At 36.3% G+C, this 72,089-nt stretch overlaps 1 protein-coding gene across 1 annotated transcript; it reads left to right on the top strand.

The window, feature by feature from the left end:
- The first annotated feature begins 16,975 nt into the window (after nt 1-16,975).
- ints1 (integrator complex subunit 1) lies at nt 16,976-69,788 on the top strand. Its single transcript, XM_073838744.1, has 48 exons — nt 16,976-17,030; nt 17,474-17,564; nt 17,657-17,944; nt 20,200-20,396; nt 20,506-20,643; nt 20,721-20,880; nt 20,964-21,069; nt 21,893-22,079; nt 22,165-22,310; nt 22,433-22,574; nt 22,774-22,950; nt 23,036-23,144; nt 23,230-23,350; nt 26,295-26,372; nt 26,467-26,624; nt 27,154-27,250; nt 27,482-27,573; nt 27,659-27,719; nt 27,790-27,987; nt 28,095-28,224; nt 28,303-28,482; nt 33,482-33,631; nt 33,713-33,892; nt 33,977-34,081; nt 34,181-34,348; nt 35,503-35,614; nt 35,697-35,855; nt 37,456-37,602; nt 37,681-37,779; nt 37,902-38,026; nt 38,148-38,402; nt 38,489-38,648; nt 38,802-38,933; nt 44,346-44,526; nt 47,809-47,932; nt 48,511-48,638; nt 48,728-48,815; nt 49,823-50,070; nt 55,574-55,703; nt 55,811-55,944; nt 59,606-59,798; nt 60,365-60,486; nt 62,354-62,463; nt 62,557-62,673; nt 64,762-64,832; nt 64,924-65,015; nt 65,104-65,213; nt 69,418-69,788. The coding sequence occupies exons 2-48, from the start codon at nt 17,510-17,512 to the stop codon at nt 69,531-69,533; spliced, it is 6,576 nt and encodes a 2,191-aa protein (XP_073694845.1). The 5' UTR covers nt 16,976-17,030; nt 17,474-17,509; the 3' UTR covers nt 69,534-69,788.
- The last annotated feature ends 2,301 nt before the right edge of the window (nt 69,789-72,089 follow it).

The raw sequence follows: 72,089 nt of genomic DNA, 5'->3' as shown, positions 1-72,089 counted from the left end.
AGCACATGGTCCCCCTTTCCATTTGTGCTGAGAACTGGGGTGAACTGACAGGGGGCCCCTCTTTCCTGCTCAGCCCTCACAGAGAGGAAAAGCCCAAATGTCCCAAGGCCACGGCCAGGGTTTCATAGTTTCCTGGACATAAATTATAGGACTGAACGCCGCCTTTGATGCTGAACATTTGATAGCTCATATGAACACTAGTCTTCTTATCATGGATTCTAAGACCAGGAAACATATGAAATATATGAAATCATGTTACAGCACAAGGCGCTGTGAAGGAAGCCACAAAGAGTGTGTAAAGTGTGGATAACTGAGAGACATTCCACACACACACACTGACATTGAGCAGGGGCCCCACTTTCCATTCAGAGAACTGCATACTTAATACTGTGCATAATGATCTTACTACATGACTACAATCATCTAAATATAACCAGATTCACTCCATGTTATATTTAGTGTCAATTGTTATAGTGTACTATTAGAAACAACACTTTACAGTCATTGAGTTGTGTATAGACTCTGCAGGGGAGGCAGTGCCTCCTCAAAATATTGGATGAGAAAAAACTTAGTACAAAAATAAAACAACACCAGCATTACAAAATATAACATTGAAGGGATAGTTCACCCAAAAAATAAAAATTTGATGTTTATCTGCTTACCCCCAGGGCATCCAAGATGTAGGTGACTTTGTTTCTTCAGTAGAACACGAACAACGATTTTTAACTCAAACCGTTGCAGTCTGTCAAGTCATATAAGGGCTGTCAATGGGACCCACGGATTTGAGAGTCAAAAAAAACATACACAGACTAAACCAAATTAAACCCTGCAGCTTGTAATGATACATTGAGGTCTTAAAGGGAAACTTTCGGCAAAATGCAATCTGGGGTATTTTTTGGATTGTAAACGAGTCAAACTTTCATCTAAAAGCATAATTACGATGAAAGAGCCACTTTTAAGATTGACCGTGATTTCGTTTTCTGGTCAAATGGCCGGTGAATGGGAGTGCTAGGGGCACTACTTTGAAAGTCGAAGTATCGCCTAGGTCTCTACACATGAACTCGAGCATTGAGAACATTGTGTACACAGAGTTTACTAAAAAGAAAGGTTTTGAACAACTCACTTACACTGTTTGGGTTTCCGCTCGCAGCCATCTTGCCAGTCAAGAAGTGTCGATCTCCGAATGTGACGTAATAGTGAGGAGAGTAAAGATGGATAGCTCCTAAAGCATATTTCCATATAAATGCACGGCTAATTCGTGGTTTTGTCGCAAGTGAAAAACAAAATTAACCTTCTAGTTGTAAAAAGAGCCTCATATATGAAGCATTCGGAGATCGACACTTCTTGACTGGCAAGACGGCTGCGAGCGGAAACCCAAACAGTGTAAGTGAGTTGTTCAAAACCTTTCTTTTTAATGCTCGAGTTCATGTGTAGAGACCCAGGCGATACTTCGGAGCAAAGTGTCATGGTGTGTCGAGCCTTCTTAGTGTTGTAAAAATATAGATTTTGATGCGCTCAAAGTAGTGCCCCTAGCACTCCCATTCACCGGCCATTTGACCAGAAAACGAAATCGCGGTCAATCTTAAAAGTGGCTCTTTCGTCGTAATTATGCTTTTAGATGAAGGTTTGACTCGTTTACAATCCAAAAAACACCCCAGATTGCATTTTGGCGAAAGTTTCCCTTTAACACACGAAACAATAAGTCTGTGCAAGAAACTGAACAGTATTTATATCATTTTTTACCTTAGATCCACCTCAATATCCAACTGTCCTGTCAAAATGGTAATTACTTGTGCGTATCCTAAAAGTTGCAACCTATTAAAAACTTTTTTCACCAACTCCCAACTTTTGATTCTGATTGACTGAAGTTATGGTTGTTTGCTCTTCGTCACGCTGGCTGTTGTGAACATGCTCAGGATAGTTGGACGTTGCAGTGGATCAGAAGTAAAACAAATTATATGAATTATGTTCAGCTTCTTGCACAGACCGATTGTTTCATGTGTTACGACCTTAATATATCGTCACAAGCCGCAGGGTTTAATTTGGTTTTGTCTGCGTATGTTTTTTTGACTCTTAAAGCTGTGGGTCCCATTGACTGCCATTATATGACTGACAGACTGCAACGGTTTGAGTTAACGGTTGAGTTGTTTGTGTTCTACTGAAGAAATAAAGTCACCTACATCTTGGATGCCCTGAGGGTAAGCAGATAAACATCAAATTTTCATTTGTGGGTGAACAATCCCTTTAAAAAGTGTATAAAAAATAATTTTTTCTAAAGAAACATTGTCCAACAGCAACACCTGCAGGTAAAGTTACAGTGGGAGCCCATGATCTGTGAGAGTTTTTAATGAGTAATCAACTTGGTCAAATTTTAAGTAAATTTCCGTGTCTGTGACCAATATTTACCTAGCTTTACCTAAACTGATAATCTGTAAAATTCAGAAATAGTTAAAAGTTAACTATTAAAAACAATAGCTGAACATAAGTTCACAAATCAAATATATTGTTACTGCCTTCAGTTATTATTTTGAAATAAATGTAAAATGCTTAAAAACACTAACTTGATAAGATTGATGCTTGGCTTTAATGTTTATTTAACCAAGAATATGTGATCAGGACATGGATTTACATTTGATTAAAAAAAAGAAAAATACTTTAAGGACTTTGCCTCCTCATTACAAAACACAACTGCTATGTGTGTTAATGTTTATAATCATTAAAATGTAATATTCATTATAAAATAATTTATTGTTTCACTTAATAATGTACATAAATCACAATATATTTAATGTATAATGTAGATTAAACATTTTACAGTATTTAAATATTTAGTACTCATCGCTAAACTGTAAGCTTTAACAATAATCAAAACCTTTCATCAAAGTTGTCCTAAAACCAAATCAATACTCGTTCTTCTCTTAGGACAACTTTTAGGACAAGTTTTTGGATCCACTTCAAATGTTTACTACAGTGAACAAAACTAAATAAAACAAACCAACACGTAAACGTAAACCACTTGGAGAGAAAAAAACTTTATATTAGTACCTTTAAGTACTAATGTCACTCTTAAGCAATACTAATATGAATCATTTAGTGTTAAATAATGCAGAAAGATCTTTTTTGTGTAATATCCCAGCAGCAAGCCTCCAAGAGTGCACTATAATTGTGTAAAACAAGTGTGTTCATGTTGCTTATGGCTAAATTTCACTACTTAATACTTGTTAGAGCAAGTTTACATTATTTCTGCAAGCACAGCATTGTGGTTAAGAGGACTGTATTGTAAAAGTTGCTTGTTTATGCATCACTGTGGTAAAGCTAGGATTACATCATCCGACGGACATAAGGGACAGAACTGGAAGCCCCAATATCCACATCCTTTTCAGAGTCAACAATAACAAACATGCAGACCGATTACAGTAGTGAAGCTACCTTATTATTTCACATCAACCCTATACTGGTTTATCGAATTAATACAGCTTTGCTTACACAACAGCATGCCTGATTTGCGTTGCTGTTATATGTGGGCGCATGCAGAACTGAAACTATTCAGTAATCACAAGGTGAAGCTGTTCAGACATGTCACTGGCATCATGTGGACAACAACATTTCTGTCACACGTCAAGGGTCAGCCTCTATTGTACATTAGTGTTAACTCATGATTTGGCGGCCCGAGTTACAATGGAAAGGATTGCCTGCGTCAAGGTGCTCCGCCAAACATCGCAATCTTTTTCCACGAACTACAAACCATGATGTAAACTACTTCGGCGTCACATAACTTACGTTTCAAGTAATTACTACGTGACATCTGATCCCAATAAACCAAACGAGGCGGATTATTACTGACTAAACCTCTGGCCCGCACGGATAACGTCTGCTAAAGCATTGCATGCTTTGGCCGATACAGGGATGACGTTCTTTCTAGGCTCCCTGAGCAATATGGCTATGTAACTGCATATTTGAGTCTTGAGATTGTGAACTTTCTCAGAAACGGCCCACAAAGGACCTCCCCTTTTATGGAATTTGACGCCAGCCTTGCCATGTTAACACATGTGAGATTCTCTTGTTTTGACCACTTATGAAAGGTAGAGATTTGAGACGAGGCCTTGGGCAAAGCCAAACACCCACTTCAAAGCAGTGTGTGCTTGTGTTCCCATGATAAACGGAGGCCTGGCTCGTCTTCGCTGTTTGTTTGTCCTCTTTTGCTCCACTAGTTACAGATACGCCGCTCCGCTTGGCGGCCAGCTGCTACAGGGCTTTGCTCTGTTTTTCGCAGGGAGGTGGAGAGCTCTGTCTCCTTTGGTCCCGGCCCACTCTTTTCCACAGCGGCGCATTCGCAGGGATATTATGTAAAGGAAATGGAGAGCATAGCGGAGCCGTGAGTCATGCTGTTTACTGGTAAGAGCGAGGACGATCGGCAGGGAATCACACCCTCCCGAACTGACGTTTCCTGGAAAATCCTGTTGTTTCGCAGGGGCGGAAGGAAAAGTACGTGGAACCTTGGGAACGGTTGGCGGGGCCGGCGGAACTTTCTGCGGATTGGGAGGAGAGGTAGCGAGAGCAAAGCTCCTTTCCAACCGGGGACACAGGGATTCAAAGGAATGTCAAGTATGCGCTAACCAAAGACAAGCCTGCCCAGTATGTACAACGGGGAAGCAAGTGCAACGTGGTTAATAAGTGAAGAACAACAAGCGCCGTTCCTCACTGGAAAACCATGACATGACCAGCTTTGTTTTAACCGTATTTGACGTAACATCAGTCCTCCACCCTCGTGCCATTAAACGTCTTAACTAATGGTCTTCAGCAAACAGGACAAGCTGGGGGATTGCGCAATGCGGCATCAACACATCATCAACTTATAAACATCCAGTTACTCAAGCTCTTGAGAAATAAGTACCAGACAGCTCTTCCACAGACCTGACCACAGTGTGGTGAGGTCAGTCCTGTCCGATCCAGAAACTGGAAAAGGGCAACAAGAAAAGGGCAGGGTGTTGCTTTGTGGTCTAGACGCCCCATAGGCCAATAAAGGCTGATTCTGTAAAACATGGATCAATAACATAACCCTATTTTTTTCTTTTGTCTAGATTTGTTCGTTTATTCAACAGTACATTACACATGTTGTAGCCTTGTGGGCAGCCACTGTTTCCTGTTTCTACTCTGTCTTATGCATACAGCTTTACAAGAAACATTAAAAGGCAATTCATACATACCAATTTCTGAATTTCTAATCGATATTTTGGGTGGCAAAAAGCCTGATGAAAAATACCAGGTTGGCCTTATAAAAATGTTGAAATGATTGATTTCTAATTAAATTTCTAGTGTTTAGAAAAAGAAAACTGGAAGTGATCTTATAAAGAGGACCCCTCATGACTCTATCACGAGGTCAACGAGTCTTTTAAAATGTCAGAAAACTTGACCTTTTCATGACACGCCAACACTATTTTAGGTTAAAAAAAAAAGTCATGTGATACAAACACCCCCAAAACTTAATGACATTTATGAATTATATTATTTTACTTTTTAAACATTACAAATACTAAATTAATAAAAAGGTGTTTACATATAGTCCACAAGAGAAATTTTTAAAAATGACCCCGTTTAAAAGTTTACATACACTTGATTCTTAATACTGGGTTGTTATCTAAATGATCCACAGCTGTGTTTTTGTTTAGTGATAGTAGTTCATAAGTGCCTTGTTTGTCCTGAACAGTTAAACTGCCCGTTGTTCTTCAGAAAAGTCCTTCAGGTCCTACAGATTGATTAAACCCCTTCCAACAATGACTAATGACTAATGACAATTACAGAAGGTTTAAACGCTCACTGACGCTCCAGAAGAAAAAAATAAGCATTGGCAAGAGCCAGGGGTGTAAACTTTTTTTTGCCTAAATATCTTTTTTTTTTTTTCATTTAGTACTGCCCTTCACAGGCTAGAGAAGATAAAAGTTACATTTACCCTGATCTTCAAATTCAAAACTTTTTCACCCCCCAGCTCTAAATGCATAGTTTTTTCCAAACTAAACGTGATTAATCCCACCTAACATTAAATATACTTTTATATTGCAATAATTTCACATTCAATCATGTTGTTTGATCAAGCAACATAGACAGTATATTTTTAATATTTGTTAAATATTTTTTATGACTGAAGGTATCAATGATACCAATATTACTGATGTCGATGTACTGATACTGATAGCCATTCAACATTACAGAATAATTGAGAGCTATCAATTCTAACATTTATTAAAAAAATAACTTCTGACTAAGCGAACTTAAAACAATCTTCACATAAACTCAATATTAACCTGTGTCCTTCAGCATTTAGGAAATACAGAAATTGAATAAAGTTATCAAACGCTAAATACTAAATAAAATATAGATGAATCCTTAAAGCTACAAAAGTTATTGATTCCCTTCTTTTCTTTTGTTCTTTGATTAACAGACATCACAGCATCTGGGTTTTTTTTGTTTTTTTTTGCTATTACTCTAAGAGCTTCCACGCTGAACGTGATGAGATCAGACATGCATGCTTATAGTTTAATTCGCACTTAAATACGCATTTGTGCGTGCAATTGAAGCATGCATGCTATGAGCACAGTATAACGGCTGACAGGAGAAGTAAATTTGTTTAAAATTAAATTAGTTTAATCATTAAAATGAAACCAACATTTCTAAAAACATGGCCCACATTACATATTTCCCAATTCTGGTAATGGCCAGATCAAACACAGGCTCATTATTTAACTGAAATTTGTTACCCTGGACCACAAAACCAGTCATAAGTAGCATCCGTGTATTTGCAGCAATAGCCAAAAATACATTCAATGGGTCAAGATTATCAAACTTTCTTTTATGCCAAAGATCATTAGGATATTAAGTAAAGATCATGTTCCATGAATATATTTTGTAAATTTCCTACTGTAAATATATCAAAACTTAATTTTTGATTAGTAATATGCATTGCTAAGAGCTTCATTTAGACAACTTTAAAGGATGATTTTTTTGCACCCTCATATAACAGATTTTCAAATAGTTGTATCTCTGCCAAGTTTTTTTTTTTTTCATTCAGCTTTCAGAAGATGTATAAATCTCAATTTCAAAAATGACCCTTATGACTGGTTTTGTGGTCCAGGATCACATATTTCAAGTGACAACACCGTGACTTTGCATTTTGTTGTAGAGACTCATTCAAACATTAAAACTTTGATTCATGATGACTGGTGATAATATGTTGCAGCCTAAGTCAAGACATGGCGCTCGGAGTGAAAGCGATGGGTGCGCTTGACGTGAGAATAGGGTTTGGAGTTCCCCTGTGTTTCATTTTGAGTCATTAACTCACCAACTACCGCTGTCTCATTCACTTTCAAAACCCACTGTCCTAACCACAAAGAGTACTGTAAGAGTTCCTGTTCTCCAAATGCACCATCTAAACCACAGGATTTATTTCTCCAGCGATTCAGGACCAAGCTATCTTTAGAGGTGAGAGATACTCAATGCTACGACAATAATCGTGAACTAAAATTGACATCATGTGATTAACATAATACTGTTTACTCATAGAGCATCGCTTGGTGACAAGACACGAGCGCCTGCCCCCTTCTAGTGATCCCACGTGTGTGTCTCATGACAGTGCAGTGTGTGCAGTTCACTTCCCCTGGGTTTCTAAATGCAGCGAGTAGACAACGTACAAGATGTGGGAGGCCATCACCACAGATACCTCAGCAACTCTGAGTCAGACTACCTCTCAGACGAGGTCACACCACCCCGCATACAGTATGAATAAAGAGACATGACAAGGTTGCCCTCCTCCATGGTTTTCCATATCGATCAAGATGGGACAAAGGTCACGCCAGAACCCAATATTTGCTCTGTGCCATCTTCCACAACCAATGGAAACACAAACGTAATCTGACCCCAGCGACTGTTTCAGTGCAATGACAGCCACTCAATACAGTTTCCCTGCTTTGCTCTTAGGACTCTTCCTGGGCAATGACTGGTGCTGATCTAGCAGCCTCAACAACTGATCTTCTGCTGACTCTGGAAAAGCAAAGCCAAACTATCAGATTGGAACACAGCAACCGCTCGCAAGTGAATGGTGGCCTTTTTATACTCTCCAGGGTGTGAAATCAACACCCGTCACCGGCCAAATGCGGATACTGTTTAACACAGCGGTGGATATTTTCCAGTATCTACCAGTTGCCGAGGCGGCCGACGTATAGAACGTCTCTAAACGCTGTTACATAAAAAAACAACACCGCACGCATTCCATTTTATTTTGAGCAACAGATGACCGGCATGCTTTCAATGTGCATGCCTGATTTGCTGTTGGTCATGCATGCTGTAGTGTACGAGGGCTTTCCATACACCACACATGAATTTCCATACCATACAACTGAAAGATTTTGCGAGAGGTGCTTTTTGATAAAATAAAATAAAAACTAATGAAATAAAAATCTAAAATCTGAGAGTGCAAATAAATCTAAATATTGAGAAAATCGCCTTTAAAGGTGTCCAAATGAAGTCCTTAGCCATGCATATTCCTATTAAAAAAATAAGTTTTGATATATTTACAGTAGGAAATGTACAAAATATCTTCATGGAACATGATCTTTACCTAATATCCTAATGATTTTTGGCATAAAAGAAAAATTGATCATTTTGACCCATACAATGTGTTTTTGGCTATTTCTACAAACAAATTTCCATACCATACAACTGAAAGATTTTGCGAGAGGTGCTTTTTGATTCACTTTAAATTAAAAAAAGAAAGCCTCACAGATTTATAATCCTCCATATTAGAGCACAACAAATTAATAACCCTAACTTACTTAGTAACTACTAGCCACCTTATTTTTGCCGTAAGAGCGGGCAAAGCCATTTGCAAATTTTATGGGTTTTGTTTCCGGTTTCATCTACATCCAGCTATTTTTAGCTGTATAAAACAGCTAGTTTTGTGGCTTGATATTGCAAATTGGAGTGTCCTACCGTCTTATTTTAATGTATTATCTATATTATGAACGCTAGTTTCTAGTGCAAACAGTTTTACCTATACTTCACGTTTTTATTCTTCTTGTTATTTCCATATAGAGGCTAATGAACTGGAAGTCTCATCCATAGGCTTACTTCTGCGTTGAAGAATTAGGTGGACAAGTATGTCCAGTTTGTACACTTACACTATCATCATGCCACAATATATAAACCATATCTGACCCTGGACCACAAAAAGAGTCATAAGGTTGTTGTTTTTTTAATTGAGGTTTATACATCATCTAAAAGCTGAATAAATAAGCTTTCCATTGATGTATGGATATTTGTTAAGATGGGACAATATTTGGCTGAGATACAACTATTCTAAAATCTGAGGGTGCAAAAAATCACTTTTAAAGGTGTCCAAATGAAGTCCTTAGCAATGTATATTACTATTCAAAAATTAAGTTTTGATATATTTACGGTAAGAAATTTACAAAATATTTTCATGTAACATGATCTTTACCTAATATCCTAATGATTTTTGGCATAAAAGAAAATTTGATCATTTTGACCCATACAATGTGTTTTTGGCTATTTCTACAAATATACCCGTGCTACTCCAGTGTCAAGGGACATATATATATATAACAAATATCAACTGCTTGATTGTTTGTATAATCAATTATGGATAATTGGGTAGCCTATTAACATTATGAAACATTTTGTAAAGCTGTTATGAATCAATGTGTAGTATGAAAAGCACTGTAAATTAATTGACTTGACTTGTTTCACTTCTATCAATGTACATTCAAAGCTTTCGAAATTGACGAAACATTTCGTAATTCCAAATATTTGTGGCTGTACAAAGTTCTAGAGAAAGCTAAAGCAACGCAACACCTTTGGGGTTAAAGGTGAGTTACAAAAACCCTAACTAAAGTGGAATAACCTGAATATATTGTTAGTCTTTGCATATTAAATATCAAACATACAGTTATTTTACTTATTCAATAATCCACTGTGACTAATAGGCAAAAAAAAAAAAAAGTTAATTTCCCATCCTGGCTGCCCTTAAACTGTCATGTTACACACCAAATTGTACTCTGTGTTTAAGCACAGGACATGCATTCTTCTAATTACTAAGAATGGACTTGACTTTAATGTGGTTTTATCCGATTAAATTGATTCAGAACTGCTATTTTATCATCCATTGTGGAAATGAATCACATTATCCAGTTATGACTCATTTTTCCTGTGAGGGCGTTGCTCTAGTGCTAACCTGCCAGAATAGAGTGGACACAATCATTCTTAAACAATGTGTTCATAGATATTTCCGATCACCTACACATCGTAAACTAATATACATTCCATTCCATACGTGCTCTGCATACAAAATTGTGAGAATATTTAATCACCGGCTTGTTATTAGGTGCTATAAAGTGTCCTAGGCTTTATTAGACAAGTTGAAAGTGACACATGCTGCTTTATATGATGGTTTATATTTTGAACTAGCACTTGTTCTTGCACCGCGCAACGAAAAAAACGCCTTTTTATACAAGTACACTGCATTCTTTAAGCTTAAAAATCACATTCATCACACAGTGCGCGTTCCCGCCGCCGCGCACTGAGAATTTGACATAACGTCACTCTATTCTTGAACCCTCGTGTTGATTAAAGAGCAAGAGAAAACTGAATCTTTCCGCGCGTTTCGGATGACTCGGTATCGTTACAACAGTCGTTCCATCGCTTTAAAACTTCCAATAGCGCTCGCCATACAAATATGCCCTTTGTCCCAGAATTCCTAAATGCCCACCACGTGTTATTTCCTTGTGTCGTAATATTAATTCTTTTGAAACATGCCCGCTCTCGAAAGCGGTAAAAAGTTGGAAGAGTATCGCCAAATTGCTTGCAAAGTTACAAGACGCAGTTGTTTACATGGTTAAAATGCACCAAAGTGCCTACCGTAGACGTACGTTTTGCTTTTAAAACGTAAGTAAAACAAATTTACAATTTACGCAACATTAAAGAGTGTCAGTAAAAGTTGTATTTTTTATAAAGGTGGTCGTTTACATAAAGCAAAAAAGTCGAAAAAAGTCAAAAAGTATTTGTAGGCTAAATTCCAAGTTGCAAGCTTTAACACGTGTCCATACCAGACTGATACATTTTTGTTTTTATAATCAAATATTTCGTTTATTACATAACTACCTATGTTTAAACCTTATAATATATGTACTTGCTTATTAAAATGTATCGTTTTCGAGAAGAATGTATTAAGCTAGGCATCGGTCGACTACACGAATATTACGGATAGGCTGAATTCTTATCCGTCATCGTGAGAACATCAGCAATTTCGCGAGGAATTTCAAAACATCTCTCAGAAAAGCTCGCACACTTTACCTTGTGAACGCGGAATCTGTGTCGGGGATGCGCAGAATCTCTGAGAAGTGTCTTGGAATCAACAGGTCGAGCCTTGTCTCGCGTCCTGCAACCGAAGCGAAATGTTTCCCTGAACTAAATTAACTACAAAACAACAACAATGTATCAACATTCCACTCTGTGCTTCCGCAAGCACTGACGTCACCGATTCCTCGTGACCGCCCCCTCCATTCATGAAAATAACTTTATGCTGACGTCAGTCAGGCGGGAAACCAGGGGAGGCCAGAAATAGACGCAACTGAATACTTTGGGAAGGTTTGTTGTATTTGTCGCTAAAAGTGAGCGTTTGGGGCTCACACTGTGTGTGCAACAAGCGAAAAGTCATTTCAGCACTTTGTGAACGATTTTGAGGTAGACTTTGGGAAAAGGTCGAATTTGTTTGTCAGTGTCCTAAAATATATCTGTGGTATGACATGACTGTTATGAGAACTCATACACCCATTTACATCTTTTTTTTTTTGGTGTTTCTGTAACGTCAGTGTTTATCAAAAAAATTCGGTATTGCACGTCAGTGAAGGGAATCCAAAGCGCCCTCTGTCTGTCATCATAGACTCTGCTTTACAGTTGTTGAAAATAAGCATACGAAGCAATTGCAAACACCTTCTGTGCTTACACCTCAGTTTTTGAAGAAATAAAACAATGTACACCGCCAGTCAAAAGTTTTTGAACAGTAAGAATTTTAACGCATCTTAAGTCTTTTCTGCCCACCAAGCCTGCATTTATTTGACCCAAAGTAGAGCAAAAACAGTAACATTTTAAAATATATATTTATTTAAATTTAATATTTAAAATAACTGTTTTCTATTTGAATATATTTTAAAATGTAATTTACTCCTGTGATTTCAAAGCTGAATTTTTAGCATTATTGCTCGTCACATGATTCTTCAGAAATCATTCTAATATTCTGATTTGCTGCTCAAAAAAGACATTTATAATTATTATTATGATGAAAACAGCTGAGTAGATTTTTTTTCAGGTTTCTTTGATGAATAGAAAGCTCAGAAAAACAGCATTTATCTGAAATAGAAATCTTTTGTAACATTACAAATGCCTTTGTCATCATTTTTGATCACTTTAAAGCATCCTTGCAAAATAAAAGTATTCATTTCTGTGATTTATATCACAAAATAAACTGACTCCAAGCTTTTGAGTGGTGTAGTGTATAATGTTACAAAAGATTTTATTTCAGATCTTTGGATCTTTTGATTCATCAAACAATCTTTAAAAAATACTCAACTGTTTTACATATTGATAATAAAAATAAAATATGTTTTTTGAATGGCAAATCAGCATATTAAAATAATTTCTGAAGAATCATGTGACTGGAGTAATGATGCTAAAAATCACTGTTTATAGCAGGTTTAATTCTCCATATGGCTCAATCATTCTCTCACTTTCTCTAGCAGCGAGTGACTCAACACAAACACATTCACTCTCTGAGAAAGCATATGGGTTTGATATAAATGTTTGGGCTTCTGACGTCTTTAATCTTGCATGCCCAGAATACTGGGTGGCATTTAATAAATTCTATGATCTGTATCATCAGTATTGAGTTTTACCGTAAAACAGCTGAAAACATGCTTTTTGTTTGCATGAAATGTTCACATGAGTGTGTGCCAATGTGTATTTATTCTCACAACGTAATACTTCACAGCATTATCTTTAAGAAATCTTTCAAATAAAGTAACATTTTACAATAAGTAGTCATTTGTTAACATTAGTCAATGTGTTTATTACACTATTTGTTAATGTTGGTTAATAAAATATTGTTTATTGTTTGGTCATGTTAGTTCACAGTGCATTAACTAATGTTAACAAACGTAACTTGTGATTTTAATAATGCATTAGTGAAATTAACATTAATAAATGCTGTAAAAGTATTGTTCATTTTTAGTTAATGTTAACAACTAATGTTAACCAATAAACCTCATTGTAAAGTGTTACCAAATAATGTAAAATATCTTAAAAATGCAAGTCATTTAAAACAAATAATTAAAGTTTTCTGCCCATTATAAATACTCACGGACAGGTGAAGAATATCACTTTACGAAAACCCCCACACCTGATCTTTGGAGCATTATTATGGCAGCAAAGCATCTATACACACACCTCGAAAGACAAATGTAGCTCAAATAACATAAAAGAAGTGATGGACTGCCATTATGCTTCCCGTGGGATTCCTGTGGGACTTGTGGGAAACCACCATGTGGATTTAAAAAAAAAAAAAAGAAGAGAAATCTTTAAGTGGAAACACATCCTCAAGTTCTTAAGATCATGCCAGCTTAAGCCAAACATTAGACAGAGCTGTGTTAATCTTCCAAGACTAAAAATATGTTTAGAAGAACAGCAGTTTATCCTGGTCATTTCTTCAATTCTAAGTGCTTTAAATACTTTTCAAAAAATGCAAAAAAAGTAATTCTTTTTGCGGGTTTTAAATTTCCCCTGTGACACTGGATTTATATTTGGAATAGTGACTAGTGTGCCAATGACCTCATACAAATATGGTTAATATGAAAAACACTTTATATAACAAGTGGGCAGTTAGATGGGGCAAACGGCTAAGTAATAAGTCTTGTATATAGACTTATTTAGGGAATATTGTTTTAAAAGTCCATCACATCTGAAATACTCAGCAAATCTGCCTTGTAGTTTAGGGAAACACATGGGATATTTAGTTCCACTTGCAACATTTTAAAAGTGGCATGGATATTTCATATCTGGAAGGCTTTCAGATGTGGCCATTCATTGTTCCTGTCAGAGAAGTATGTTTTCAACAATACTTACAGCAACTGTAACCAGGCACACATGTGTATTTTCTCCGTAGAGGTCCGATTACAAGCACATGTTGTTTTTGCTGAGTACCTTACAGTGTGTGTTCTCTGTGGTGTTCCTTTCTGGGTGAAAGTTCTGTTTTCTTTTGTCTGGCAGGCACAGTAATGTCTGTTTCCATGTCTGACATCATTTTCAAAGTGAAGACTCTTGGAAACATTATTCCTCGCAGTCCCCAAATGCTTCATAGCAACAGTGCCACCCAGAGACACCTAATCACACTGAGTATAATGTAATTGATGATATTCGGTGCTTGTTTACATGTTTTGAAAGTCAAGGATGAAAAATCTTATGGGTCAATATCCGCCTGAAATTAAACAAATAAATCAACAACATGGACATGGACATTACTCTCTAAGTAAGAGTCAAGATAAACTTCCTTGGTGTTATAACAAAAAGTACATGATCTATGCCATGCTACTGATGATTAGGGTTCTTCTCTCCCTCTCTCTCTCTCTCTCTCTCTCTCACACACACACACACACACACACATATATATACAGATATATATATATATACAGTCAAGCCCGAAAGTATTTATACCCCTTGCAAATTCTGACTTAAAGTTACTTTTATTCAGCCAGCAAGTTTTTTTTTTTGTTTTTTTTTTTTTTTTGACCGAAATGACACAGGGTTGTACCAAAAGATAATAAGACAATGTACAAGTGGCATCACTGCGGGAAAAAAATATTTCTCAGCTTTTATTTACATTTGAACAAAAGGTGGCATGTCCAAAATGACTTATATCCTTTGCAAACTGTCACAGTCTATGGGAAAATCCAAAGTTCTATACCATTCCAAATAGTCCTAGCTGTTCTAAAGCATCCTAATTACCCTGATTCATTGGGAACAGGTGTTTTAATCAGCTCAACAGGTGAAAACAGAAGCTCTCTGCTGTTGGTTTGTGGACAGTCATGGCTAAGACAAAGGAGCTCACTGAGGACCTGCGGCTGCGCATTGTGGCTGCTCACAAGTCAGGAAAGGGCTATAAGACCATATCTAAATGTTTTGAAGTTCCAGTGGCTACAGTGCAAAGTATTATTAAAAAATACAAGACGTTCCGCACTGTGAAAAATCTCAGAGGACGTGGTCGGAAGCCAAAAGTGAGACCTGTGCTGGCCAGGAGGATAGTGAGAGAGGTAAAAAAGAATCCAAGGATCACCACCAAGACCATCCTGATGAATCTGGGCTCTGCTGGTGGAAACATCTCAAGGCAGACAGTCCAACGGACACTGCACACCGCTGGGTTCCACGGACACAGACCAAGGAGGACACCACTTCTCCAGATTCTACACAAAAGCCCGCTTGGCCTTTGCAAATGCTCATCTGGACAAAGAAGAAGACTTCTGGTCTTCTGTTTTATGGTCAGATGAAACAAATATTGAATTGTTTGGCCACAATGATGTAGCTTTCATTTGGCGTAAAAAAGGAAGAAGCCTTCAACCCTAAGAACACCATCCCCACTGTCAAACATGGTGGTAGGAACCTAATGTTTTGGGGGTGTTTTTCAGTCGGTGGACCAGGGAAACTAATCACAGTAAATGGCACCATGAAAAAGGAGCAATACATCAAAATTCTCAACAACAACATCAAGCAGTCTGCAGAGAAACTTGGCCTTGGGCACCAGTGGACATTTCAGCACGACAACGACCCAAAACACGCAGCAAAAGTGTTGAAGAAATGTTTAGCAGACAAAAACATTAACGTTTTGCAGTGGCCCAGTCAGAGTCCTGACTTAAATCCAATTGAGAATCTGTGGAGGGAGCTAAAGATCAGGGTGATGGCAAGGAGACCCTCCAACCTGAAAGAGTTTTGGCTGTGACTGTTATGTTAGTGCCAATTCTACAAAGATGTCACTACCATAACTTCACTAAATGTTTCGGTAGTGACAATTTTAGATACTTTTGAACCTAGCTCAAAGATGCTAATCAGCACAACAGTTGTACACATATAAAAACTAAATGTTATGGAATAATAACTCCCAAAAAGTCTATTTAATTATAGGAAAATGGTGTTCGTTAAAGTTACACACAGGTTTTTCATATTTTCAAACACATTTACCTCAAAATGATCTTTAACATTAGAAGTGGTTTAAAAAAGTTAATCAAAGTTGTCCTAAGACAAGAACAGGTATTGTTTGGGTTTTAGGACCCCTTTGATGAAAGGTTTTGATCCACTTTAAATGTTGACTACTGTACTCACCATGTTGCTGAGAGAGTTTCCTGATCTTAAATGTAGGGGTGTAGTTAAAATCAATCTCAGCCAATTGACTAAAACATGCACTGTTTCGGTAGTGACATAAAAATACATCAAGTAATTATTTACAATGAAAATATAAAATAAATATTCTTTTATAACTTTACTTCTTTTAATAACAATCTACAACAATGGAATAAATTAAAAAATAATCTAAATATAATTTTTATAAGTTAAAATGTAGGTGTTAGTGTTCAGGACAGCCAGCTCCCAATTGCAAGTACCCACTAAAGGATGATTTAATATATAGCCTATTAAGCACTGATAAAAAAAAAGGCTATTATTGTGGGTTTCAACAGATAATAAACATGTAACATTTGAATACTTAAATGCTTTATAAATGTGTTTTTTGGTTGTGGGACAGCAGTTTGCACCAAATCTGTAGAATGGCCCATATACAGTAAGTTTTTCTGGTATCTTAACTCTACATTTTCTTCTTCCAGTGTTGTAGATGGCGCTGTTGCACTTTCAGGAAACTCTCACACCGTAGCAGAAGTAGAAACAGTACACGGCAAATCATGTAGCAGCGCCTTTGATAAACTGAGGTACTTTATATATATTTTCTTCATACTATACACTTACTATGTCAGTATATTAAATATATTTTACCTTCAGCACTACATGGTGATTTTAAAAAAGTATACTTCGGCAAATGTTTGATGTTTTTTTGCTAATACATTACCTGCCAAAATGTTTAGAGTCTTACATAACGTTACCAGGCTAACGTTACAGCTTGTATAGAAGATATTGAAATAATGGCTAGTAAAGGTGATAAAAGACAATAAATATCGTTTTACTAACGCTACACAGAATGCTGAATTAATTAGTCCGCCCTTTGTGTTACAATATCAAAGCTATTAGCTCCAAATAGGCCTTATCAACAAACGATGCAGCTTGTATAGTTTACCTAAATGCAGTTTTTGTATGCTTATAATTTCCCTTCTCAAAAAGAGAAATTCAAAGCTTGTGGTGTTTATGTGTCATACAGTTACAGTAAGTTTGAACTTGTGGAAACTGTATCAAAATGAATCGACCAAAGCCAACAAGCATTAGGCGACCTAGTAACACCAAACCATCAGGTAAGATTTTAGCTGTGGTTATAGTAAAGAAATAGATTTTTAACCTTGTATACTTCTCAAACACATTAATATCAACCTATGATGTTCCTCAGGTCACCCACCTCCAGGAGATTTCATTGCTCTTGGAGCGAAGAGTCAGAGCAGTGAGCCCAAAGCAAACCCAGCTCTCTTGAAACCAGCATCCACCGGTTTGCCCCCAGACCGCAAAAGAGAGGCAGCGTCATCTCTTCCCTCTTCCTCCAGCCTGTCCAGTCTTTCCAAACGGCCCAAGCACTCTACTACACCACCCAGCGCTCTCTCACGCCTTGCTGAGGTTGCTGCTGTCGACAAACGATCAATATCCCCCTCCATCAAAGAGCCATCTGTAGTTCCTATAGAAGGTGAGATTAACTTGTACTTGTATAGTTTGCACTTGTATCATGAGATGTGAGGCCATGCTGGCAATACTTGAATGTAAACAACAGCATGAATTGTGTGGTTAAATACATTGTTCTGCTAATTTATGCTGTTACAACCAAGAAAAAATCTCATGGAAGCTGCAAAATCATGTAGAGAAGGACTTAGTAAGCAGGAAAGGGCACAATAGTTTTATTGGAATGTTTTCTTGAACAATTCAATTCAATCAACTTTATTCAAGACACATCAAGGTCCATAGAGACAAGACAATACAAAAAAAAAATTACAATACAAAACATTTAAAAAGATGCAAGAGTCATCATTTTTAAAACACATACAAGCTTTGGGTCCAATGTTTCCGGAAGCAAGATGAGTACCTTGTGTCACTCTTCGAAACATCAGTTAAAGACACAACAATCATGTTCTTAGACTCTTAGACTATTTCACCTATGTTAAGCACATCACTCTTCACACAGTTCAAAATGTTTTCAGTGTCTCTCTCCACCATAGCTCTGCAATGTTATCAGGTTCAGAAATGCCATCAATACTAGAAGGCAGTGGCATCTTGCTGTTGTTTACTACTAGTCCTAGACTAAAATGTAAATCTGAGCTGTTTCAACTGAAAGAAACTTGCACTGACTGATCTTAAAATATATCAGTGCCTTTGTTTTGTCTCAAGATGCACAGCAGTAATGTTTTTTTCTAAGGCACGTTTATAAAAATTGCTTAAATGTCTTAATTGAACTATGGCCTAATTCTGGCTTAGGCTAAGCCCTGTCTATGAAACCGGGCCCAAATGTTTTTCCCGGTCTGAGCGATTAGTACAGCCTAAAACATGACAATAATTGACCATTTTCAGCAGCAATAATCGGCAAAATATGCAAGTTTTGTTCCGTTCAGTGGCATTGTTTACTTTCAGTCTCATCAATAATGACCAATTGATGACGTGTCATGAAAAGGCTGTACATTAGTCATTTATACCTATAGCAGTGAAATCCATACTTACTGATACCAACCTTGATACCACATCAAAAACCAATATAGAAATGAACAAACTTGTAAATATGAACAAATTAAAACAGTGGCATTTAGCAATCAAGTATTTTTCGGTTAAGCAGATATTGCTTTTTTCATTATTTCAGGGCATATTTATATTGAATGATGTAGGGCCTTAAATTAAGATTCTAAAAGAAAAGTTTATGAAGAACTAGAATCTAAAATCATATTGTGATATCTTAAATACTTTTTGAGTTATAGGCACGTGATCTTTTGAAAAATAATATTTATGACACTCAGAGGTTTGTTCAATGCAGTTTTCTTGATCGAAAGAAACAAGATACATCTCTAGTTTTAACATTATTTGTTCTTCAGACATTCCCCTTTAAAAGAAAAGAAGTATCATATTTTTACAAATTGACCCACTTTTGGTTTTTGACCGTGGAAAATGTGTACATTTTAATGATTTGCTCCTGGAACCATATTAAAATTCCAATATATCTGGAACCAAATCTCATAGGGCATTAAATTAAAGATGCCAAAAGGAACGTTTGTTAAGACCCAATATCTAAAAAAGGGCATTAAAGTTACAGGCATGCAAACTTAAAGTTGCAGGAGAAAAACTTGAAAAGTGCTGTTTCCTCTTTTTAATGGCCACCGTTGGCACATAATGCAACAGGGATTGCTAAAGTCAACTTATTTTACCAATATAACTACCAATCTCTTTGTAAAAATAAGATAATGATGCTGCCATCTTTTTGAAGTCGTTTTTACCCTCCTGTAAGTTGACTCTGAATCTAAGGAGAAAATAGCCATTTTGACCTCCCTCTACAAAATAGTGGATTACTCAGTAAATATTCATCCATGACATTTAATATTTTGGCTTTCATCACTATACGACACCGTTATGATTTGACATGGAATGACAACATGCAGTAGAACAAGTATTTATGAAAAAGCAGTATCAAGCATTCTCTTTTAAAAACAGTGCCTATTTTCTGAATGCATATTATAGATCTTATTGTTTTGACCTTATAATGTTAATTCAGAATGTCACAATTGGACCTTCTGGTGAAAACTCCAGCCTTTTCTCTAGTCACATATGCCGGACTTAATTTACAGCAGATATTTTAGTATTTAAGTGTTATTTGTTGACATCCTTAGTCCAATCCAGTGTGCAGATTTTCATAGACCTTGTTTTTACACAGAGTGTACATTCATAAATGTGATTCTTTGTTTTCAGTGTCTCCTGCTGTGCTTCTGGATGAGATTGAGGCAGCGGAGGCAGAGGGTAATGATGACCGCATTGAGGGTGTGCTCTGCGGGGCTGTCAAACAACTCAAGATGAACCGAGCCAAGCCTGACATGACGCTATACCTCAGCCTCATGTTTCTCGCCAAAATCAAGCCCAATGTCTTTGCCACAGAGGGTGTGATAGAGGTAAACAGAATCACCTGTGCTGTAATACTGGAAGTAAAGGAATAGTTCAGCCAAAAATGAAAATTCTGTCATCAACAAATTAAGATATTTTTGATTTGTCTTTGTTCAGGCTCTCTGCAGTTTGCTCCGCCGTGATGCCTCAATCAACTTTAAGGCTAAGGGGAACAACCTGGTGTCTGTGCTGGCCTGTAACCTGTTGATGGCTGCCTATGAGGAGGATGAAAACTGGCCTGAGATATTTGTCAAGGTAAGCGATTAAGCTGTCCAAATTTTTTCTCTCACATTAATCATGGTACTGATACACGGTCCTTGGGGTTTTTCCAGGTCTACATCGAGGACTCTCTTGGTGAGCGTATCTGGGTGGACAGCTCGCACTGTAAAACTTTTGTTGATAACATCCAGACTGCTTTCACAACCAAGATGCCACCCAAGAGCATGCTGCTCCAGACAGAAACGGGGCGATCAGGGGGAGACCTCAGTGCAGGTTGGTAGCCCAAAACTATTCTCAGTTATGGAAAGAAATGTTAGTAGAATAAAGAAGAATTGACATAAAATACTGTGTTTTAGGCAACAGCCCACATCCTTCCACTCCAGATGAGGATGAAGGTCAGACTGAGCTTTTAATCGCTGAAGAGAAACTTAGTCCAGAGGATGATGGACAGGTCATGCCTAGGTTGGTCCTCCATGGTCACATGACGATATGAACCGATAGGTCTCCCAGGCAAAAAGTGTAGTTTGTAAAATATATTTGAACTTCTTATTTGAACATAAAAGGTCTATAAAGTTGTGTTTTGGGCCATTATGCTTTGATACGGTATCTGTCGAATGAACTATCACCGAAAGCACAATATGGCATAATACCAACAAGCCTGTTTTCACAGCGTGTTTCAAAGCAAAGTGTGCACTTCATTCAGGCAATCAGCTCGTGATCCGGTGTTTTATGTGCCTCAGAACGGTTCAGTTCACAGTGAATGCAGTGAAATCCCTGCTGTCCCTACTTTAGCGTAAAGCAAAAATAGTATGCTTATGAAATATTCAGTTTTTGGTATCATTACATCCCTAGTAAACATTGTTACAAAAGGTTTAAGGAGCAAAATATTACATTACATTACAAAATATTGAGCAGCAGAACTGTTTTCAACATTGATAATAAAAAGAAATGTTTCTTGAGCAGCAAATCGGCATATTAGAATGAAGGATCAGTAATGGCTACTGAAAATTCAGCTTTGCCATTATGGAAAGACATTACATTTTTAAATATATAAAAATTTGCAACAGTTATTTTAAGTTACAATATTTTACAGTGTTACTGTTTTTACTGTACATTTGATTCAGTAACCTGTTAGTCTTTGCTGTGGAATCAAATTAGTGTTGAGAATTGTGTAATAATAATAATAATAATAATAATAATAGTTATGATACAACAGCATGCTCAGGTGTTTACCAAAATCATTCTAAAAACCTGTTACAAAACCTTTATCTTATTTGGGCTTCAGGTACGATGAGCTGGCTGAAAGTGTTGAGGAGTATGTCTTGGATGTTTTGAGGGACCAGTTGAACCGTCGCCAGCCCATGGATAACGTGTCCAGAAACCTTTTGCGCCTTCTCACTGCCACCTGTGGTTATAAAGAGGTCAGACTGATGGCTGTGCAGAGACTCGAGATGTGGTTACAGAATCCTAAGGTACAAAAACATGGACAAAAGATAGGAAGCGTTATTGAGAGTATGAAACCACATATCTAAAGGCTTTTTTTTGGTGATTTTCCAGCTTACTCGGCCAGCGCAGGATCTTCTGATGTCTTTGTGCATGAACTGTAATACACACGGCTCAGACGACATGGAGGTCATCTCGAACCTCATCAAGATCCGCCTCAAACCTAAAGTTCTCCTCAACCACTACATGCTGTGTGTTAGGTCAGCATTACACCTTCAGACCTAAACTCTCAGTTTATATAATTAATATAATTATTTATAAATCAGTACAATAATGCTTTTTTTGATTTTATGTATTTTTTCACGTTTCTCATGTTCTCCAGGGAGCTTTTGAATACTCATCGAGATAATCTGGGCACCATGGTGAAGTTTGTGATCTTTAATGAGCTATCAAATGCCAGAAATCCCAATAATATGCAAGTGCTCCATACAGTTCTGCAGCATAGCCCAGAGCAGGCACCCAAGGTAACTTTTCTGTGTTTGTTCACGTAATAACTGTTGCTTCTTAAGCAAAGTATCACTATTAACTTTTGCTAATATTTGTTTTTAAAGCCCCTAACCCAAAGTATCAAATTTTGACATGCATCACTTGTGGTATGGACATGAAGGAGGGACCCAAGAAGTTTAATAAGAACTTTTGCACCTTTTTTTGTTTTGTCTCTAGTTTCTGGCCATGGTGTTCCAGGACCTGCTGACTAATAAAGACGACTACTTGCGGGCTTCACGAGCCTTACTTAGGGAAATCATTAAACAGACCAAACACGAGATCAACTTCCAGTCATTCTGTTTAGGCCTCATGCAGGAGAGGAAAGAAGCCACCTATGTGGACATGGAGTTTAAAGTGAGGACTATATTATGTGTAGACAATTACAAAATATCTGTTTTGATGTGCAGTGTTGCTTATACATCTTTTTTTTCCATCTCAGGAGCGTTTTGTCATCCAAGTGACAGATCTCTTGACGGTGTCCATGATGTTGGGGATCACTGCTCAGGTCAAAGAGGCCGGCATTGCCTGGGACAAAGGAGAGAAGAAGAGTAAGATGTTCTATTCTCAGAGTACATCATATATGCAAAATTCAAAACTGTGTTTATACTAATGAGGATTCATATGTTTTTTCAGATCTGGAGGTACTGAGGTCCTTTCAGAACCAGATCGCTGCCATCCAGAGAGATGCTGTGTGGTGGCTGCACTCCGTTGTTCCCACCATCAGTAAAGTGGGACCTAAAGACTATGTGCACTGGTATGTATCAGGACCAGTGTTGTTATTGTGAAATAAAACTATTTAAATGTGTTTTTAGTAATTAAAATAAAGCTGAAATAAATTAATAAATATTTGATGAAAATTTTTAACTTTAAAAAAATTGCTAAAAATTACTAAAATAATATTGTACGACTAACTTAAAGGGGTCATATTTATTCAAATTTATATCACTTTAACCATGTCAAGTTTTTTTGGCACCAAAAATATATTTTCTTTAATAATTCCTTACCGTTTTATTTGCTTTTTAAAGGGAACCCCCGGTATTAGGACTTAATGTCTTAATGTAACATAAATTATGTCTTTTACTGAAATATCTAGTAGAAAGATTTACGTTATTTAAAAAAAAATACACATTTGTTTTATGCATATTTTGGACTATGGGTGGTGTTATTTCAATGACGTGAAATGGTTGCACTCTGTGAGGTACTGGTGCTACCTAGTGCTGGGCGATATGGAAAAATCATGTATCACGATATGGATTATTTTATATCACGATATACCAAAATAAAGTACGTTTTCAGTTATTCTCTGAAAAGTTTGACAAAAATATCATTGCATAATTTTTTTGCAACTTTATTTTTATTCGTTATTTGAAGTGACATTTAACTGAACTGTCACAAATGAGAAAAATACATTGGTGGAGGTAGAGCTACAGTAGCCTTCACATTTTTTTATCCACATCATAGTTAAATAGTATTATCAAAATAAACTTTTTTTTTATTAAAATGCACAGCCATTTCAAGTTTCTGAGCAGAAAAGCACTCAATTATAAAAAAAAAAAAACATTTTTCAACCTTGTAGTGCAAAGTTTGCAAACCAAAATGAAGTATCACGCCTGTTTCACACATACTCCGTCTGCAGTCCGTGTACGTTACGTATGCGGTGCAGAGGCAGCACGGACTCGTTTTGCTTTCACACAGAACGCGTTTGCAGTCCGTTCCTGATCCGCGGGTGTTTACCACAAACACACCATTTATCCGTTATTTTAATTTCAAATACAAACGTGCTTTTTCAGCATTGGGATACTCTTCTATCACAGTACACTAATACAATACTACTAGACATATTCACGTTTAAACTCAACGTATTATAAACAACGTAGGCTATTATTCAATGCACTTGACTTCTAGATTTGTATATTAAGTTGCTCAAGCAAGTTGCAACACATTTAAACACAGCATAGCTTCCTTTTTATATTGAAATTGGGCTATCACAAATATTTTAAATTAAAATTTACCACAGACAAGCAGTCAGCTCTCTGTGCCTTTCTTTCGTATTAAATCTTTATTAAAAAACATATTTTAAAGAACTTTTCTACCTGGACAAGTGCATCTATTATGTTGCCTTGTTTATTTAAAACTGCACTATTTTAAACCTAGCCAAAAAGCCACGTGTTGACTGTGAAACACAGTAGACTGCATTTATATGCATTTATGGTACATTTCCGTGTCAATCCATGTTCATTTTTACAGCGAACAATGCGCTGTCACTTTAATTCAGCGCATGCAGCGCAGCAAAAACAGACTCTGTGCCGAAAGGATCGCTCCACTGCTGCAAACGCACCGCATCTGGAACGCACTACCGGACAGCAACCGCGTGCAGTGTGAACGATCTGATCCGTTAACATGGGTGCCGAAAAAAATACACAACGCATACACACTGCAGACGAAGTATGTGTGAAACAGGCGTCAGCGTCGGGCGCGGAAACAGTCTTTTGGCAGAGTTTGCACATGACTGTCTTCTGCTCCATGTCGGAGCTCTTGACGCCAAAATGCAACAAAATCACTGACGTACCCCCACGTGTCGGTAAAAGTACTTCTTGTCTGCTGCCTGCGTAGCAGTTTCAGTTTGTTGTTGCGACTCCGGGCATTCATCTTCAACCTCTTGCGTCTCCATCTAGCGTCACGTCGCACAAGACGGAGTTTCTTTGTGAAAAATTTCGTTTTTATTCTTGATTATCACTTATAGGGTAGAGTATGCATTGCACAGCAACAAGACACTATCATACATTTGTCATAGCCTATTTAATGCAATATTTTCTTTAGTAATTGATAAAATTAGGTTAGAGACGATAGAAACGATAGAAGAGAAATAGGATGATAGACACTTTTCTATCGTCCCCACGATATATATCGTCATATCGCCCAGCACTAGTGCTACCTGTTGCTAATTTTACCGCAAAACAACTCAGGAAAATAAAATACTGATACCATGCCACATTGTGTGGCTTTTCGTTGTAATTTTCAATCAAAGGGCAACAAGAGAAGTGATGTAAGTCTTCGCTGCTTTCCTAGCGATAAGATGAGGAGAAAAGATTGGGAAGATGCCTGTGGACAAATAGAACTTCTTAAAGACCCACGTCTTTGTTCTCTCCACTTTGGCCCTGATGCCTTTGTGGCTTTTAGTAGACCACAGCTACTGAAAGAGCTTACAAATGGCAGAGACAAGAAACACTAGATGCCATTTTGGCAGGATGTAAACACGCCAACACTTGTCATGATGCTGCAGCCACTGAAGGAGTTTCTCAGCATGAATTTCACTTGATATCTGGGGGCGTTTAGAATTCTTATGGAGAAAAAAAACCCAATGATATTGCATTTGGCTTATGCCTACTCTTATATCCACCTTTCAGTAGCTGTGGTCATCATATTAGTATTTTATTTTCCAAGTTGTGTTGTGGAAAAAATAGCGAGTATCAATTGCAACCATTTTGCGTCATTGAAATAACAGTTTAAAACATGTATAAAACAATATGGATTTTTTTAAAATGTAAATCTTTCAACTACATATTTCACTAAGAGACACCATTTACAGTATGCTAAGTCTGTACCTGTTGTCACTCTTAACTGCTTGCAAGATTATGCAAATGCATTTACATACAGCAGATTGTTATTTTACTGATTGTTTCATTGTGTTTCAACAGTCTACACAAAGTGCTTTTCACAGAGCAGCCTGAGACGTATTACAAATGGGACAACTGGCCGCCTGAGAGTGACAGAAAGTGAGTTATCAATCTCTGCTTAAACATCTTACAGAAAGAGTGCTTGTTAGTACATTAATTTAATCGAAGCTAATGCATCTCTCCCATTTGTTAGTTTCTTTCTCCGGCTGTGCTCTGAGGTTCCTCTGCTGGAGGACACGCTGATGCGCATCTTGGTGATTGGCCTCTCTCGTGATCTACCTCTGGGCCCAGCTGACGCCATGGAGCTGGCTGATCACCTGGTAAAGAGAGCTGCAGGAGTTCAGTCTGATGGTAAGACATGGTTTATACAGGACATACATATTTTAAAGGGATAGTTCAGCCAGGATAGTATCGTTCCAAACCCGTAAGACCTTTTGTCTTCAGAACACAAATTAAGATATTTTTGATTAAAAATTTGAGAGCTTCTGAACACAAGAGATAAAATTGTTGAAGAAAAGTAGTTATTTTTGTTTTCTTTACACACTAAAAGTTTTATCATAGCTTGGTAATGTTACAGTTGAACCACTAATGTCACATGGACTGTTTTATCCATGTCCTTACTACCTTTCTGGGCCTTGAATGTGGTAGTTGCTATGGATGTAGGGTCAGAAAGCTCTCAGATTTCATCAAAATTACCTTAATTTGCATTCTGAAAATGAACGAAGGTCTTACAGATTTGAAACGACATGAGGGTGAGTAATTAATGACAGAATTTTCGTTTTTGAGTGAACAAACCCTTTAATAATTAAAAATTACTGTTTTAGAAGTGTTAAAATCTTGTTATATGGTGATGTTTGTCTTCTCACATCATCAATTATAGACTTGGAAGTGTTACGAGTCGAGAGGATTCAACTCATTGATGCTGTGCTGAACCTTTGCACTTACCATCACCCAGAGAACATCCAGCTGCCTGCAGGGTATGGCCTTTACCTTCCTCAGAGTTTATGCCCTGCTGTTTTTCACTTCTGTCTTATTATGTGGTGATTCATCAGCTTTATATTGCCAAATAATTACTGGGTGTCATGGACTATTCACATTGAAAGTTTAAGCTACATTGTGGTCTGTCCACTCCTGGCATCCGGTACTCTATTTGTGGGCTGTTTATTTCTCAAGAGAGGTGAAATGATTTATTAAATGTTCCGTCCTAGCTATCAACCTCCAAATCTGGCCATATCAACTCTTTACTGGAAAGCCTGGCTGCTGCTGCTTGTGGTGGCTGCGTTCAACCCACAGAAAATCGGTGAGACCAGATATGATGCAATACTTGCGTTTCATAATAACATCTTATTAGAATGCCATTATATCGCTGTTACTGATGGTTTCAGGTTTGGCAGCTTGGGACGGTTACCCCACTCTGAAAATGCTCATGGAGATGGTTATGACTAAGTAAGTGTTCTTATCCATCTGGTTTTATGGATATTTCAGCACCTGACATTTTCTTTTGCTCTTTTCTCAGTAACTACTCCTACCCTCCATGCACTGTGGCTGATGAGGAGACCAAAACTGAAATGATCAACCGAGAGCTGCAGATTTCTCAGAAAGAGAGGCAGGAGATCCTGGCCTTTGAGAGCCACCTGGCAGCCGCCTCAACCAAACAGACCATAACTGAGAACAACAGCCTCCTGCTGTCTCAGCTTACCAGCCTAGACCCAAAGTATGACTTATTGTTTGTCACTGTAGTGATAATCCAGCATTTATGTTTATACAAAGTGACTTGCAATAGAGAAAAACCAATAACACAGTCTTTTATTCTATGCTCAGGGGACCTCCTCGTAGGCCACCACCTCATGTCCTGGATCAAGTTAAGAGTCTGAACCAATCTTTGCGTCTGGGCCATCTGCTCTGCCGCAGCCGCAACCCTGACTTCCTGCTCAACATTATCCAGAGACAAGTAAACACTCTCATATTCTTGCAGAGCTGTTCTTTATAAAGAGGAACTTTCTAAAAGTCTAATTTTTTCCCCACCCAGGCCTCCTCTCAGTCCATGCCGTGGCTGGCTGATCTCGTCCAGTCCAGTGAAGGTTCCTTGGATGTGCTGCCCGTTCAGTGCCTGTGTGAATTTCTCCTCCATGATGCTGCTGATGACACCTCCTCTGTTGATGATGAGGAGGAAGGAGAGAGCAAAGAGCAGCGAGTGAAGAAAAGACAGGTAAAGCTCAACCTTGATGACACACTGCTGTTGTCTTTTTAATTTTGTAATGTTGGGATGTGTTCACACTAGGGGTGGGCGGTACACCGGTGTCAAAGTCAGCACCGGTGTGACATTGCGCCACAACATGGATTTTCTGATACCGTCAATACCGTAATAAATCAATTATGTGCTTCGAACGGCTGCATTTACATCAATAATAGCTAATTCTAAATAATAAGGCATTAAATTTTCTTCAAACGTTCAGTTGTGGTCTGAATACCTGTCCTTATACTAAATATCTGGTTGTAAATAAAAAAGTAAAACATATTCGTATCAGCTTTGCAGGTGGTAGGTAAAAGGGGAGTGGCCATTAAACGACTGGTGAAACATCGTGAAGAAAGGTCGGGCCTGTAGCCTATACCAGGGGCGGAGTGGCAGTCGGGACGAACGGGACTTTTCCCGGTCAGCGGGCCGAAGGATTTACACAGCGGATCACAAATTGAGCGGGCGCGAGGCGAACTAATATTGTATATAATTTTCGCACTTTCAATATGCAGGGTATAGAAATCGCTTTTAAATGAGTGCTCACGCTGTTTACTTTTACTTTCGATTTTGCGATAACGCACACTCTGTGTAAAGGGAGCAGCACATCTTATAACGTTAATAGATATTTGTCAGTGAGTACAAGGTTGCAGCAAATCCTCCAGTCTATTTTTGTCATCTCTCTTTACTTTCGACCCGTGATCTTTCAAATCTAAAGGTCATTGTACACTGAGTCCGATTTTCGTATGCGTTTTTTTTTTGTTGTTTTCTCATATTCGCCATCCTTCTCACAAAGCTTATTATGGATGCGAAAATGCAGAAAATCAAACACGATCCGAATTTTTTATGACGGTCGAAAGTTTCAGAGGCAGTGTGTAAACTCGATTAACATAACCTGTATTTTTTTTAACGTGCAAAAATCTCGGACGAAAATTTCGTACTCATGTGTGCAATGACTTTATTAACTCCAGCAGCTCGTGTTGGATGCAGGGTTGCCAAGTCCGTGTTTTTGCCCCACAGAATTGGTCTACTTTTAAACTGTTGCTATGGGTTGATTTCCCCCAGTTATTTAAAGGTTTTAAATATTGCAGAAATTAAATTTCAATAAAAAAAATTTTGTTTTGTTGTACACTAAGTAAGATCTTTAGGTTTTTTGCAAAATAAATATGTTGAGAATGCATAATACTCTCCCATGTCTCTTTTTGATAAGGATACCTACCATTTACTTATTATATTATAAAAATATTAACTTTATTCACATACTAAAGGGACAGGACAGGCTACTTCTCCCAAAATGTACCAAAAAAAGTAATACCGTGATATTATACCGTCACCGTTCAAAAGATGAAAAATACCATGATATTAATTTTAGGTCATACCACCCACCCCTAGTTCACACTTGTCATGTTTGGTTCGAAAATGAACTCTGGTGCGATTGGTCTGTTAGTGCGGTTTATTTGAGTAAGTGTGAATGCTGCCACCCGAACCCTGGCGCGCAAAACAAGCAGACTGAGACTGCTAAAAAGATGGGTCTCGGTCCGCTTCCAAACAAACTCTGGTGCGTTTCGAATAAAATATGAACTCAACACGGACCAAAAGCTTTGAAAACTAACCAAAAATGGGAAGTAATGACAAGATGGGACGTTATGCGACATGATTTCACGAAGGGAACCTGCGGTGTATCCTAAACAAAATAGCAGAGGGCAACAAGGAGATAAAGTGCCTTTTATGAGCTCTTTGTGAGTTCACAGGTTGTGAAAATAAAATCATATCCACGCAACAATGAGCGTACTTAGTCCAGCAGACGCCATTAGGTGTGTTTGAGTTAAGTGGCTATGAGCAGACCAATCAGTGAATGGGTAATTTGATGTCATACACCCGCAACGCCGCTTTAAGTCAAACGCACCTTTTCCTTTTGTTTGGAGTAGAGCCCTGCATTTGAGCCCGAGCCCGTCGGGGCCCGACTTTTTTTTGCCCCTAGGGCCGGGCTTCGGGCCAATTTTCACGTCATAACTTGCACGCATATCGGGCTTCGGGCCTGCTTTAGAAAAAAAAAAAAAAAAAAAAAAAAAAGTTTAATGAGATTTAATGCGTGCGTCCCCGGAAGCGCCAGTGATGCCTAACTCGCGCATAGCAGAGTATGAGCGGAGCGCGGAGTGGAGCGGTGTGATTTTGAATGGAGGAAAGAGCGGATTTTTTAAAAAGTTTTCACTCTCTTCAAGAGCGCCCCACCACCGCTCCATCATGAGTACAATTCATGCCAATGGTCCATAATATAACTGCACATTAAGCAGGAAATCATATGTTAAACATGTTCAGCTTGATAGAGATGGATCACTCAAATCAGAAATAGTGTGATCTGTAGGTAAAATAACTGACGAAAACGTATTATTTTCATTACAAACTTTGCACTGGATAAAGCAGCATACTCTTTTAATGCTGACAATTATCAGCTGTGGTCGCTGGTCGGAACAAATATTGCACACTATGAACAGGACTGTTACATTTCACACATACTTATTTTTTTATTTTTTATTTATTTTTTTTTTTTTTGACGCGGAGCGGTGTTTCTGATATCAGTGAGCGAGGAGTGGAGCTGGAGCAGAGCGATTATTAAATGCAAGGAGCGCGGGGGGAAATTGTTGCCGCTCCACTCCGCTTACATACTCTGCGCAGCACAGAGATTTTCAGCCACGTGGTAAAGTTGTGTTTTTGAAGTTTTCTATATTATTATTTATTCTTTATATATTTGTTCATTATTCGTTTACTTTACCACTGCGACTTTGTATGTTCCGGTTTTGCGCAGCAGAGCTGCCTGCCCAGTTTGAAATGCCTTTGTTCTGAGATGGTGATAATAAACTTTAAATCTAACATTGCGATATATTGATGTTTGTTTTATATCTGTGGATTGCATTGTAGACTAGTCAAGTGTTGATTTGATATATAGGTTAAATTGAGTAAACTCACTGTGGACCACATACCGCTTGGATATCGATGTCACTTAAAAAACTAAAACTTACATTTAAAAAACAAACAAACAAACAAACAAACAAACAAACAAACAAACAAAAAACTCCAAACATTTCTCTAAATTGTTCTGATAAAAAAAACAAAACGAAAAAACATAAACTTTCTATTAAATACGAATCTGGTCTATTTTAATGGCTGTAACAGTATAAGCTGTTTGGCGGAAAAAAAGACGGGCTTCGGGTCGGACTCGGGCCAAAATTTTTGATAAGCTGTCGGACACGGGCCGGGCTACAGCCTGTGCGTTTCGGGCCAGGGCCGGGCTAGGGCTTAGATTTAAGGCCCGTGCAGGGCTCTAGTTTGGAGTGTTTGGTGAGTTCCGTCACAAATTACTATGACTTCAGGTTTGGTATCTTTAGGTTCGCTGTCAAAAATGCCAGTGTGAACGCGAAGTGGACCAGGACCAAATGTATCATTTTCCTTTTTGGTGCAGACCAATTAAACCAAAACTGAACTACAAGAGTAAACACACCCTAAGTGAAAGAATCTTTGTTTGAGTTTAGTTTATTTATACATAACCTTTTTTACAATCATTACTGTAGTAATTTACACATTGGTTTGTTAGGGTGGTTCAAAATGCGATATATACAAATTAATAAATAAATATGATATTTATATTTTTTATTTTATTTATTTTAAATGTATACATGCATGTGTTTGTATTTATATATATATATATATATATATATATATATATATATATATATATATTAGGGGTGGGCATAGATTAATTTTTTTAATCTAGATTAATCTAGATTAAATCTTGGAATTAATCTAGATTAAAATGGCTAATTTGAATTCTGCTGAAGGCATTTTCAGAATATGTGTGCTACCCAAATAATGACTAAAAGTAAGTCTTCGAGAACGGGCCAGGTGGCGCATTAGATCAGGCGCTCATCTTGTACTAAATTCCTTATTGGTTGTGGGGGTAGTTTATCAATGTGCGTGTGATTTAGTTGTGCGTGCATGACGGCATACGACAGTTCCGCCGTAGCGGTTGCTGTTTTACTTTCAGTTTGTTCTCTGCCGCTATATTTAATGAGTGGGAAATGTGCGTGTATGAATTTAAGTTAATTTACCTTTCTTTCACGTAATCTTGTAACAATGTTATCGCTGCATGTCTAATTGTTGGCAATCAGTCTATATTGTAGCTCAGTTCAGAAAGAATGATAAGACGTGATGCGTGTAATTCACGTGCACATATTAAGCTCCATTATAGGCGCATCATGTTTCGATGCATATGGATGCTACTGAGGTGAATGTTTATTTTACGGATTCTGATATTCTACTTGTTTTATTTTCAGCCTAAACCACATTTGCCACCTCTGCGAATTGTATAATGCTGGATAATGTCCATAAATATCCTAAATACAGAAGCCATTAAACAATCATCTATATCCTGTCTCACTTCTTGCTGGAGTTCCGTAGTGGACTAGCACTCCCCTAAAATCTAAAAGCTGAATAAATAAGCTTTCCATTGATGTATGGTTTGTTAGGATAGGACAATATTTGGCCCGAGACACAACTATCGGAAGATCTGGAATTTGATGGTGCAAAAAAATGTAAATGTTGAGAAGATCGCCTTTAAAGTTTTTAGCAATGCATATTACTAATCAAAAGTTTTTAATCATTAAGTTTTGATGTATTTACAGTGGAAAATTTACAAAATTTCTTCATGGAGCATGATCTTTTCTTAATATCCTAATAAATTTTGGAATAAAAGAAAAATCGATAATTTTGACCCATAAAATGTATTTTTGGCTATTGCTACAAATGTACAAAAATACCTGTGCTACTTAAGACCAGGGTCACAAATGATTAAAAAAAATAATAATAATAAACAGTAATTTTAAATAGCAATAATAGTACTAAATAGTACAAAATATTACTGTTTTTTTTATTATTAATATATATATATATTTTTTTTCTCCTTGTCTTTCCCTGTCAGAGGCTGCAGAAACAGCGGCAGCTTCTTGGGCGGCTCCAGGACCTACTTCTGGGTCCTAAGGCTGATGAACAGACCACATGTGAGGTCTTGGACTACTTCTTGCGTCGTCTCAGTTCTTCTCAGGTGGCCTCAAGAGTACTGGCCATGAAGGTGTGGAGTTAATTAACCATCCACTAGTGCTTGATTAATTTATACAGTTTTAAAAGATGGTCGTTGCGGTGTGTGTATCAGGGTTTGTCTTTGGTGCTGACTGAGGGAGCGTTAAAAGATGGAGAGGAGAGGGATCAGCTAATGGAGGAGGACTCCAGAGATGCAGAGTTACTGCCAGGCTACCAGTGGCTCCTTCAGGACCTCCCCAAATTGCCTCTGTTTGATAGTGTGAGAGGCTTGACATCCAGCGCCTTGCAGCAGGTCAGTCCACCAACCTACACAAGTACAAGATTATCAGTATCTGTAATTTCTCAGCTTATTGTGTTTGGGTGGTTTCCATTTCAGGCCATTCATGTGGAGACTGATCCTCAGACCATCAGTGCGTACCTGATTTACCTTTCCCAGCATGCACCAGTGGAGGAGCAGTTACACCACAATGACCTGGCCTTGGTTAGTCTATTCTAAATCTGTAGCTTTTTATTTGTCTGATATTAGCTCTAGTCTAACCTATTTTTTCCGCTCCTGACTTGTGTTTTCGTGTCTTTTTAGGATGTGGCTCGTCTGATAGTGGAACGCTCCACTATAATGAACTGCCTTTTTTCCAAGCACTCCTGCAGGCCTGAGTCTGATGCTGTGCTCTCTGCTCTTATTTTCATCTTCTCTGGCTATATTCGACGTATGAGAAAGACAAAGGAGGGAGAGGATCTCTATAGCTGGGTACTAAGGAACTGAATTGTAAATTCAAATATGTGACCCTGGACCACAAAACCAGTCATAAGGTTAAATTTTACAAAACTGAGATATATACATCATATGAAAGCTCAATAAATAAGCTTTCTATTGATGTATAGTTTGTTAGGATAGGACCGAGATACATCTATTTGAAAATCTGGAATATAAGGGTGCAAAAAAATCAAAATACTGAGAAAATCACCTTTAAAGTTGTCCAAATTTAGTTCTTAACAATGCATATTACTAATTAGGGCTGGGCAATTTGGCTTAGAATCAAAATCTCGATTAATTGAACATTTTAACCCGATTACGATTAATGAACGATTATTTTATTTATTAATAAAATTATATTTATATAATAATTATTTTTTTGCCCTCATAGTTCACTGACAAGTTTTGTACAGTAAATATGTTCACATATTACAAGCGAGACATTTTTGGATGAAGGGTGCATTACTTGATTTTAAAATAATTGAAGGAAACACACTATCTACGATCTATGATTATTAATTGAACATCAGTGTTGAACAACTGAAATGAAAGCAAGCATTGCTTAAAACGAAAAGTCACATTTTTCTTAAATTAGTGAAAATAAATAACTTGCACTATTGGAAACAAAATAAATAATTTTCAATGTTTTTCATATTAAAAGTAGAAAATAAGCAGTATCTCCTCTAAATAAAATTACCCTTGTATATCCTGTAAATACTTTTTACTGTATAAATACTTTTTAAGCTCTCCATCGACATGTCGGCGGAATAACGTAACGGAGCGCTTGTGTTTTTTAAAGGGAAAGTAATTGAAATAATCTTCCTGGAAAAATTTTAACGATTATAGGTTCTGAATGTCGATTTCGATTATTTTTCGATTAATCGCCCAGCCCTATTACTAATCAAAAATTACATTTTGATAGGTTTACAGTGGGAATTTTACAAAAAATCTTAATGTAACATGATCTGAACTTAATTTCCTAATGATTTTTGACATAAAAGAAAAATCAATAATTTTGACCCATACTATGTATTTTTGGCTATTGCTACAAATATACCCCAGCGACTTAAGACTGGTTTTGTGGTCCAGGGTCACATATAGTAAATACTGCTTGTGCATGAATAAAGACCAAATTTTTAATCTCACAGTCAGAGTCTCAGGATCAAGTTTTCCTTCGTTGGACCACAGGAGAAACGGCAACCATGCACATCCTAGTGGTCCATGCTATGGTCATCCTGCTCACACTGGGACCTCCTAAAGGTGAGTATGTCCTCTGTTGCAGTGTTTAGTGGTTTATTCTGCACTTCCTGTAGTAATGTGTTTGTTACTTTTTTGTTTTTAGGGGAAAGTGAGTTCCACACACTGCTGGATATCTGGTTTCCTGATAAAAAGCCCCTTCCCACTGCATTCCTGGTTGACACATCTGAGGAAGCCCTTCTGTTGCCTGACTGGTTGAAATTGAGAATGATCCGATCTGAAGTCTCCCGATTGGTCGATGCAGGTATTAATAACTTGTATTTAGAAATAAGGTTGGCAGAAATCAATACTATGTATCAATACAGAATTGACTGTTTTGGATTTTTAATTGGCACTGATTGACATTTTTGGTAACTAATTTTGGAGAAACATACACTACCATTTAAAACTTTAGTGTCTATGAGAAACATCTTATTCTCAGCAAAATGTTTAAAAATACAGTAAAAGCTCATTTTTTAAATAGTTTTGCATCATTACTCAAGTCTTCAGTGTCACATGATTCTTTAGAAATCATTTTTAATATGCTGATTTGCTGCTCAAGAAACATTTCTTCTTATTATAAGTGTTTAAAGCAGTTGTGCAGCTTAGTATTTGTTTTTGATGTTTGTTTGTTTTTTTTTCAATTTTTTGATCAGTGTAAAATTTTAAGGAAAAAAAAAGTTTATTTAAAGCTGCCTACCATAACATTTGACGCTCTAGCCATTAATAAACAGAACATTGTAGTCGGAACTACTTCTGTCTATGTCAGTGACGAATTTACAAGTTTTCATTTCTTAAAAAAAAAACTTATATAGCTGCAAGCAGTGATTATCAGCACTTATGAAAAGAGACACATTATTTAGCAAGCCTGTAACCACCTAAATCAATGATTTAAATTAAATCAGTCTGATCTCCAGTAAACTTTGCATGCTTGTTTAGAATCATCTGTCGCATGTGCTCACCTAATTCCGTGAAGTTTTGAGTTTTTGTTTAAAATGTATAGGCGTTTGGGTATATCTGGACACTCCTCTTTTTTGAACAACCCAAAGGGCCTAGTTCAAGTTTTTTTATAAATATCTAGAAGGTCCAGGGAATCGTACTGCTTATATTGAAGTTATGCGAAAAATCTAGGACTGGTTTGCAAAAACACTTTTAGAATATTTCATGAACAATTTGTTTGACAGCAGTGGTTCTTGAGGTAAATTAGCTAAATATGAAAAGATCTAACAAATTATATGAGTATTGTGTGGATATGTGAACACAACATGATTACAGATGTGTAAAATGTCTTAGCGCCACCCGGTGGCCAATTTCTTTTGAAGTTCTTACAGATTTATAGGCCAATGAGTCGAACATGCCCACAAGTTTTTTTCCGATCGGCCTCCTTTAGCCTTGTCTATGATATTCACTTTCCAAATAATCTTTACCTAGGACCAGTTTGCAAAAGTAGGTTTTTCAAAAAATCTAAAATTTTGCCAGGTAATCACATCCGGTATGTGTTGTCTGTTGGGAGCCAAGGATTCCATGATATAAGGCGCTTAATTTTGCAGCTAATAATTTAGGAGTTATGTGCAATTTTGTACTTTTGATCGCTGTAGCGGCACCGTCAGGCCGATTGGGGCGAGCCTTGGTGATGTTGTCTTCGGTCTGAGTACTATCATCCCTCTAAGTTTTAAGTCTCTGTGACTTACGGTTTGGTCTGCTTGATCAGTTTTAAATGGAAAATGCTGATTCTTGGGCATTCTAACAATTAGGGTTTTAGCATTATGTGCTTGAACCCCTAAAAAAATAAAATTTTAGTGACTTTAAACCTTTAACTGTAGTGTAGTTGATGAGCTAATGTTTTTTTTTTTTTTTTTTTGCAGCCCTACAGGATCTGGAGCCCCAGCAGCTGCTGTTGTTTGTCCAGTCCTTCGGGATCCCTGTCTCCAGCATGAGCAAACTGCTACAGTATCTGGACCAGGCTGTGTCCCATGATCCTCAAACACTGGAGCAGAACATCATGGACAAAAGTGAGGGTCTTTCATTTGGTAAACATAATTCAGTGTGTGTAAAATAACACTAACATCATGAATGTTTCTACCTGTTAGACTACATGGCTCATCTAGTGGAGGTCCAACATGAGAGAGGAGCCACAGGTGGACACACGTTTCACAGTTTACTCAGTGCTTCACTTCCTCCACGCAGAGGTCAGGATCTAATACCTTTCACCAGGGGTTCTGTCAGCACTGATTAATGGCACTGTTTCACTGCTAATTTGGGTGATTAAATTCTGTACTAATGAGTCCTTTGCTGATCTGGTGTGTTACAGACAGCTCAGAGGTGAACAGGGCTAAGGTTACTGTCGAAACGCCCCATGGCTCTGTGAAGATGAGAGCAGTGAGTCAGGTGCCAGTGATCGGCCCAGAGGATGATCTCGCTGGGATTCTACTACAGGTGCAGGATCTCACTTTGATATGCTCATTCTGCTTTATTAGAGAGGCTCTTTCTCCTGCCAAGGTAATGGTTTTATTAACAACGTAATATAATTTTAGTTTTTTCTCTTTTCTCCATGTAGCTCTTCCCCCTGAAGGTGGATCCTCGCTGGCCTCCGCCTCCGGTCCGGCCATTGTCATTAGCTCTGCAACAGACCCTGGCTCAGGAGGTTCTCCGGGCCCGACAGGGTCACATCCAGCAAGGTGGTGCCGCCGGGCGACTCCTACAAGCCTTAGCAGCCCTTCTAAACTCTGCTCACGCTGGAGCCCTGGTCATGGCAATGCACCACAGCCATACAATCTCCTGCCCTCTACTGCGCCAACTCCATCTTTACCAGGCACATAACCTACTCATGCCTACATACTCACTATCGTCACTGGTGCTTGTTCGCTCACTCTAATTCTCTCTAATTTTCTCCTCTAGCGGTTGGTGTCTCAGGATGTTGGCTTCTCGTCGCTGTTCTTCAATGCCGTTGTGCAGATGTTGACGTGGTTGGAAAACTCAGCGGTAGAGACAGGGCCGCTCCACAGCCTCCTGAAATCTCTGGCAGCTCAGTATTCTCACAAACATCGCATCACAGATGGTGAGTCACTCCTAATCTTGAATCTCAAGATCTAAAACATTTGCAAGCACATATTCAAACTGACAGCACAGGACCAGCTTAAACAGCAGTTAGTAGAGTAGTTTTAGTCTTGGTATGTTTTGTAGGTGTATTGACTCCGTCTTTTGTCATCAGTTCGTACTGGATTTCTGCACTTGGCTGAAGCTCTGGCGTACAGACGGGACTCTGAAGTGGCTGTGAGGGGCATTATTGCCTCTTTGAGAGCTGGAGAAAAATGCAACGCTGAACCTGAACTTATTCGAAAAGGTATTTAAAGCAGTACAAAATCCTTAAATTCTAATTTAAAAGGTAACATCATGACAAATCAAAATGTCCTCCCTAGTCTAAAAGCTTGCTTCCAAACTTCACATTAATGCATGAACACATGATGCATATTTTGTGTTCTTAAAGGGATAGTTCACTCAAAAATGAAAATTCTGTCATTAATTACTCACCCTCATGTTATTCCAAACCCGTTAGACCTTCATTCATCTTCTGAACACAAATTAAGATATTCAGGATGAAATCCAAGAGCTTTCTGACCCTGCACAGACAGCAACGCAACTGACACGCTCAAGGCCTAGAAAGGTAGTAAGGACATTTTTTAAATAGTCTATGTGACATCAGTGATTCAGCTGCAATGTTGTGTAGCTATGAGAATACTTTTTGTCTACAAACCCAAAAATAACGACTTCATTCAACAATTATTTCTCTTCTATGTCAGTCTTTGATGTACGTTTACAAGAGTACCAGAATGCATGCGTGTTTGTAAACAAGCCACAGCACATCCGGGTTCTATGTCACTGTCTCCTGTGTCAGCAGTAATAAATGCATGCGCCGTGATACTCGTATGAACGCGTCGAAGAATCTATTTTTTGTTTTCTTTGCACACAAGTATTCTCGTGGCTGAATTGCAGGGCCAGAAAGCTCTCGGATTCAATTAAACCAAAAATATCTTAATTTGTATTCTAAAGATGAACCGCAGGGTTATGGGTTTGGAGTGAACTGAGAGTAAGTACTTCAAAATGAAAGTTAAGATGTAACAGATGTAGCAGCAGATCTTTTCTTCTTATTTTGATATACATATGAAATGGATTATTATCTGAAGTAAAAAAAAAAAAATGCAGGGGCAGGACTTAATTCAGTCCATCAGTTGTTGATTGAATGGAGGAAGATCTGAATACGGTTTAAGTAGAGTAAATTATTAGAGAAGTCTGGGAAATGTCACCAGGGAGAAGTCTGATGTTTTATTTAGAAGATGAGTTTTGACATTTTAATAGAAAAGCCAAGTCAAGCCAAGATCACAAAAAGGAAAAATACAACAGGTGAATTGTTCACAACAAGATCAGTAACATGCATTCATAAAATAACTAAGGTGAATTTTCACTTAATGCTGACTTTAAAAGTGTAGTTCACCCAAAAATTACAAATCGTTCCAAACCTGCAGGAGCTACCTTATGTCGAACACAAAAGATATTTAAAGTAATTTGAAGAACCAAACAGTTGTTGGTCCCCATTGACTTCTGTAGTAGGGAAAGAATACTATGACAGTAAATGTGGACCATCAACTATTTGATTACCAGCATTCTTCAGGATATCTTCTTTTATGTTCAACATGAGAAAGAACCTCATACAAGTTTGAAACAACATGAGGGTGAGTAAAGAACATTTTTATTTTTTGGTGAACTAATCCCCTTTAAAGTTCAGGTACAAGTCAATTCAAACTTTTTTCTGATTCAAGTGTTCTTAGTTTCACAAAATTAAGAGTAGTGAGCTCTTAATTTTGAACTCTCAAAGTGCATTACACATACATAGAAGAATTTAACTTTAAAATCTGCCCAATTCTTTATTTTTTTATTTCTTTATTTATTTTTTTAAATATCGCAATAAGTATTGTTTCGTGGACTTCATGTCACAGTGTTATTATATTGTGAGATTTTGCTATCATTACATCCCTAGCATTTACACAATTTTTTACCTTGCAAAAATTACTCTTTTCAAAGTTGACATGAATTTACATGTTAAAGATGTCTATTTAGGGGAAGTAAGATAGATAGATGTAGGGATGCACCGAAATGCCAAACTAAATTAAACTGGGCCGAAGGCAGATTACCGAACACGGTTTTCATAAATTAAATAGCCAAAATGTGCTTTTTACAGTTTTGTCTTGCTTTAAAAAGATTAATTACAAAACAACAATTTAAAAATATTTACTTAAACACTGAAAATCTTTTACATTTTAGTAGACATTATAGCCTGCCAACAAAGCACAATTTAACTTAAAAGTAATAAGTTAGTAAAATAATATTCTTTGGCCATTTTTAAAACCCCCTTCTGGAATCAGGCATGTGTTTTTAATGTACAAATAAATGCAGCCTTGCTGAGAAAAGTAGAATGTTATAATACATATATTAATATAGCTGTTGTATTGATTTTTGTCTTTTTAATTTTATTTTACAGAACAACAGTAAAATTACAAAGCTAACATTTATGAATGTTGACTTTTATTTAGGTGGAAACCCACAAGAAGACCTAGTACTACTTTTTGCTGACAGCAGCAGATTTATAAATGATTCTCATCTTGTTGTTTCAGCGCAGCTTTTCCGCACACTTTGGACTTTAAACCCTGGCTAACAATCTCATGCAACGCTGTCAGAATACATACAATTTGTGCATGTATTAGAAAACACAATGTTCTGTAGTCTACTTCCTAATGGTTTAAAGCCATTTTGCAGTTTCAGTCATCATACAGTAACCAGCAACAACAACCCTTTGTCTTCTCATCGAAGACATGTGATGCAGTTCTAAACAGTCTCTCACAGTCGGTGCTTGTAATCATTGAGAGTGTCTTTCTCTGACAGTTTTAAATGCTTCCGCAATGCCGACATGTTTGCCGCATTAGTGCGTGCCTCTATTTGATCGCATCACTTATTGCTCAGTATAGTTATTTTTCCTTTTCACTTATTTGAACACCGAAAGTGCTATTTTTGGCAGAATAATTTAGGTTGCCAAACATTTGATGCATCCCTAGATAGTTGTTGTTATTCCTAAAATTTGAAAGACTAACAGTAAGACTAAACATAGAAGAGTTCAATAAACCTTGTGCTGTTGCTGTCAATGTGTAGCACCTGTAACCTCTGCACCTAAAATATACACTGTCTCTTAAGCAGTTACACAATGTTTATTTGTAAGTTCCAAAACATGTTATGCATCAACTATCCATTTACATTTCTTATACAAGATGTGTGAAATAGGCCTAACGATCAGAGAGGGGCACATGGAAAATGGTTATAAGAAACTAGATCGTGACTAGTCTGTGGCTCAAAAAACTTCAGTGTTTCCCCTACCATTATCTTAGGGGGGCGCCCCGCCCCCTTGAATGTCAAGTTCATTTTATTTTCGATATAGCGTCAGATCACAATAGAAGTCATTAAGGTTATCTTTCCTATAGAACAGGTCTATACACTGTTCTTTTATTAAACAAACTAAATTGCCTTATGTTATTTATCTTATTTACACGAAGTCATGTCATTTCTGTCTTTACATGATCGCGTGTTTACAATGTGTCCTCTGCGAAAACACAGACGGGATCGCGGACTGCATTCATAAAAACCGAATCTACTGTAGCCCGAAATGCCACGTAAATTCGTCGATTTTTGGATTAATAAATCAAAAGTTGGTCTGTCACTTCATTCAAATCGCGATATGGACTAGTGTCTGTGAAAACTGAAATGCAAAAAGACCGTTTCAATATGAATCCTGCATGCTCCGTTTGCCTCAGTATGTATGAATGGTGGAGACGCGTTTTTTTTTTTTTTTTTTTTTACTACACGCACAGTGAAGCACGCGTGACGCTCCCGGTAATTTTGGGTATTTGCATCTCACATGAACAGATAAGCTCAATATCCAAAGCTGCTGTGAGTGTCACTTTTACCGTTTCATTTGAGAAAACTAGCATCATATCATGCTGTGCACACAGAAACTTCAAGGCAACCTGTCAAAATAAAAGTACCATGTAACATGTAACAGAACATTAGTCTTGTATTACTTTTGTACAGTATAATGTAGGTGTTTATATATTCCTATTTAAATAATTGACATAAAACAATATATGTGACCCTGGACCACAAAACCAGTCATAAGGTTAAATTTTACAAAACTGAGATGTATACATCATATGAAAGCTCAATAAATAAACGTTCTATTGATGTATGGTTTGTTAGGATAGGACAATATTTGGCCGAGATACATTTATTTGAAAATCTAGAATCTGAGGGGGCAAAAAAATCTAAATACTGAGAAAATAACCTTTAAAGTGGTCCAAAATAAGTTCTTAACAATGCATAATACTCATCAAAAATTACATTTTGATATATTTATAGTAGGAATTTTACAAAAAATCTTCATGGAACATGATCTTTACTTAATTTCCTAATGATTTTTGGCATAAAAGAAAAATCAATAATTTTGACCCATTCAATGTATTTTTGGCTATTGCTACAAATATACCCCAGCGACTTAAGACTGGTTTTGTGGTCCAGGGTCACATATATGATAAAAAATAAATATAACAAGATTAACCACTTAATTGTAGAAAAAAATACTACAATTATTATTTAAATGTTAAATTATTATTATTTATTGATTTTAACAGTAAACCTCTGTTTGTTTGCCAAAAATTAAAAGGGTTTATTTTTCATTTGATTAAAAATAAATAAATGTTTATACTTTTAATTTGATTATGAGAAAAATTAAAACACAAGAATTAAAAAAAAAAAACAAAAAAAAAAAACAGCAAAAGATTGTGGAGCCCTATTGTTCAAAATGTTAAAATAGAGAGTTTTGGACTTATTTTTCCACTGAATTAAATGTTTTCGTTATTTCACAAAGCAGGGTAAAGTACCGGGGTAAAAAAGTAACATTGGCTACCGGCACCCAACCCCCTAAGCCCCAAACACTGGAAACCTAGGGGAAACACTGACTTTACTAACATTTTAAGTGGAAAAAATTCAAATAAAATAGTATGATATAACCCCTTTAAATGTTTTATGTGGCCTACATTACACAGCACCTATCTGTGTGTGATGTTATTAACTTTAATTATAGCTCCTCTAGGACCCACATGGGGTGTACTCTTACAACAATGTATGCTTTGGAAAAATATTTTTGAACTGGTGAGATGTTTGTGGCAAACGTAAGGCCAACAGGCGAGGAGGGAAGTGTAAGTCAGCTCTCTAGAGTCAGTTAAGGTCTGTGTGTTGGTGTTAAAGTGGTTGCCAGCATTAGTCAGTCTCTCCGGAGGGCAGCGTTTGACTCATGCACCAGCATCACCGCCGCTGTCCTTAATGTGTTTCTCTTTATGATTTTAACATTCCGCTGTGAACCGCACCAAAACAAAAAACAACCTCACACACACACATACACAAGGCCACACATCCACTCCAGTGCTTTTTTACGTCCAGCGACGGCTCCGACGGCATGGGTTGACTTACATTTTAATGAAAGTTGGTGTGGTGGGGCTGCAGGCCTAGAAGACAGGATTACTCAGAAGCGAAGCGTGTGGTAGTTCTCATTTTTGCGATGTGGTATTGGCTGCGATGGTTTGTTTTTCATTTTTTGGACCTGTGTGTGATTCACAGGAGTGAAGTCAGTATAAAACAAAAATCTTGTGTGCCTTAGTGTTGCAGGGCCTCATGGAGGTGAAATCTCCGTATCTAGAGGAGCTGTTGTCCCTGCTTATGACCATCGGTACGGAGACCGGAACCTCAGGAAACACGGCAGGACCAGTTGCCATGGTGATCTCCCTGCTGCTTCAGGAAACAGAGGAGCGAGGGGTGAAAATAGAGGTGGATTCCAAAATGTAAGCGCACCATGAGTCACTCGCTGCCTCATCACACATTTCCTTACTGTGTGCTGGTGATACTGTTTCTAGGTGGGGAAGGAACACAGTGAAATTTGGTTTGCACTTGTTTGATCGTTGTCGATGGCAAAAGTTACCATAGTAAGACACAGATTAATGCACATCATACATTAGTGTGACTATGAAAAACATTTTTGTCTTTTGCACCCCAACAGTAAGACTCAAATACCTCTTCTTCAACAGCAAACCAGAAATGTGCTTTTAACTTTTCTTATACAGTTGAGGGCAAACGTTTACATCCTCCTTTCAGAATCTGCAAAATGTTACCAAAATAAGAGGGATACAAAATGCATGTTGTTGATTATTTAGTACTGACCTGAATAAGATATTTCACATAAGACGTTTTCATATAGTCCACAAACTTTTGACCCAATTCTAAATACTGTTGTTACCTGAATGATCCACTTCTGTTTTTGTTTTTTGTTTAGTGATAGTTGTCCATGCGTTCCTTGTTTGTCCTGAACAGTTTAACTGCCTGCTGTTCTTTAGAAAAATCCTTCAGGTCCCACAAATTCTTTGGTTTTTCAGCATTTTTGTGTATTTGAAACCCTTTCCAACAATGACTGTATGATTTTGAGATCCATCTTTTCAGGCCGAGGACAACTGAGGGACTCATATGCAACTATTACAGAAGGTTCAAACACACACTGATGACTGAAAAGAAGGAAAAACGATGCATTAAGAACCAAGGCCGAAAACTTTTTGAATTTGAAGATCAGGGTAAATTTAACTTATTTTGTCTTCTGGGAAACATGTAACTCTCTCTAGCCTGTGAAGGGCAGTACTAAATAAAAAAATATATATATTTATGCAAAATAAGGAAAATGTACACATCACTTTATACTATTCAAAAGTTTACACCCCCGGCTCTTAATGCATCGTTTTTCCTTTTGAAGCATCAGTGAGTGTTTGAACATTCTGTAATGGTTGTGTATGAGTCCCTCAGTTGTCTTCAGTGTAAAAAGAAGGATCCCAAAATCATAGTCACTGTTGGAAAGGGTTCAAATACACAAAAATGCTGGAAAACCAAAGAATTTGTGGGACCTGAAGGTTTTTTCCAAAGAACAGCAGGCAGTTTAATTGTTCAGGACAAACAAGGGATTCATGAACAACTATCACTAGACAAAAAAAAAACTGCATTCATTCAGGTAACAATACTTTAAGAATCAAGGGGGTGTAAACTTTTGAACAGGGTCATTTTTATAAATTCAACTATTATTTTCTCTTGTGGACTATATGTAAACATATTTAATGTGAAATATCTTATTAAAGTCAGTACTAAATAAACAATAACATGCATTTTGCATGATCTCTCTTATTTTGGTAAAATAATGAATGATTTGCTGATTCTGAAAAGGGAATGTAAACTTTTAACCTCAACTGTACTAGAGTCACAGACTTGTCCATTTTACTGAAACATCAAGTTTGTCGTCCAAGATGTTCATGTCTTTCTTTCTTTAGTCAAAAAGGAATTTAAGCGAGTTGAAGGTCCAAATTGCAGTTTCAGTGCAGCTTCAAAGGGCTCTACACGAACCCAGCCGAGGAATAAGTGTCTTTTCTAGCAAAACAATCGGTCATTTTCTAAAAAAAAAAAAAAAAAGTATATACTTTTAACCACAAATGCTTGTCTTGCACTTGCTCTGCAGCGCATGTCTATGACTTGACACGTTATGTAATCATATTGGAAAGGTCACTCATGGTTAGTTCGTCTGCATACTTTAGGTTAAAAAATGTAGGGCAGGACAAAAACTATTTTTCTCCTCTAACTCTTTGACTTTCTTGCATGTTTGCTTTGTATACACTCGGTTGGTACTTGAGCCTACAACACGCTTTACCTTCCAATGTGACTATGTAATCTGTGAAGTTGAGCTAGTGCAAGACGAGCATTTGTGGTTAAATAGTGTGTGTGTGTGTATATATATATATATATATATATTAGTGGTGGGCATAGATTAATTTTTTTAATCTAGATTAATCTAGATTAAATCTTGAAATTAATCTAGATTAATCTAGATTAAAATGGCTAATTTGAAATCTGCCGAAGGCATTCAGAATATGTGTGCTACCCAAATAATGACTAAAAGTAAGTCTTTGAGAACGGGTTTCTCAAGCCAGGTGGCGCATTAGACCAGGCGCTCATCTCCTGCTTCCAAAGTGCATTACAAACTGCTTGACGATTGCATTTACAACACAATTAACAATACAAACTTGTGTAACAAAGTACTTCTGCGCAAAAGGCTGTACGACGTGCGCGTTCCCGTAGAATACACAGGCGCGCGGGTATGGATAGCCTATCTGCGTGCATAGTCTATCAATAAACTGCGTTGCTTTTAGAAGCGTCAATTCAGTTGTTGCATATAGTTTAATGTCTTTATTTCGGGATTATCCAAGTAAATTATAACTCAAACTTGAGATTTTACTGGGGCACAGCAGATTTTCACTGGGGCACGTGGCCCAGTAAAAAGGGTCTAGCGACGCACGCACCTGCCCTGAAGCGGCTTCATAACTGCATCCATGTCTGCGCGTCTCATTTGATGTGGTCATTTCACAGAAGTTGAAGACTTGTTCTCGCCCCCTACAGTGCAATTCAACTAGATATACGTCATCCGCGCTAAAATATCAAAGTGAAAGTCATCATATTTTGCGTAGTTTAGACCCAGCTCCCAACCCAACTTTGAGAATAGATTAACGGCGATATTTTTTTTATCGCGCGATATGAGTCTCACGTTAACGCAGCACGTTAACGCCGATAACGGCCCACCACTAATATATATATATATATATATATATATATATATATATATATATACACACACACACACTATACGGGGATCATGTAGAGCTCTTTGCGACCTTTGGACCTTCAACCTGTTGATCCTCACTGAAGTTCACTATATGGAGAAAAATCCTGGAATGTTTAACTCAAAAAACTTAATTTGTTTTTGACTGAAGAAAGAAAGACTTGTTCATCTAATCCTTTAAATAAACTGTTTTTTAACTTTCTATTCAAAGAAACTGTTTGTACAGATTTTTATTAAATTAATGCAGCCTTGGTGAGCAATAAGAGACTTCATTTTAAAATTCTTACCGATCCTAAATGTTTGAACAGTGGTGTAAGTGCTACTAGTTGGGAATCCGTGATTTAATTAGGGTGTTATTTATTTGTTGGAAACCCTGTGTATTTTCTGTGTTGATGTTGGGTGTGTGTGTGCTTTTTGGCAGCACTGAGTCAAAGAAACCTAGCTCATGTTCAGGGCTGTTGGTCGACTGGCTGGAGTTGCTTGACCCTGAGGTGACCTCTGTTTGCTCGGATCTTCAACAGAAGCTGCTTTTTGCTCAAAACAAGGTAAAATAGTTTCTTTTAACTGATCATGAGAGTGGCTCTGGGTTTTCTAGTGTCATGGCACATAAAACAAGATTATTATTAATATTCCCCTTTTATGATGATTTCTGTTTGTTTTCTTAAACATAAAATACAGGTTAATTCAAGTGCATTAATCATTTCATTGCTTAATGGGACAAGTAGTTTATTCATTCACTCCTAAGTACATACATTTAACTCTTGCCCCATTTTCCAATATTGAGATATTTAGTTTCAAAGCAAATGTTGTGAAAATGGAAGAAATACTTCTGGAACTAAAGAAAAAATAAAAACTGAAACTGGACGGTTACTGGATTTAAAGAAATGGTTCATCCAATAAGGAAAATTCTGTCATTAATTACTCACCCTCATGTCGTTCCAAACCTGTAAGATCTTTGTTCATTTTCAGAACACAAATTAAGATATTTTTGATCAAATCCGAGAGCTTTCTGACCCTGCATAGACCGCATCACAACTACGTTCAAGGCCCAGAAAGATAGTGTTGACATTGATAAAATAGTCCATGTAACATCAGTGGTTGTCTGTCTCATTATTTGTCTCAGGCTAAAAGTGGTGTGAGTGTGGCCCCCTCCTACAGGCCGTACCTGTTGGCTCTCCTCACGCACCAGTCCAACTGGACCACCTTACATCAGTGCATCAGCTCTCTGCTCAACAAACACAGAGATCAGAGGTCAGTGGCTCCTCTCGTTATTAAACACATTTTCCTCTTTCTGTTCTCACATCTCCAATGTGTGTAACTCTGTTTCATCTGGTCCCCAGACTGGACCCAACCTCAGCTCTAGACTTCCTGTGGGCCTGCAGTCACATTCCCCGCATTTGGCAGGGGCGAGATCAAAAAACACCTCAGGTCTGGACACAATTAATATAACATCACAATATTGTAATGCATTTACATAACACCTTTTCAGCATCTAGGCTAGATTGAATTTTCTTGTTTCACATGCAAATATTTTAGCCAGTCGTCCTGTTTATGTAATTCAGTTTAAAGGAATATTACCAAAAATGAACATTCTGTCATCAATTACTCACCCTCATGTTGTTCCAAACCCGTAAGACCTTTGTACATCTTCAGAATACAAATTAAGATATTTCTGATGAAATTTGAGAGATGATTTTTTTTTTTGTTTCACATGCAAATAGTTTAGCCAGTCACAACAGGGTCTAGGTTCCCACAGTCTTACTGGTTATGTTTATCTTTAAAAACTTGTATCGGATAAACGGTGCTCTTGCAAATGCAGTTTTTAGAAATAACAGTAACAACTTGGAAAAAAAGTTATTGGTTAAAAGGTGTGAGAACCCTGCAGATGTACTTTACATGTGAAAGTCTTAAAGGTAAAGTAGGATGAACAGTGTGGTTTATTTTAAGGACCAACAGCAGAGTAGGCAATAGTCATTTCAAGCTAAACTGACTTTCATATGTTTATATAAACTATATAAGCTAAACTTTATATTTGACCCTGGACCACAAAACCAGTCATGAGGGTCTTTTTTATTGAGGTTTATACATAATCTGTAAGCTGAATAAATAAGCTTTCCATTAATGTATGTTAGGACAGGACAGTATTTGTCCGAGATACAACTATTTGAAAATCTGGAATGTAAGGATGCAAAAAAATCGAAATAAAAACATTATCTTTACTTGATATCCTAATGAAATTGATTATTTTGACCCATACAATGTATTTTTGGCTACTGCTACAAATATACTTGTGCTTGAGTCACATATAGGGAATAGGTCCCACATATAGTGGTCCAGATGTCTAAAACTACAATGTTTAGCTATAAATTGTATATTTTTAGAATGGTATATTATCCATGAGCATATAAGATGTGTTTTTTTGTGTGTCTCTGCAGAAGCGCACGGAGCAGTTTGTGTTAAAACTGTCTTCTGAGGAGCTCATAAGTCTTGTGGACCTCATCCTGTCTGAGTCAGAGCTGAGCTGCCGTGACTCAGCCACCTCCAAGAGCGCTTTGGACCAGGTCTCCTGCTCTCTTCTCCAGTCACGCTTGCCCCTTCTGCACAGCTGTCTCCATTCAGACCTGGACAATGTCAAGAAAGTTTCCGAATACCTCATCAGCTGTTTTAAGAAGTGGGGAGACAGGTACTTTCTTTCAGTTTGTACATGACAAAAAAAATCTAAATCTTATCGTTTTGAAGTCCACATGAAATGAAACAGTTTTTAGTATGCATATGTTAGCCTTAAGATTATCTATAAGCTAGCGTGCTCCAAAATAGTGACAAAATTCGCATTAAGAAGATATAAGCATAAAAAAAATCTCTAACTTCTGCCAATATGTATTAACGGTTTTGAAGATATCACCCTGCACTTTAGCGTCTCATTAAACTTTCAAATCAAATGCTTTATAGAATTTCAAGCATCCCGACCCCTAGAATATAAATAGATGCTGAAGCTGCGATTAAAAACTGTCACTTGTTCACAGAGTTAGTATTTTCTGTGCGTAGTGCACTATAAGGGCCATTCTACAGAATTGGTGCAAACTGCTGTCCCACAACCAACAAACACCTTTAAAAAGCATTTAAGTATGCAAGTCTTAGATGTTTACTAAGATCTTTCTATTATCTATTAAAACCCACAATTATATTTAAAATATCAGTAAGCTTAATATATATAAAATCATCATTTGAGTACTTTCAATTGGGAGGTGGCTGTCCCGAACCCTAACTGCTAAATTTTATCTTATGAAAATGATATTGAAATAAATGTTGGAATTTTTTTTTTCTTTTGTTGTTTTTAAAAGTGTCTTTTTGAAACTTTATGTAAAAAAGAATGAAACTTTATGTAAAAAAACATTTATAATCAGGAAATATATATGTTACTCTCTCATAGCTACAAGGTGTGAGTAGATAGGTCCTATCATTTTGAGGTAAATGTGTTTGAAAGTCTGAAAAATCTGTGTAACTTTAAGGAACGTCACTAACAAACACTGTTTTTCTGCAGTAAACACTCTTTTTTGGGAGTTATTCCATAACATTTAGTTTTTATATGTGTACCACTGTTCATATCTGTGCTAGCTAACCCTGTGCTGATTAGCATCTTTGAGCTAGGTTCAAAAGTATCTAAAATTGCCACTACCGAAACATATGGTGGAGGTTTTTTTGGGTGTTATCCCATAAAATTGTCACTACCGGAACAGTCATGATCAAAACATGTCGCCATTGTTTTGTTAGTGACAAAAAGGAACACATAATCCTTTTTTGGGGCAAAATCAATGACATTTTAGTACCGTTACGCAATTTTGTTTTTTTGTATTTTGGTATGTTTAAGTAGTGTTTTAGTATGCAAGTTAAAACATGGGATTTTTTGTCAAAAGTAAAGTATACTAAATTATCAACTGAGATGTTATGATAGTTTTTGGTTCAATATGTATTCAATCTAATGAATCCTTACGTTTGAAATCAGTATGATTCAACTTTTTGCTTTTTACAAAAAAAAAATTGCATTCAAAATACAACAAATCTCATACATTACATAATTGTTATTGGTTTACATCTCAAAAAATGAATAAAATAGCATGAAAATATGTTTACAATGTAAATGTAAGCAAAATCTTAATAGGTCAATATGACCCTTTTTATTAAATTATTATATTACTGTGTTTCAGAAGTGACAAATTTGGGGAGAGGACAAATATTCCAAAACTTTCTGAAAATACAATATGAGAATTAACTGCACAATTAATAGAAAGATGTACCTTGGATATAACATTTGCATACATACACATTTTTTGGGAAAAAGACAAATTTTTTCAAGATGTTTCCAATTCTGACATTGGGCCAATTCTGTAGAATGGCCCATATAATTTTCAAACTACACATCCTCAGCATCATTATAACCACTGTTTTACAAGTAACAGTTTCATATTGAATCTAAATGGGTAATCTATAGACCAGTTTGGAGTTTACAAACAGTGATGACATTTTCTGGTGGCAGAAAATGACAGTTTTCAAGTAGCAGTTTATGGAAGCAATGGAATAAATAAATAAATAAATAATGATAAATTTGAGTTTATATTTAAAAAATCTGACTCATCATTCTTTTACTGTTGCCTGGGAATTGAGTTTATATCCCACACTTCTTGCTTTTTTTCCTCTTAGAATTGAAAAACGCGCTATTGTTGCGTTAAATCGAGTTATAAAGTCTGAAAAACAACATATAAACTTGCATTTGCGAGAAAAAGTCAGAATTGTGAGATATAAACTCATGATTCTGAGCCGAGGGGAAAAGAGAGAATGATGACTTTTTCTTATCAGAATTATGAGATAAAATCTCGGAATTGTGAGAATAAAGTCAGTAAATATAAAAAGTTATAGGTTTAAGTAGTATTTCATGCTGTGACTATAGGGCTAATATAATATGGAACGTGAACTGAACTGCATATGTGAATATTATGTCGACCCATTGTTTAAATCAAATTTATGCTTTGAAACTAAAGTAATCACAGCAGGTTTCATCCATTAGTTAAAGCTAAACGTTTAAATGTCGTCTTTGTCAACAGTATTCTATAAAAATGATTTGCATTCCGGTTCTGACATCCAAAGACACAATGATACGTTTTAATCTCTTGTTCCGTGGATTTGACCCGTTTCACTCCACTTGTTACCAGCGTTTTTTTTGCCACCACAATGCGCACGCAGCTGCAAGTGACGTAACTGTGACGTCTACTCCAAATTGGTCTATTAGACTGTGGCTGTCATAAAATGTGGCTTTACCATCTGTACTATTTTAGCTATGAAAAAGTGTATACAAAACCAAGGACAACAGTGTCAGACAGAGGTCAGGGTTTGTACCATGTTGTAAACACTCACCACCATTACAAAGCAAAAGCACTGAGCTTCCTCCTTAAAGGCCCCTTTAAAGAGGCAGATAAATGTATGTGATACCATGCCATACAGCAGAAACGCTCTACATCAGGCACAATAGCGGGAGGAGCTGTAATTAGTTCTTGTGGTGTGAAATGAGAAAGCGGCTGATGTCGTTCAGCGCTGTGATCTTGGAGAGAGCTCAGTGTAGTATAATGAATGCACGAGGATTAAGGCTGTGGCTCTTCCTTTGGCTTCTGTTGTGAGTCGCAGCTCAGACTGGGGCTGTCAGAGAGATCAGACCGAGGCTCTTTGTGGTGGCAGCCCCCCTTCCTTTCATGAATTTGCCTTTGGTTATTAAACCCCCTTAATGAGGGGGAAAAAACTTTGGACAAGGTCGGACAAAAAATTACTCCCAGAAATGCGATATTTATAAGTCGAGCTAAGCTGTCTTATGGTCGAGAATGGGCTCGGGTAATGCTGGCATGTAAAGCGCGTGTTTGGTGGGATAAACGGTCGTGTGTTTGTTTGGCATTCTCTCCGTATCTGTTGCATGTGAGCACAACAGCGGATTAGCAAGCATAAACCACAATTAAGCAACAAAGTTGTCGGTAAGAAGGCCTTCGCTTGATTGGACAGGAAGACAAGACTGTTCTTCAGTTACTAATATAGTCTGTTATTGATACTGGCTGGTTTTTATAGTTTGACCATGTTCATCTGTCTCATTTTAATCTTCATGGTGTTTCTGGGTAGCTGACAGAAGACTTTTGGAAAGTTGACTTGTAATTAAACGATTTTACACAGTATTTTGCTTTCTCTTTTTTTTAAATAATTCTAATTATTTAAATGGCTCAAAATGGCTCAACATATCTACTATTCATACAATTTGTGTAATCCTTAATTATTCAATACATTGTTTTCAATGAAAATTGTCATAAATACAATATTACTATGCATAAAGCAATTATGACTGTTATTCTGGATGGTTGACATGAAATACTTTTGGAAAGCTGTCTTTTCTGTGACGTGTTATTTATTCTCAGTCTAAAAGCATTATAAACGCACATTTGTGTATTTCCGAACCAAAGCAGTTAAAAACGTTTAATTTTATTAAATAAAATTTTATTTAATAAGTAATTTATTTAATATGTTGATTAAAATAATAATTATTAAATAATAAGAATTATTATTATTATTATTATTGTTATGTCTTTTTATTTAACATGTTGAGGTCAGTAATTATTATTATTATTATTAATATAATATCTAAAAATATGCATAAACAGATTATTACATCATGATATTTTGTAACATATATTATGTGAGAAAAAGTATTGATAAAAAAGTATAAATTGTTATATTTATAATTTTTAATATATGTCTCATTTAATAGGTGAGGTAAAAAAAATATAATTATTATTAATATACAATTTTAAAATATGCATAAATAGATTATTACTTTGTTATATTTTATAACATATATTACATTAGAAAAAATATTGCTAAAGAGGTAAAAAGAGTATTGCTAGTTTTAAATAAATAATTATAATAATTGTTAAAATGACCCCAAAAATCTAATATTTATAGTTATTGTAGGTCTTATTTCTTTAATATGTTATGGTAAAAATAGAAAATAATAATTATTATTAATATATAATTTTTAAAATATGCATAAAGAGATTATTACATTGTTATATTTTATAACATGTATTACATGAGGAAAAAAGTATTGCTAAAAAGTAAAAAATCATTGATGTTTTTTAAATAATTATAATGATTGTTAAAATTACTAAAAAAAGCCTAATATTTATAATTCTTATTTTTTTTATTTCATGTGTTGAGGTCAATCAATAGTCTTTTTTATTTATATACAGTATAACAAATAAGCATAAATAGATCATGATATTTTATAACATATATTATGTGAGAAAATGTATTATAATATTTGTAATTATTATGTCTTTTTATTTAATGTTGAGGTCAATAATAGTTGTTATTATTAATCTACAACATAAAAAATACACATAAAGAGATTATTACATCTTGATATTTTATAACATATTACGTGACAAAAAAGTATTGTTTTTTTATTTCTTAGCTATTTCTTCTTTTTATTAGTAAATAATTACATAATTGTAAAAATTGCCCAAAAAGGTCATATTTATAATTATTATATATCTTATTTATTTAATAGGTTGAGGTAAATAATAATTATTATTAATATACAATATAAAAAAGCATAAAGAGAATATTACATTATATTTTCTAACATTGCTACGTGACATTTTGCTGATTTAATTGAGAAATATAATATTGTTAAAGTTATTTAGTGAAGTTTTTGTAACAAATATCATATCTATTCTAATTATTTTATAGCTTATTTAAGTGTTTTCACTTAACAGTATAATAATATAGTGTTTCATACAAATTTGATGTCTTCATGTTTATTTTTTATTTATTTATTTATTTATTTTTGTCACACAACAGGACCATTTAAAGTAAACCAGTGAGGGTAAAAGGGATAGAAAATGTTGAAAACGGAAAAGAAATGGTAACCAGTCACAAGACCACAGACATTCATGTAAACTTTAACCTAAAATCTTGATAATGGAAAATAATGTTCATGATTATGCGTCAAATACTTTTCGTTATACTTGTCATATTACTCATGTAGCCTCTCCTGTAACCATCTGTAATGTAACTTAGTCACAGCTGTTGTGTGTTAGTGCTTTTTTGGCCTGTTTAAGTAGTTCATACTTATTGTGTTTATGTGTTATGTCCAGTATAATGAGTAAAAGGTGCCAGACGCTGCTGCTGCAGATCTACCTGCACTTCCCAGAGGTCATCCAACACATCCGCCTACCAGAGGCCACCCTGAGTGGAGAGGGGGCAGCGGACGGCAGCACCTGCAAGGTAACCACTGCACTTTTGACACATCAGGCCATGAGCTTCCTGTTAACAGCACCTGAAAGATTAATACTCTGTTTATTGTCTGTGTATGTGTATATGTTCATGTTCAGCTGGATGTTCTCGTGCATCGTCTCATCAGTCTGCTAGCCGACACGGGAGACTCCAAATCAGCTGAGAACCGCGCGTCTGATGCCAGTCTGGCCTGCAGGAAACTAGCCGTATCACATCCTGTGCTTCTACTCAGGTATACATCACAAGAATTTCCATTTAGGAAGTTTAGAGAGTTGTTTGTAAACACATGTTAGAAAGGTATTGCTGAAAACATGTGAACTGTAGTACTGAATTGTGGATTTTTTTTGTTCAGGATTTTTTGGGCAGGCCTGAAATCGTGTCTCGATGACGCACAGGTGCCCTTGAGCATGGGCCCTCCCCTAACACTAATAACTAAAGCGCATTCACATCAGTGGCACATTAAATATTGCTTTACATCAGGGGTGCCCAACCCTGTTCTTGAGATCTACCATCCTACAAAGTTCAGGTCAAACCCTAATCAAACACATCTGAACTAGAGGTCTGCGCGGGACTGCTTTTCTAGTCCCGCTCCCGCGAGGTTTTATTCCGCACCCACCCGCTCCCGCTATATATTCACGCTTTGTTCACCCGCTGCCCGCTTAGAATAATTTTCTTCCCGACCCGACCGTTCCCGCTAAATTTAATTCTCGTTTCCAGAATCTCACATTTAACTATTAGGAAACAATACAGAGTATATAAAACTTTTTTTTCCGCAGTACATCCATTATATTTCCATGTTCCACTTTTAAGACGTATTATAGCCCTGCATTCAGCCCGTCATAGATCAAATGCGGGCTAAAATTATATTTTAGACATTCAATGGTGATTAAAAAAAATTGCAGCGCTGGTGGAAACAACAGACCATGTTAGCATGACTACAATGAATATGATCAAGAGCGGCTCGAGCGCATCTTCAGCGCAGCCGGAAGGGTTCTGCGTTCAAGTGCACGCAATAGGCTAAAGCTTGCCACAGAGCACTGGCAAAAGTAATTACCATGACTGTGAAATAGCAAGGAGATATTTCAAATTATTTATTTATAAACTAGTGTTTTCTGAGTCAGTGATGAAGTTAAAGATCGTCCTCATCCATCTCCTCATTAGAGAGAAATGCATCTTTACGGATTAGCTACATAATAAAAGAGTTTTTGTTTTCGATATGTTTTATTTAACGTACTAACGTATAAGTACTAATTTAAAGCTTTCTACATGTGTATATATATCATGTCTGACAAAAAATAACGGTTAAATAGTTTCCACTGAAAATGTACTGAAATCACGCTGGCGCCTCCATATAAAACGCGTTTCCACTCTCCGCACAAACGATTGGATATGAGCCTAATAGCGCACATTTATATATATTATTATTTTTATATATATATATATATATATATATATATATATATATATATATATATATATATAGAAACAAAAAGCTTACGTTTAACGAACAAAAAATGCTCCAAACGTTTTTTGTTTTTTTTTCTAAATTAACTTTATAAAAAAGAAACAAAATTATAACCACTTTGCCATTACATGCAAAACTGAACTATTTTAATTGCCAAAACAGTAGTTTAAGTTGTTTTGGCAAAGGGAAAAAAAAAAGAAAAATTGAAAAATCAGTCAGCATAACCTTATGAAGATTTTGGCACTCCAAACAAGGCTTTGCGCACTTGCCCACAGAAAAAACACCATCAGTACCCCCACTTCCCGCGCCTATGAGACCTTGCCAATAAAATGCATGACGCAGAAAACACTATGAGTGCATAACAGTTTTGAGCGCAGGCTGTAGCCTACAGGTGCTCAATAAGAATGAGTAAAGCGCAGATTTGCTGTTCAGAAAAGACGTCGGGAACGGGATATTGTTACCGCCCGCTCCCGTTCGAATTACACCAGAGTTACCGACCGCAACCGCTTTTATTTGGAAGTTTATTCCCGCGCCGCAGCTGTGTTGGAGCAGGGCCGGAACTAAAGTCTGCAGGTGGGTAGATCTCCTGGAACAGGGTTGGACACCCCTGCTTTACATGGACTTTAAGAATCAGATATGCTCTGGTCCAGGGTTTCCCAAAGTGGAGTTGATAAACCCCTAGGGGTTCTTAAGGGAACTGCAGGCAGGGCTCATACAAGGTGCTTAAAATACAGTATCTGACAAAAGCGTACACCCCTCACATTTCGGCAACCATTTTAGTATATCTTCTCATGGGACAATACTATAGAAATGAAACTTGGATATATTTAGTAGTAGTCAATGTGCAGCTTGTATAGCAGTATAGATTAACTGCCCCCTGAAAATTACTCAACATACAGCCATTATTGTCAAAATAGCTGGCAACAAAAGTCAGTGCACCCTAAGTGAACTTGTCCAAAGTGTCAATATATTGTGTTAGCACCATTGTTATCTAGCACTGCCTTAATCATTCTGGGCATGGTAATGACTAGAGCTTCACGGGTTGTTGCTGGGATCCTCTTCCACTCTTCTATAATGACATCACGGAGCTGCTGGATGTTGCTTCTTCTGAACCTTACGCTTGAGGATACCCCACAGGTGCTTAATAAGGTTTAGGTCTGGAGACATACTTGGCCACCCCATCACCTTCAGCTTCAGCAAGACTGTTGTCATCTTGTTGGTGTGTTTGGGGTCGTTATCATGTTGGAAAACTGCTGTTCGGCCTAGTTTCTGAAGGGAAGGCATCATGTTCTGCTATAGAATGTACAGTACATAATGGACTTCATGTTTCCCTCAATGAACTGCAGCTCCCCAGCACCAGCAGCACTCATGCAGCCCCAGACCATGATGCTACCACCACCATGCTTGACTGTAGGCAAGACACAATTTTCTTGGTGCTCTTCACCAGGGCATCGCCACACATGCTGGACACCATTTAAGCCAAACAAGTTTATCTTAGTCTCATCAGACCACAGGACATGTAATGCATGGTCTTGGACAGGTTGTCTTCAGCAAACTGTTTGCAGGCTTTCTTGTGAGCCAGCTTCAGAGGAGAATTCCTTCTGGGACGACGCCTATGCAAACCGACTTGTTGCAGTGTGCGACGTATTGTCTGAACACTGACAAGCTGACCTTCTACTTCTACAACCTTTAAAGCAATGCTGGCAGCACTCATGCATCTGTTTTATGAAACCAGGTTCTGCACCTGACGCACAGAACGAGTGCTCAACTTTGTTGATCAACGCTTGCAAGGCTTGTTCTGAATGGAACCCATCTTGGAAAACCTCTGTATGACCCTGAGCACTGTAGTGTAACTCAGTTTCAGGGTGTTGCTGAACCTCTAATAGCTTTGGCCATCTTTGTGGAGAGCAACAATTCTAATTCTCAAATCCTCAAGAGTTCTTTGCCATGAGGTGTCATGTTGAACATCCAGTGGTCAGTATGAGAGAATTGTACTCAAAGCACCTAATTTAAACTTCTCTAATACAAGATGCACAACTTTGTATGGTCCTGTCCAGCAGACAAAAACATAAACATGATTAATAGGACATGTGGCTTTGCATGGTTAAACATACTGCTATCACTTAGGGTGTACTCACTTTTGTTGCCAGATGTTTTGACAATAATGGCCGTATGTTGAGTTATTAGGATTAGGGTTTGGCTTAGGGTTACTTGCATGTAATTATGCATAATTAATTGTTATTATAATAGTAAGTACATGTAACATGTAACAAGGACACCTAAAAATAAAGTGTTACCCCTTTTTTTGGAATTATGCTTTTATGACCTTTAAGAAAGTAAATGGGGACCATTTCATTTTCATGTTGTCTGAGAGTATGTGCTGAATACATAATAGAGCTATTTGTTTTTTTTTGTTTTGTTTTTTCAGACACCTGCCCATGTTCGCTGCACTCCTGCACGGTCGCATCCATCTGAACCTGCAAGAGATCAGGCAGCAGAACCATCTGACCTTCTTCAGCGATGTTCTGGTAATCCTGGAGCTACTGCAGCCTCTGGTTTTCCACTGTGACCACCAGAGGGCACTGCAGGACTGTCTGCTGTCCTTCATCAAAGTCCTACAGGTATAAAGACCTCCTCTAGTAATGTACACTGCTCACATTTTTTTAACACAAGGTTTTGATCATAGTGACACTATTCATTTTTGATAATGGAAATGTTCTTAGTGCGATTACAGTTCTTTTACAATTGCTTATCTGCTAAATTAATATATGTGACCCTGCACCACAAAACCAGTCTTAAGTGGCATGGGTATATTTGTAGCAATAGCCAACAATATTGTATGGGTCAAAATTAATGATTTTTTTGTATACCAAAAATCATTAGGATATTAAGTGAAGATTATGTTTCATGAAGATACTTTGTAATTTTCCTAGCACAAATAAATGAAAACTAATATGCATTGCTAAGAACTTAATTTGGACATTATTTGGAATTCTGCCCCCTCAGATTCCAGATATTCAAATAGTTGTATCTCAGCCAAATATTACCCTATCCTGATAAGCCATACATCAATGGAAAGCTTATTTGTTGACTGGTTTTGTGGTCCAGGGTCACATTTGTGTGTGTTATAATGAAACTGTTCTGGTAGTAACATTTTTTTCAGCATTTTTATGTAATGTTTTTGCAGAATTTCAGAAGATCATCCCGTATGTCCATCATAAACAAATTTGTTCAGTTCATCCAAAAGTACATAACCCATGATGCAGCATCTGCTGTGCCTTTCCTTCAGAAACACTCGGATGTGCTACAGTAAGACTTTTTTTTTTTGGCTGCATTATCAAATACCTTCGGTTTAAGGGTGGGCGATATGGCAAAAATATCATATCACGATTTTTTTTCAGAAATATCATGATTCTTTGTCATATTGGTTTTGCTATTTTGCAAGTTGTCTGAGCAGTACAGCCAAACTAATTTCCCTTTTTTTTAAAAACAAGCCTTTTTAAGGTAATAAAGTATAAAATAAAAAAGAATAGCAGATATTTAGGCCAAAGTGAGTGCAAACATAATATTAACATAACGCAAATAAAACAAACAGTGCTTTATTTTTCAGGTTCAGTAGGTGTATTTAGCAGTAGCATGCTAGAAATTGAATTAAGGAATATAAAAACCCAAACACTATACTGCCCTCCACAGGCAAAGAGCAGTAACTACGCTAAAACTGAAACTGAGAAAAATGCCTTTAAAGTTTTTACACCAGCTAGTCAAACATGTTTACACTCTCGTTTCTCTGAAACGGGACAAAATTGAACCAAGACACTTTGCCTCAAGACAAAACAGTTGTCACGAAGTCCATTTTAAGCCCTTAACTCAATTTTGACCAAATGTCTAGTTACTGCGCTTTGACTTTGGAGGGCAGTATATACTTAAACTCCATGTACATCAATTGTACATTGATTCTCATTAAAGCAACTGTTCTTCAGTCAAGAGCAGTGATCGAATTTTCTCTTTGTGTTTTGTTGTTTTAACATTAAAATAGTAGTTCACCCAAAAATGAAAAGTCTGTCATCCGTCTGTTAATTCTGTCACATGTTTTATTTTTATACCATAATTTACACACTCTCAGGTTGTTTTAAACCTGAATGAGTTTCTTTTTCCTGTTGAATGTTATCTGTTTGATCATTTCTGTTATTAATTTCAATGGGGACCAGCTACTGTTTGGTTACCCACATTTTTCAAAATATCTTATTTTGTGTTTAGCACAAGAGAGAAATTAATACAGGTTTGGGACAACATCTAAGTGAGTAAATAAGGACAGAATTATATATTTTTTTTGAGTGAACTATCCCTGTAATGACAAGCGGCACGCATCCGTTTTTCTAGAACAGAGCACCCTCTATTCTAATTCTGTTCTTAAAAAACAAACTTGCCCTTTTAGACTTGTTCTCTATTAATTTACTTTCTGCTTGTTTTCTTAAAAAAAACATCTAACACTAGCTTCTCTGTTCTTGCTGTATTCTGTATATCTATTGTTAGACCTTTAACACTAGCTTGCTTTTTCTTTTTTATTCTATCTATTTTCTTTTTACTTATATAATTTAAAAAAAATCTTGATACGTGTACTTCGTTAGGCTAAATGAGACTTGTCATAGCACTTGCATGTTATTGCTCTTTTGTTGTTTTTGATTGCTTCCATTGTCCTCTATTGTAAGTCGCTTTGAATCAAAGCCTCTGCTAAATGTCTAGATGTAAATGTAGACATAAGCAGCTGTTTATATGTAAACGTGTGTGTGTTTTGACAGTATTAGCACAATCAGATGCGATATGTAACTAGTTTAGTAATTAGGCGCTATTTGACAGGCTTTTAGAGTGTCAGAACAGTACGCAAATTAAATGTTTAATCGGCAAGGCTTTAAAGCAAATAATGTACTTTTGTAATTGAGAATAAGTGAAGTCGCATTGTACTACAGTATTATTGAGACGGAGGCGCCAGAACTGCGGCTCATAGAATAGCACAATACTAAGATATTTCTCCAAAAGCAGATCGTGCAGACATTTTTATCGCCCACGATCAAAAATCGTCATATCGCACACCCCCCACTTCGGTGCTACATTAACTTTCATTTTATAACATATTTCTTCTCATGTAAAAAGTTACCGTGTGTTTTGTCTCTCTCAGGGCACTCTCCACTGAGAATCCGGACCTGGTGCAGCTCAAGTCTTTGCTCGCTGGACTGACTCTGCCTGTGAAGTCTGGTTCCTCTGAGAGCGCTGCTGAGGACAGAGACGGTAGGGGCTCCAACACCTCACATCACAAGAGACACATGAGTTACATGTGAGATGATCGTCACCAGAGCCTGTCTCTCACTCTTTGTGTTTCAGCTGAGGATTCGTCCTCCGGATCTCTCCCTCTGGTCAACATCTCAGCCTCCATGCCGCTGACTGCGGCTGACATGACTAAATGCCTGAAGAAGATCTCCAAAGGAGAAGCTATTGAGGGTGAGAGAAATAAAACTGTTGTCAGACTGTTTTCTTTATATATTGTTGGCCCATAATAAATCATGCATGTAATTCATATTTTGGAAGCTGAAAGAAATTTTTTCCCCCCCAAAATTACATTAAAAAGGAAACTATAAACAGAGGGAAGAGGTGTGGGGGCTTGTAAATTATTGGCATTTGAATTTTGCTGCTGTTATTATTATTGTCAATATTTATTATAAAATCAATACAATCTGAATAATTAATTATAAAATTAAATATTTGTAATTTGTCAAATGTATTCAGTTTTATATTATTATTATTAAACAGTGTATTAATATTTTTTATCAATGTATGTAGTTTTATATTGTGATTATTATTATTATTATTATTATTATTATTACTTTCAATATTATTAAATAAAAAAATCTATTATAAATTAAATATTTGTAGTCATATTCAGTTTTATGTATTATTAAACAGTGTATTAATATTGGTATACATTTTATTGTAATAGTTTGACTATTCTTTTTTAATTATTACATCAGTATGTATTATTACATACAATATAAATTAACCATTTAAATGAGATTGGAAATGCATTTTATAATTAATTTAAAATTCCACGTATTTAATGTATTATTAAACTGTGTATTCATATTTTTATAAATTGTATTAAACTTTTACTATTATTTTAATTATCACTGTTGTTGTTATTATTATTACATCAGTATGTATTATTATAAAAAATATAAATTAGAAATACAAATAAGATTGTAAATAAAATTCTAGAATTAATTTAAAATTCCATGTATTCAATTACATTAAGTAATAATTAACATTTATTTTTCTGTTATTATATTTTATTATTATTATTATTTATGTTTTTAGGATTTGTTATAAAACCAATAAAATCTGAATAATTAATTTATTATAAATGATATAATCGTATTCATTCAGTATTATTATTATTAAATTATTATTATTATTATTATTATTAAACAGTATATTAATGTATTTTATTATAGTTTTACTATTGTTTTAATTATTTCTTTGTGCAATTTATTATAAAATCAATAAAATCTGAATTTTTTATTCATTGTGAATTAAATATTTGTAATCATATCATATTTATTTGGTTTTATGTATTATTAAACAGTTTATTAATATGTTTTTATACAGTTTATTATAGCTTTACTATTATTTTACTAATTATTATTATTATTATTATTATTATTATTACATATAGTATTACATCAAATCTAAACATCACACATATAAGATTGGAAATAAAATTCTGTATTAATTTAAAAATCCATGTATTCAATTACTTTAATAATTAACATTATTATTATTATTGTTTGTAAGATTTATTTTAAAATCCATAAAATCTGAATTATTAAATAATTAAGAAATTTCATATTTGTAATCTTATTTGTCTATTAATATTTTTTATAAATGTTATTATAGTTGTACTATTGTTCTAATTATTATTATTATTATTGTTGTTATTGCATCAATATGAATAGGATTGGAAATAAACTTATATAATTAAAAGTTCCATGTGTTCAGTTACATTAATAATTAAATGTATTTTCTTATTATTTTTATAATTAGAACTTTAGCATTTTATGCTATTATTATTATTTAGGATTTATTGTAACTAAAAACAATAACTTTTAATGCTTTTCTATACGTTACTGGTTACACTTTAAGGTGTGCTTGTTACAATGTTATATATATTTAAGTGCTGACTAATATTAAGTAACAACATGTACTTACTGTAGGGTTGGGATTGTTTAGTTTAAATGCAGTGCAGTAAAATAAATATTGATACAATAGATCTGAATTCTTTATTGGCTACTAATTAAAGGCATGTCAATAATAACAGACTATGAATTCAGATTGAATTATTCATATCATTTGGCAAAGAATTAGTTTTGAAACATAATTGACACAAATTACTGTAGGGTTGGGATTGTTTGGTTTTAGGTCATTTAAAGTTCAATTTAATTTACTGTAATTACTACAGTAAGTATGTGTAACATGAACACAGTAAAATAGTGTTGGTTTTTTCATATTGTGATGTTGTATATTTGTCTTTTCTAGATGTGTTTGAGGGATTGACTGAAGTGGATGAGAAATCCAAAAGAAACCCAGAAATCATTCAGTATTTTGTTGTAAGTACATTGCACAATGCACGCAAAATTGCACAATAGACAGAAATTAGCAAGATTTAACAAGTACAACCAACTTGTCATCTATTATCAGAATGATCTTCAGAGGTTGATGAGTTCCCCCGAAGAAGTGTGCCGCAACATGGCTTTCAGTCTGGCCCTGCGCTGTATCCAGAACATCCCCAGGTGAGGTGCCTGCAGGCAAAGTATGTAGTGTATATTAAATCGAAATGTCATGTACAAATACACTTACCTTTATCTTTGCTCACTCTAGTATGGCTGCTGAATTCCTGCCAACGTTCATGTACTGTTTGGGCAGCGGGAACTTTGATGTTGTGCAGACGGCCTTGAGAAACTTGCCTGAATATGTACTGCTCTGTCAAGGTATACAAACAGATGATGACCTTGTTATAAAATACCACCATAATTGTTTTCCGCTTGCTGCTGTTGTGTAAATTATTATTATTATTTTTTTTTGTATTTTGTTAAATTAATTTTGGAATTTCAAAACTATTTAAAGGGATAGTTCACTCAAAAATGAAAAATACCCCATGATTTACTCACCCTCAAGCCGTCTTAGGTGTATATGACTTACATACAATCAGAGTTATATAAAAACATGTGCTTACTCTTTCAAGCTTTATATAATGGCAGTGAATGGGTGTTGAGATTCTGAAGCATAATAAAGCACATGCATCCATCATAAAAAGTACTCCACATGGATCCAAGGGGTTAATAAAGCCCTTCTTAAAGGAACACTCCACTTTTTTTGGAAATAGGCTCATTCTCCAACTCCCCCCGAGTTAATACGTTGATTTTTACCGTTTTGAAATCCATTCAGCCGTTCTCCTGTTCTGCCGATATCACTTTTAGCATAGCTTAGCATAGATCATTGAATCCTATTAGACCAATAGCATCACGTTCAAAAATGATCAATGAGTTTCCATATTTGTCCTATTTAAAACTTGACTCTTCTGTAGTTATATCGTGTACTAAGACCGATGGAAATGCAAAGCTGCGAGTTTCTAGGCTGATAAGATTAGGAACTACACTTCCATTCCGGCGTAATAGTCAAGGAAGTTTGCTGCCGTAATGTGGCCGAAGCATGGGAGTGTAGTTCCTAATCTTATCAGCCTAGAACATTGAAGCTTTGCATTTCCACCGGTATTAGTACACGATATAACTACAAAAGAGTCAAGTTTTAAATAGGACAAATATGGAAACTCGTTGGTCATTTTTGAACGCGATGCTATTGGTCTAATAGGATTCAATGATCTATGCTAAGCTATGCTAAAAGTGATATCGCCAGAACAGGAGAACGGCTGAATGGATTTCAAAACGGTAAAACTCAACTTATTAACTCGGGGGGGGAGTTGAAGAATGAGCCTATTTCCAAAAAAAGTGGAGTGTTCCTTTAAGTGAATCAATGCATTTGTGTAAGTAAAATATCCATATTTCAAACTTTAGAAACCATAATCTATAGCTTCCGCTAACACTTGTACGCAAGAAAGTGTAGTTCCAGTGGATGACATAGGATGTAGACGTTAGAGGTCTTCACAGGTCTACTTGGATCCAAAAACCAGGTCCGACCTGAAACCTGAGCGGGTTTGGGTCCAAAACTTCTCTCGGACATTGGTTGGGTTTGGTATTAGCACCCTCTGGTCTCGGCTAATTAAAATAAATTAGCTTTTTCAAATTCTTTAAACTATCTTTAGACTCTCTTTAGACTCCTTTTTGTGTTCGTGTTAAGTTCATTTTTGAGAAACACATGTAGAAGAGGAAAATCTACTCGCTGCATGTTAGTGTTAATTTCGTCACCTATTTTTAATTTAGTCTTAGTCTTGTGCCAAATGTCCTTGTTAGTTTTAGTCATATTTAGTCATTCACATATCTTTTTTTGTTAGTCAAGTTTTAGTCGACTAAAAGTCTCGTCATTTTAGTCTAGTTTTAGTCAAAAGAAAACTCAAGGTATCTTAGTCAAGTTTTAGTCGACTAAAAGTCTTTTAATTTTAGTCTAGTTTTAGTCAAAAAAGAACTCAATATATTTTAGTCTAGGTTTAGTCAAAAAATTGTAGTCTTTTTTTTAAATAACACATTATTACTGAGATTATTACTGATACACATTTCAGTAAAAAAAGTGTTTCACATATCTCAAACATTGGTTAAATGTCATAATTACCTGACAAAATACACTTGTTGAATGATTTTTGTTGAATGCAAATGTTAAACGTGTCTGGTTTTCAATTTCTGATTTAGGAGACACATTCACAAATGATTAACCCTTTCAGTGGTGAGTTTAAAATATTCTAGCGGACCCCTGAGAGTGAGTTTTTTTTAAGCGACCGTTATTTTAGAACGTTCGCCCTTATTGTTTCCATGGCGACGCATCAAGCTTGTCACATGACACAACACAGACACAATAACACTGTATGACAGATAGATCGCTTTTATTTCGTTTTTCCTTTTTTATCCAGAATACTCACACACTTGCTTACCATGCCATGAACTATCTAATATTCCGATTCACAAATATGTGTGAATTAGTATGTTTCGTCGTTTAAAACCCTATATAAATGATCTGGATCGTAATCTGTAAAGTGAGATGGGCGCGGCCATGTTTGTTCGCGCTGCAGTTCAGAGAGTCCTGTCAGCCGTATTTACAGCACATATACATTCATCCGTTTCTCCCGAAATACATGCAAGTAAGTGGCTGGTGAACTAGAAGAGGAATAGAGTGAACTTTTTAGTTACTAAGCCTATGTAAGTGATGTGAATAAAACACATCGGCAAATTATATTTGAATAGATTGTTATTTGCTGCTTCCATAGACCTGTGTGTGTATTTTACAAACTCTAAATGTCTCCTTTTACTAGTACTTATGTGTATTTAAATGTCTGAAACCTTAAATAAGCGTTATGTGGTTAAAAACACTGCATAGTTGTGATTATATGACAAGCTCAGAGCTCGTCCGTCTCTGGCTCAGCGCCAGCCAGCGCGCCAAGCAGTTTGAATATTTTAAAGCCGTAACAGCTGATGAAAAAGCAGAGACGATTGTAGACGAAAATGAAGAGAGATTTTATCTTAGTTTTTATTTTATGCAAAACATTTTCGTCTCGTCTTTTTTCGTCAACAATAATGCATGTTAATTTAGTCTTAGTCAGCGTTTTTGGACAGTGGCGCAGTCTTGTCATCGTCTCGTCTTAGTCATGAAAAAAAAGGTCGTTGACGAACATATTTCGTCTCGTCTCGTCTGACGAAATTAACACTACTGCATGTTTATGCAGGGCTTTTTTGTCCCTTCACCAGAGATGAGGTAAATAACATTGCAGACAACACTAGTGAAACCATGATTTTATTTATGTATTCATTTTTTAATTAAAACTATCATGTTTATTTTTCACAATTTAATTTAACTGGTCACAATTGAAAGCCGAATTCAGAAATAAAATGTATCCATCAGGAATCCAAAAATATATTCGGGTCCAGCCGGGTTCGAACAAAGCCTAAATACTGTTGGGTCGGACTTTGGTCTAATTTCGTCAGGTCTGTCTCAGGTCGAATTTTTTATTCAAAGTCTTAATATATGCATGTCAGTGTTAATTTAGTTGGTCTTCATCAACGACATTTCTGATGAAAATGAGATGATAAAACAAAAACTTGTTTCGAATGACAAAAACTATGACAAAAATCTATTGACATTTTCATCAATGAATAAAAACAAGACGAAAATGTTAGGGAGGGATGATTTGGGAAGAGATTGATTAGAACGAATGTGTAGCACTTTTTTATGATGGATGCACTTAATTTTGCTTCAAAATCTCAACACCCATTCACTGATTAACACTAAGACAAGTTCCTTGTGTGTGTGAACACGCTTGGCAATAAAGCTCTTTCTGAGTCTGATTTTATTCTGCCATTACAAATCTTGGAAAAGCAAGGACATTTTTTAATATAACTCCAATTGTATTCGTCTGAAAGAAGAAAGTAAATAATTCTGGAAATCTAAGAGGCATTTCAAAGGGTTTTAAGCAGAAATGTGCAGATTGTATTTTCATTAATGTGATTTATTTTCATTTTTCTGTCCACAAATGTGATCCTGGACCACAAAACCATAAAGGTCAATTTTTTTTTTTTATTTAGATTTACACATCATCTGAAAGCTGAATAAATAAGTTATGTATGGATAGGATTAGGATAGGAGAATTTTGGGCTGAGATACAACTATTGAGGAAATCACCTTTAAAGTTGTCCAAATGAAGTTCTTTGCAATGCATATTACTAATCAAAAATTAAGTTTTAATACATTTACAGTAGAAAATGTACAAAATAGCTTCATGGAACATGATCTTTACTTAATATCCTGATGATTTTTGGCATACAAGAAATCATTTTGATCATTTTGACCCATACAATGTATTTTTGTCTTGTTACAAATATACCTGTGCTATTTACAACGGGCACAAATTGTTAGTTAGGTGCGTGTTTTTGTTGTGGTAATGGACAGCATGCAACAGATTCTGTTAATAGTGCTTCTGTTAACTTTTTAAGATTTCATTTTAACCAATTATCTCCGTTTCATATTTTCCAGAACATGCTGATATTCTCCTCCACAAGGCGTTTTTAGTGGGCATCTACGGTCAGATTGACACCAGCTCTATGATCGCAGAATCCATGAAGGTCTTGCGCATGGAGGCAACGACATAGACATCCCTTTCAAACATGTTGGTACGCAAGAGTTTCGCTTTGACTCAGAAGTGTCATGCATTTGTGATCCTGTTCGCATCTGTATTCAGATACAGCATTCGCAGACGTTCAACTTTCTAGACGTTATTCCTCAAATAATGAATAGCATTTTATGTTTCCAGTGATTCTCGTGTCTGCTGGGAGTGAAGCCTGTCATAAGTCTGTTTGTCTACTGCTTTGAATAATAAAACAATGAGTTGTAGAAATGCTCCTAAACTTTATTTTTCCCTCTCTCTTTTTTTTAACACTTCAAGATTGGTATTGTTTGTAAAATAACTTTCCGTAGGAGGATACGGGAAGGCTGTGATCTTTTTCCTTTGCATGATTGCAAATGAGTGAGCATGAGCTTTTCGGCCCCCGTTTTCTTCACATTTTATTCCTGACAGATCTCAGCTTTGCTGTGAATGCTGTGATGGAAGTCTATTTGCCATGAAAGTGCAAGTTATTCTTGTCCAGTGTCACTGATTTCATCTGTATGGAGACGAGAAGGGAGAACAGCGCGCCAGCATGCCGGTGAGCACCGCTAAATTAACCGTGGCGGTAATTGTTCAATCACACACACCAAAGATCCCTGTCTGAACAGTGCATGAGGGCAGGCTGTTCAGAGCCAGGCTGAGAGTGAGTGTGCGGGTGTCTGGTTACACTGGGGTCTGAGGAAGCGGGTTATCTGTGTTTTGTAGAGGCCGATCGGTGGACATGCCCGCACTGGCAGCTGGAGGACTGACAGCCTCTCAGCGAGCGCAGCGAAGGCCGCCTGATGAAAGGAGCTTCTTCCTGTGTTCGGTTTCATGCTCTGTGCTCTGCTTTTAAAATGTCATAAGTGGAATTTCTGAATCTTCTTCTGAATCTCTTCTGTGTTTTGAACTCTGTCAGGCATGTTCCATGAATAGGCTGCAGGAAGGTGTGTACAGAGTTTAGCACATAGAGAATGATTGTTTTAATTGAAATAGATATAAACATTTGCTATTACAGCACAAGTGAAAATCAGCGAAATAGTAAAAAGGTGGATTTAATGTAAACTACTGAATCAAATAGTACTTTAATGCATTTTAATAATTTGTAAATGATAGAAAAGAAATATAAATGCAGTTAAATAAACACTTCTGATACAACAGATCTGAAGTCTATATTAAAGGCATGTCGTAATAACAGACTATGAAAAATCTGAAAAATAATTGTTTGATTGAGGGTTGGGTTTTGACAGATTTTACAGCTCGATTCTGTTAAGCTTCACAAGCTTGTGATTAGATTCAATATAGATTAGTTTGTAAACTCAAAAGTTTACATACACCTTCCAGAATCTGCAAAATGTTACTTATTTGACCAAAATAAGAGGTATCATATGAAATGCATGTTATTTTTTTAATTTACTGACCTGTAGAATATATTTGACATAAAAGATGTTTACACATAGTCCACAAGAGAAAATAATAGTTGAATTTATAAAAACACCCTCTTTAAAGAGGTGGGTAGTGAAAACTATTGAACAGAATGAAGATATGTGCATTTCTCTTATTTTGCCTCTTTTTATGCTCTTATTATCATCAAATATCATATTTTTTTCATTTAGTACTGCCCTTCAGAAGCTACTGAAGATACTTACATGTTTCCCAAAAGACCAAATAAGTTCAATTTGCTCTGATCTTCAGATTTTAAAAGTTTTGACCCCCCAGCTCTTATTGCATTGTGTTTCTGAAACAGCAGTGAGCATTTGAACCTTCTGTAATAGTTGCATATGAGTCCCAAAATCCTACAGTCATTGCTGGAAAGGGTTAAAATACACAAAAATGCTATAAAAAAAAAAAGGCATTTGTGGGATCTGAAGGATTTTTCTGAAAAACAGCAGGCAGTTTAACTGTTCAGGACGAAGAAACTCACAAAAACAACAGTATTAAGAATCAAGAGTATGTAAACTTTTGAACGAGGTCATTTTAAAAAATGAAACTATTATTTTCTCTTGTGGACTGTCTTATTCTGGTCAGTACTAAATAAAAATAAAAATTAACATGCATTTTGTATGATGCTTTTTATTTTGGTAAAAATTTTTGGATTTTGCAGATTCTGCCAGGTGTATGTAAACTTTTCAATTACACTTAATGAAGTTTATATAATATTAGCTTATAATACTAACTTTACATGACAATTATATTTGTACTCTAATTTGTTTATACATATAACAGTTAAATGGTGGCTCATTAAAAACATGAAGGATTTATACGAACATTGAAGAACAGTAAATATTATAAAGAATGTTATATGATGCATATATTTAGCAAAATACTCCTCTAGAGTTAATATTTCTAGCTGAGTAAGGAGTTTATGATCACCAAATATGTTCTATCTGAAGTAAATGTGACGTTACGTGACATTGTTTTTACAAGCTGTTAATATTGTCGTCTTTCTGCGGTTGAAACACTGATTGGCCGATTACGTGAGACAGGACTCGATTTCGGTAAGTTGTACTCTTTCTTTTAATATATATTTGGATGTTTATTCACGTTTATTTCGTGCTGTAAC

This window comes from Garra rufa, chromosome 1 (genome assembly GCF_049309525.1).
Source record: "Garra rufa chromosome 1, GarRuf1.0, whole genome shotgun sequence".
Lineage (NCBI taxonomy): Eukaryota > Metazoa > Chordata > Actinopteri > Cypriniformes > Cyprinidae > Garra > Garra rufa.
This window is presented reverse-complemented; position numbering and strand designations above follow the sequence as displayed.

What these genes read in the sequence shown, in the direction of transcription:
- ints1 (XM_073838744.1), top strand. Translation starts at nt 17,510, where the DNA reads ATGAATCGACCAAAGCCAACAAGCATTAGGCGACCTAGTAACACCAAA. An exon ending in GGCCTGAGATATTTGTCAAG is followed by an intron (nt 20,644 to 20,720) that starts GTAAGCGATTAA and finishes GGGTTTTTCCAG; the next exon opens with GTCTACATCGAGGACTCTCT. An exon ending in TCAACATTATCCAGAGACAA is followed by an intron (nt 28,225 to 28,302) that starts GTAAACACTCTC and finishes TTCCCCACCCAG; the next exon opens with GCCTCCTCTCAGTCCATGCC.